General features: G+C 30.9%; 8 protein-coding genes across 9 annotated transcripts in view; 5 read left to right on the top strand and 3 right to left on the bottom strand.

Moving 5' to 3' along the window:
* LOC101511864 (probable serine/threonine protein phosphatase 2A regulatory subunit B''delta) overlaps positions 1 to 5733 on the top strand; it is an 8520-nt gene extending 2787 nt beyond the window's left edge. Inside the window, exons 5-13 of the mRNA XM_004495514.4 lie at positions 962 to 1067; positions 1431 to 1521; positions 3287 to 3428; positions 3544 to 3691; positions 3875 to 3984; positions 4432 to 4588; positions 4754 to 4879; positions 4973 to 5122; positions 5288 to 5733. Of these exons, the coding sequence (XP_004495571.1) occupies positions 962 to 1067; positions 1431 to 1521; positions 3287 to 3428; positions 3544 to 3691; positions 3875 to 3984; positions 4432 to 4588; positions 4754 to 4879; positions 4973 to 5113 (1021 nt within the window). The 3' untranslated portion in view covers positions 5114 to 5122; positions 5288 to 5733. The remainder of the gene's footprint in view (positions 1 to 961; positions 1068 to 1430; positions 1522 to 3286; positions 3429 to 3543; positions 3692 to 3874; positions 3985 to 4431; positions 4589 to 4753; positions 4880 to 4972; positions 5123 to 5287) is intronic.
* A 5232-nt stretch (positions 5734 to 10965) lies between these two features.
* Positions 10966 to 12340, top strand: LOC101511534 (phosphoenolpyruvate carboxylase kinase 1-like). Its single transcript, XM_004495513.4, has 2 exons — positions 10966 to 11800; positions 11889 to 12340. The coding sequence occupies exons 1-2, from the start codon at positions 11023 to 11025 to the stop codon at positions 11933 to 11935; spliced, it is 825 nt and encodes a 274-aa protein (XP_004495570.1). The 5' UTR covers positions 10966 to 11022; the 3' UTR covers positions 11936 to 12340.
* A 19311-nt stretch (positions 12341 to 31651) lies between these two features.
* On the bottom strand, positions 31652 to 39183 carry LOC101511217 (serine/threonine-protein phosphatase PP1-like). Of its 2 annotated transcripts, XR_003472370.2 has the most exons (6): positions 38959 to 39177; positions 38654 to 38848; positions 33196 to 33755; positions 32589 to 32876; positions 32019 to 32247; positions 31652 to 31897 (listed from the first exon to the last, which is right to left on the bottom strand). XR_003472370.2 is itself a non-coding variant. In XM_004495512.4 (5 exons), the coding sequence occupies exons 2-5, from the start codon at positions 38826 to 38828 to the stop codon at positions 31874 to 31876; spliced, it is 981 nt and encodes a 326-aa protein (XP_004495569.1). In that variant the 5' UTR covers positions 38829 to 38848; positions 38959 to 39183; the 3' UTR covers positions 31652 to 31873. The 2 variants fall into 2 exon arrangements, 1 of the variants encoding a protein (XP_004495569.1); XM_004495512.4 differs by lacking the exon at positions 32019 to 32247 and having other exon boundaries at positions 32655 to 32876; positions 38959 to 39183.
* A 1402-nt stretch (positions 39184 to 40585) lies between these two features.
* LOC101510903 (uncharacterized) lies at positions 40586 to 43675 on the top strand. The gene is made up of 8 exons (XM_004495511.4): positions 40586 to 40872; positions 40986 to 41129; positions 41418 to 41485; positions 41822 to 41872; positions 41973 to 42032; positions 42110 to 42601; positions 42807 to 42922; positions 43282 to 43675. Exons 1-8 carry the CDS (start codon positions 40743 to 40745, stop codon positions 43298 to 43300), a joined length of 1080 nt encoding a protein of 359 aa, XP_004495568.1. The 5' UTR covers positions 40586 to 40742; the 3' UTR covers positions 43301 to 43675.
* A 2131-nt stretch (positions 43676 to 45806) lies between these two features.
* LOC101510577 (pentatricopeptide repeat-containing protein At1g30610, chloroplastic) lies at positions 45807 to 52943 on the top strand. The gene is made up of 9 exons (XM_004495510.4): positions 45807 to 46967; positions 47724 to 47915; positions 48431 to 48512; positions 48614 to 48805; positions 49392 to 49505; positions 50350 to 50440; positions 50525 to 50682; positions 51292 to 51723; positions 52465 to 52943. The coding sequence occupies exons 1-9, from the start codon at positions 45967 to 45969 to the stop codon at positions 52852 to 52854; spliced, it is 2652 nt and encodes an 883-aa protein (XP_004495567.1). The 5' UTR covers positions 45807 to 45966; the 3' UTR covers positions 52855 to 52943.
* A 2202-nt stretch (positions 52944 to 55145) lies between these two features.
* LOC101510245 (uncharacterized) lies at positions 55146 to 60313 on the bottom strand. Its single transcript, XM_004495509.4, has 9 exons — positions 60098 to 60313; positions 59810 to 59980; positions 59626 to 59719; positions 59140 to 59259; positions 58984 to 59032; positions 56430 to 56529; positions 56295 to 56356; positions 56053 to 56114; positions 55146 to 55574 (listed from the first exon to the last, which is right to left on the bottom strand). The coding sequence occupies exons 2-9, from the start codon at positions 59959 to 59961 to the stop codon at positions 55470 to 55472; spliced, it is 744 nt and encodes a 247-aa protein (XP_004495566.1). The 5' UTR covers positions 59962 to 59980; positions 60098 to 60313; the 3' UTR covers positions 55146 to 55469.
* A 1865-nt stretch (positions 60314 to 62178) lies between these two features.
* LOC101509923 (rubisco accumulation factor 1.1, chloroplastic) lies at positions 62179 to 64161 on the top strand. The gene is made up of 2 exons (XM_004495508.4): positions 62179 to 62874; positions 62986 to 64161. The coding sequence occupies exons 1-2, from the start codon at positions 62294 to 62296 to the stop codon at positions 63773 to 63775; spliced, it is 1371 nt and encodes a 456-aa protein (XP_004495565.1). The 5' UTR covers positions 62179 to 62293; the 3' UTR covers positions 63776 to 64161.
* Positions 64162 to 65231: 1070 nt separating this feature from the next.
* LOC101509595 (uncharacterized) lies at positions 65232 to 68888 on the bottom strand. The gene is made up of 5 exons (XM_004495507.3): positions 68504 to 68888; positions 67267 to 67556; positions 67070 to 67159; positions 65786 to 66138; positions 65232 to 65692 (listed from the first exon to the last, which is right to left on the bottom strand). The coding sequence occupies exons 1-5, from the start codon at positions 68700 to 68702 to the stop codon at positions 65428 to 65430; spliced, it is 1197 nt and encodes a 398-aa protein (XP_004495564.1). The 5' UTR covers positions 68703 to 68888; the 3' UTR covers positions 65232 to 65427.
* Positions 68889 to 70871: the final 1983 nt, after the last annotated feature.

Below are 70871 nucleotides of genomic sequence, written 5' to 3'. Positions count from 1 at the left end.
CTTTTCTAAGTTTTCAGTCTAGATGTTGGAGTAGCATCTCAATTTTTGTGAATCATTCAGAAAGATTTTTTCACACCTAAGCTCCTGATAATTACAGTATTTGTAAAAGATCGATTATGGACTTTCTTTCACTGGTGAATCAAATGGAAAGTTATCCCTTTGCTTGGATTTTTGCTTAACTTCTTATCTACATTATCCATTTCATCTAGTTTGTTCTATTTTATTTTTTTATTTTCTCAATGTACAACCAGAATTATGTTTGAATGAGTTACTGCCATCATGGTTGTTTGGTTTCTTGAATTCTCCAATTCCACATGAATATTGTCATAAGCCTACTAGTTTTTCAACTTTCCATTATCTTAAATGTTGATTGATTGCATTTTCAGAAATAGGGATCAACTCCCCAGTTATAAAGATATTACACAACTTCTAGGCTCTTCACATTTCACCCCTAACTCAAATTTCTTTACAATGACAAGATGGCCTCTCTCTCCTTCCACTCTTCTTATTTACATACATCTCACTAACCCTTTAACTAGCTCATCTTAATTAACCAGCTAAAGGGTTTACCTATTAAAATTAAAATGATCTATACATTTATTTGCTGAGAAGGTGCTTGTTATTGTGCTTGGCACTAAACAAGAATTCCCTTTAGACAAATAGCAATCTTAGTTGGGATGAATGTTTCTAGGTCATCCTACTTATATTTCAAAGTACATCATGTGCATATACTCTACCATTTCTGAATAAAACATTCCAATCTTTGACACCCGATATTTTGCTGGTTGAATAGTTATGTGACCTGTGAAATCTTGTAATATTGAAAAAAGTAAACATGTTCTATTTGATTATCTTCTTTCTGTGGGGTGTAGGAAACTTTTGTTGAATAGTCTTGTGCCTTGTAATTTTTTATGTCCTGGTATTTATTTATGCTTAAATCTGTGATTTAATGTTCCTACAGGAATGCATTTATTGATTATTGGATTAATGGCAACATGTTAACCATGGATTTAGCTACTCAAATATACACAATTTTGAAGCAACCACAACTTAATTACCTTACTCAGGTTTTTTTCCATAATTACTCTACTTCTGTTTTTCATTTCATCTAATTTACTTCTACTCAGTGTTGTTAAATGGTGGTCATGGTGCCACCATTCCTCCATGGTGTGGTGGGTTTTTGAACAACCGCAATGCACAATGGAGTTTTATATGGTGGGTCTATCCTGCCATCAACAACACTGCTTCTACTCCACCAAAAAGTGCTCTCAGCCCTGGTCTGATGTTTTATCAAAATATGTAATCTATTCAGGCCCAGTCACACTCTATGGCGACATCTTATTTTGGGTCCTGTATATTGATTTCATTAGCTTTGAGATATATTCATATCCATCTTTCTGACATTAGAACAATATTCTACTTCTTGTCAGGATGATTTTAAACCTATCCTACGTGAACTTTTAGCAAGTCATCCAGGGCTGGAGTTTTTGCAGAGCACGCCTGAGTTTCAAGAAAGATATGGTTTGTGATTTTTGATTGATGTAAACGAGTTTAGATTTTTGCACTAATTAGTTCCCTAGAAACTTTGTTTTACGTCAGGAATTTTTATTTCACTTACTGATCATCAGTTTCCTTAAGAGACAGATGTAACCCTTTTGTGATACATTCCTAGTTAATGATATTAGGTAAAAGTCAATTCTGTGTTTATTAGCTGCAGGCATTTAAATAGGTAGCAGTAAATGAGTGATATTGATAAACTTCTTGGGGTTCCTAATTCCTTAAGTCTAAGACAATGGGGTAAATATCCAAGAAAAGTCATTTTCTTACATGTTTCTAGAGTTTCTTGCAGCAAGAATTTTCTTTCATTTTTTTTATACTTTATTTGTTTCTTTTGCCAATATTCAAATACTTTATTTAGTGTAAGACCCAAGACATGTAGAGCAATAGTCTAGGAATCTGCTCGAGTAAGTACCACCAAATTCGCATCATATATGTACATTCAGAGATCATATATATGTGTGTCATATTCACAAGATAATAATGATGATTTATTCTATTTCCTATGGCATTATTTTTATAACAAAACAAAATACATGAACCTAATAAAATAATTATTATTTGATTATTTCAAACATTCTAATTATTACAACGAGATGCCGACAGAAGTAGCTGTTTCCCCAAGCACAAGTTGTGGGCAGCATTGGCTACAGCTGTTCAGATTGCTAGTTATTTGTGTTAAAAGTCTCATTGTAAAGCCATGTCTTCTTGAACAGCTTACTTTCCTCTTTCCCATATCAGTAATCCACTTTTGTGCCTGATCCATTTTTATGTTCATCTTTACAAACTGAAATGATTCCAACTTGTGTGTTCCTGTTCCCATCTATACCAGTCTCACCAATATGTTGTCACCATCATCTATGAGACATCATCTATGAGGTTCTGCATCATGTGTTTGCTATCACATGACAAAGGTTCTCTAATCATGCCCATCTGAAACCAATCTTGCCTTGTACGTTTGTTTCATATTTCCATTGACATAATACCAGCACAACTAGTCTGTACAGAAATGCCTTGCATCAAAGGAATGCATCATGTCTCTTTTCTTTCATTTTGTAAATGTTTTCCGTTATTCAAGTTAAATTTTCAATGAATTGTTAGCCAATAAATATAAATTATGTGATGAGTGTTGTTTATATTTTTTAGTATTTAGTTTTTATTTCCTATTTCCTCTTATAATTAATTATAACATATATATATATATATATATAAAGAGAGAGAGAGAGAGAGAGAGAGAGAGAGAGAGAGAGGGGAGAGATCAAATTACACCAATAAAGTTACACTAAGAGTTACACTCATTCAATAATATCGTGTCGGATAAATATTATTCAAAATTGCCCGATAGATTTAAAGCTAATATCATATATAAATTTTGACATTAATATACAATCATTTCATATGTTATCATGATGCATTAAGATCAACGTCAACGATGTAATTGCATATAACGTTAATTTTGATGCAACTTAATGACATAGTAAATGATTATAGATTAATGTCAAAATTTATAAATATAATTTATGTGATAGTAGCTTTCAATCTAACTGTTGATTTAAAAATATTTATTTGACATGATGTTATTGTATGAGTCTTCATGTATCACAGATTACGGGATTTCTTTATTAAAGTCAATTATTGAAATGAAATCCTTACAAATTATGGTATCTGGTGTAATAATTTTTTTGTTTACTGGGTGTAATATTCTTAAATTGTTTTTCCAATGGCCCAGCTGAAACTGTTATATACAGAATCTATTATTACATTAATAGAGCCGGGAATGGTTGCATGACTCTGAGGGAGCTTAAGCGTGGAAATGTAATTGATGCAATGCAACATGCCGATGAAGAAGAAGACATCAACAAGGTTTTGAGGTAAAAATACTATCATTATTATTAACTTCACACAATGACTGCATCTTTTTCATCCATAATATATTATTCCCAAAGTGCATTGATTGATTTTACTTTTCCTAATAACTGTCTGCAGATACTTCTCATATGAGCATTTTTATGTTATATACTGCAAGTTTTGGGAGCTAGATACAGATCATGATTTCTTGATAGACAAAGAGAATCTTATCAGATATGGTAACCATGCACTTACCTATCGAATTGTTGACAGAATATTTTCTCAGGTTTGTAAGAATTACATGTTTCTTCTGTCTTGTGATTTTCTGTCTTTAGCCACCAACCCTACACCCCTTCTTTTTCTAAATACAAAAAAGTGTTTGGTTCACTTTCCATCCTTTTTCGTTTATATGATTTATCAGATTATTTATTGAAGGTTCAGATTTTGACTTGCTTTAATATTATCTCAGGTCCCAAGAAAGTTTACCAGTAAGGTTGAGGGAAAGATGGGATATGAAGACTTTGTTTATTTCATACTGTCAGAGGAAGACAAGTCATCTGAACCAAGTCTGGAGTATTGGTATTTATTTCCCATTCATTATTCATTTCATTTGCCAGTTTATTTGTCTGAAAGGAGTTACCAGACTAGTTGATGTGCAGTTGCAAATATAAGGATTGTTTGATGTAAATCGCTGCATGTTTATATCTCTCTTTATAAGGAACATTTGTTTATTTAATATTTTATAAGTTTGCCTTCTCTCCCCTCCAATATTTTAGACGGGAGCCAAAATTGAGTCAAGAGGGATTTTCCTTCCCTCCCCCTCATTTCTACCCAACCAAACACTATATAGGTTTTAAAGAGTGATAATGAAATGCTTTACATTTACTTCCCAATGATTTGCTTTATATTTACTTCCCTCTCCATTTCCAAAATTCACTCGTAAGCTCGCAATTTGTTTGTGGTTGACTTATTCCTCCATTTTTTAAATCATCATTGTATGAGCTGACTTGAGCTCCTCACAATTAGGTTCAAGTGCATAGATTTGGATGGAAATGGGATTCTGACGAGGAATGAACTGCAATTTTTTTATGAGGAGCAATTGCATCGGATGGAGTGCATGGCCCAAGAGCCTGTACTTTTTGAAGATATATTGTGCCAGATAATTGACATGATTGGACCTGAGGTTTGCTTTTTCATCTGTGACTTTTGATTGTTCGATCATATGGCATATCTCAAACTAATTTTATTTAGTCCCCCTTTTACTGTTTCTCTATATTTCGTTGACATGTCATTTCAGATTTATTATCTGATATTTTCCAATTTCAAATTCAATGTTTTTGCTCCGCAGGTTGAGAACTATGTAACTCTGCGTGACCTGAAAGGAAGTAAACTTTCAGGAAGTGTTTTCAACATCCTGTTCAATCTCAACAAGTTCATGGCCTTTGAAACTCGTGACCCATTTTTGATTCGTCAGGTGCATAAAATATTTGTTAAGAATTATTGCATTCTTAAGTTGACCTTTGTTGGTGACTTCTGTGGTAATCATTCACGTGTCTTGTTTGAATAGGAACGTGAGAATCCAACATTGACAGAGTGGGACCGATTTGCTCATAGAGAATATATTAGGCTTTCAATGGAAGAAGATGTAGAAGATGTCTCTAATGGAAGTGCAGAAGTCTGGGATGAATCACTAGAGGCTCCCTTTTGAAATATTTATGTAAGTGCTTATCAGTAGTTCTATTTGTGTTATACATTAACTTGAATACAGAAAGTTGTGGTTTTTGTTCACTGTAGTGTATATTCCCTCCTTTGTTCGTGTTATAATATTCAATAATGATGCTGTCGAATATTCTCTTATTATGCACAATGTATATTAATACAGGAATGAAAAGAGATTAGTGCCCCAAAATCGATGGACTGGCCTTTGTTCGGAGACTGGACAGAGGATCAGCTTTTAAGTTGGATTGTACCAGCTTTGCTTCAAATAGTGGGAAATTCCAAGCTTCACTATGGAATGTGTTTTTTATGGGCGGGCTCCAAGAATATTCAGATCTGCTGGTAGTGACATAAAATGATCATGGAAGTTTTGCTGCCTTGTACCAATATCCATGCACAGTGAGGAGGTTTGCTGAGAAGTGATTTGGCAGAATGAATTATAGACATCATTGAGTTTGTTGTTATTTTAGGAGCATCTAATTTGTCAAGTAACTTAATAAATAGCAGAATTTTCTCACGTTTTATTATTTTTTTTCTTCTAATTTTTAGTAGTTTGCTTCAATGATCAAGTTCTGGATCTGTCAAATAGTACATTGGTTTTTCATCTGCGCATCTGGTTGTTGTTTTTCAATGATTTTTTTATTTATTTATAGAAATTGAAGAATTTAGAGAATCTAGAAAAATAAAATGTCACTTCTTTTTTTGGACCATCAGATTTTTGCAAAATTATTTGAACAGAATTCTCCAGTGTGATTGTTGACAACGTCAATGTTTAAAGATGACTACGTAAAGGTTGACGACAACAAATAAAAAAGAAAGATGACCAAGTCAGTATCCAGTTAATTAATTTGATGTAGAGCAGTTTTCAAGAGAAGACTCGTAGGAAGTCAATAGATTGGCGTGGGTATCGGCGTGGGATTTGATCAATGGTTACACATTTTCTTTGCAAAGTCTTGTCAACAACTTGAGGTAGGTGCCCATTTTGGCGACTCATTCGACTCAAATTTCAACTTATATAAGTGCATCAGCTTATAGTCACAGATTAAATATTATTAAGTCAAGTCTTAATTTGGTATAAAAAATCTATGATGCGAGAGGTTAACTTCGATTTTCCCAAGAAACTAGTTTACGTGGTTGTCAGCAGGAGTATTTTAGTTTACTCCAAAAAAAAATTGATAAAATAAGTCAATTTGTAAATCTTCTGAGCTTAATAGTTAGTTACTGTTAATTAAATTAACTTTACTTTGATATCTAATGGAAGTACACCATTTTACTACATCATATCACTAATTTGAATATTAAGTTATAAAAGTGGAGTGATATGACCTCTCGCATTCTAATAAATATTAATGTTAAATTAATTTGCAATAATGGTATTTGTTCCATTTTTTCAACTTCTATATTTTTATATTTGTCAAACAAAAAATCTATTTAAGGGTAACCCTTTTAATCTGTAATAACTGAACTTAAAACTTAATTGAGGTTCAAAACAAGCCCATTCAAACCATAAAATCTCCTTTCGGCTATTTTTTCTTTCAACACTCAACATCTCTGTGGAAGTGTGTTCGAAAAATCATCAAATTTTGGCTGTTTTGATGCATGCTTTTTGGACAATTTGTGGAAGTCGAATGTGCACTTTTTAAAAAGATAAGAAAAGAGAAAATAACAGCCATATACTTTTTCCGTACCTTATTAAACGTACACGGTAAATGCATGCAACGTGTTGCAAACACAATAGTACTCTTCGTATAAAGTGATTGTCCTACTTGTGTGTACCTTAACTGTCCGGCAAGCAAGTCATAGTGCACCAATTATTTTTTTATTTTAAGAAAAGGAAATAATCCTAATCTTTTTAAGGTGATAGTTTCTTAATGCCAAATATATCTTAAAAAGTTATGGTGCATATCCTTATCATCATTTTCGTTGGACCCCAACATCAATAGCTTTTGTTTATTTTAGTAAAACATTAGGATTCCACCATAACTTTTGTGTAAAATAAGGACCCGGTGAAAGATTGGGTACTTGGCTTCTTATAATAGATTATTTGGCATCATGGTGGGAGGAACAATTATGGGTACCCCACAAATCCTTAGTTTGTTTATTTGAAAGAATATTTTTTTTTTTTCAAAATTTTTATGGACAAACTTATTGTTGGACTCTATAGATATGATACGAGGCAATTTCGTTCTTTTTTCTTACGATTGGTTAGACTCATAAAGTCTATTTTCATATTTCGAACTTGAATAAATATGATTAATATATATTTTGTTATATTTTGATACACTATTTAATGTACCTAGTTTCATAGTAATTAGTAAATAAATATTTAATTTATCATTTTTCTCTCAACTCTCCCGAACTACTTTATAACTCCCATCAAAATTAATTAAAAATGAATGCACATGCTTAATTAGAGAAACGAAATGTATTACAAAATGGTCTATCGAATCATATCCTGCTTCATATTTTTCTTTATTCAATATCACGAATTCATGATTCATATAGTGTATGTAGGTTGTCCATTTGTGATCAAACTGTATGTGTAGGTAGCCATAAAGTTAAACTTGGCATTCGTATAGGGAATTTGGGATTGCAAAAGAAATTTCATTGCTTAGTTTTCTTGGTATATTATATTCTATTTTTAAGCATATAGCTTTCCATTTTGAGATGTCAAGAAAAGGCATAGAAAATACTTTTTTCTTTTGAGAAAACAAAAATTAAAGAATAAACAGTAGCAATTAAGGAGATTAAATCCGGAGAAGAATAAATGAGATTAATATTTGTCCACAAAAAGTGAGATTTATCAAATTTATTGGTTAAACAGAACTTCATAATTTAAACAAATTAATAAATTGACTATTTCATCAAAATATTTGATAATACGGTTATAATGTTCTGAAGATCGAAGGAATTAGACTTTAGATAGAAGGAATTAGACTTTTTTTAATATACTTTTTTTTGTGGTTTTAATAAACTTTGAGAAAAATATGATTTTGAAAAATGATTAAGTTAAGAATCATATAAAAAGAAGAAATTCACTTAAGTTTTATCCTAATTTTAATCTTTCCATTTTTTACCCAAAAAAAAAACTTTCCAATATTATTCCTTAATTTTAAAGTTAAATTTATGTTTATACAAAGTAAGAGCTTAGATATTAACAAAAGAGTTTGGACGTGTAAACACAGATATATCGATCAATTCTTATACAAATGACATGTTTATAAATTTTTAGAATAAATATCATATTATACACCATTTAAATTAAAATAATAATATACAAAAGTAATACTCATTATGGAATAAAATAATTCATCTATTTCAAAATATAAACAAAAATTATTCAAAGAAAATTCATGTATTTAATCTAAAATTTATTAAATGTTTTTGATTTAGTTTTGAATTTGACTCATCTAATGTGAAAAGTTGGTAATGTAGACAACTCAATGATATTATATAATTGGTCACACATAATAACAACAATGTATTTTATTATAAACAATTGATATTATTTAATTTATTTTATAAAATTAATTGTCCACTTTAAATGACTCGAATCTTTTAATTTTACTTATATTTTTAAACTAGGGAAGTACAAGGAAAATATTTATTTGAAAAGTTGATATTCTATTCAAAATATTATCCTAGATACAAATTTTCAAATGTTCATTTTGTTTACATTTTAAAATGGAGTGTGTGATATATGTTAATCCATTAGACCCTGTTTAGAAGATACTAAAAGAGTTTCTAATCACATCTTTGTGTATTGACGTATTCAATGTTAATTTTTCATATTTTAAGTAAATTTAGTACTACCTTCATCTCTACATATAACATTTCATTAACTAAATCATAAAAATTAAAATAATAATAACAATAATAATTGTTTAGTATTAAATTTGTAGGCAACTTATATTATTTTTATTAGTTTACTCTTTAAAGAAGATAATTAGTTAATGGTTTTATTGTACTCCTATTGTCCCTAATTATAAGGAGAATAAAGATTGTCCTTAAATATATGTCTTTTTTAAAATTCATAGATGCATTTATTATTAATTTTTTCAAAAATAACTATAATTAATACTACTAATATATTTTGAAATACGAAAAAAATTCATATTAAATATACCTATATACAAATAATAAATTAGTCATTTTTTATATAAAATGGACACATTAATTGCATTACCAACTTTTCTGTATAAAAATAAAATATGCAATAGAGACTTATATTGAGGGACAGATAAAATAGTATTTATTATGCAAAAAATGATATAACATAATTAAGGGTATGTTATTTAAGAAATAACTAATACATGTGAAAAAGTAAAAAAGAAGGAAAAAAAAATCTTATAAACAAACAAGGAAAAATTTCAAATAATCTTGTATTCTCCGTAGTCATTATTATAAACAAAAATAGTTATCTTTATGGTTATTAAAAAAGTTATTTAAATATAATTAATTTTTTATATTTAATGTAAAATACAGTACAAATTTACAAAATTATCAATTTGAATGTCATACACTTAATTATCGATATTAAATACTTTTAATTAAATGAGCGTATATTAAAAATATTAGCATTAAATAAGTTAACTTTTACTTGTAATGGTAGTTATGATATGAGACAACTTTTTGGGTTACAATAGTGATTAGAGAAAATATTTAGGAATATAGATAGATAGTACTCTTTATATCTCAAAATAATTAAATTATTTAATTATTTTATATATTAAAAAATATATAAAATAAATAAAAAATATTACTTTTACTAAATTATTCTTGTTATATATTAGTGTATTATCAATATTATTAATATATAGTAAAATATATTGTATCATAAACTATATAAATAACATTAATTAAATGATATAATTGAAAAAAATATATTAAAAATATATTAAAAATATTTTAAAATATATTAATATGTTGTTATTTTAAAATATTTTTTTGAAACATATAGAATAATATTAATAAAAGATATACGAGTAATTTTTTAAAAGTGATGAACGTAACTAAATTTGTAAACTGTGGAAACAATAAACGTGACAAAAAAGTTTAAATGCTAGTATGATATTAAATGTTGAGCTCAAAATAATTAAAAAGTTTAATGCTACCATAATCTACTTCAAGATGCATTTAATATCTTGCAATCGATTAAATGAAATTATCTTAAAAGAGATAGTATAATTAATTTTAGAGAAATATATAACTTAATAATATTAATATTTATTAATTAATATTTAAAATAAAAATAATAAATATACTAACTTGCTACCGATTAAATCGCTTATATTAGGAAGTAGTTTGTTCTTCTTGATTTTCTTTACATTTTTAATTTTTTTAATTTTTCAAAGTTAGTAACGAAATAAAGTTTTTTGTAAAATAAAAAAGGTTTAATGAGAAATCCTATTTTATTGTAAGACAAATGTTAATTCATTTTTCTTATATTTTTTTAATGTATTTTTAACTTAAAATATTCATAATCTATTATTGTGATCCAAAATTTCTTCAAAGTTAATTATAATTTAAAAAATATATTTAATGTTAAGCAACATACCAAAAACAACTAAAAAGTTGTACTCAACTTCTACCTTTATTTTTGTTGAAAATGAGAAAAATAATAAACGGAGGTTACGGACAGATACCACTAAAACTTTTATTATGTGCCAGATAATTCTTCCCGTCAGTTATTTGAAACGTGGTACGTTTTGTAGGCTAGTATCCACCGAAAGAATATTCCTTTTTTTTTTTTTTTTCTTCCTAAAATACCACAGCACATTCCGCTTTCTACCTTCTCATACAGTTCACAGTTATTTCTATTTCTCTATAAATAAGAATAACCATAAAGCATTGAACTAATAAAACTCAAAACCAAAAATCAAAAGGGAAAAAATTGAGGAAATGTGCGAAACCCTAAAAACGAAGTACCAAGTTTGTGAGGAGATCGGTCGCGGGCGTTTCGGCACCATCTTCCGGTGCTTCCACCCTAACGCCTCCGTACCATACGCCTGCAAAGTCATCGACAAATCTCTCCTCTCCGATTCCACCGACCGTGAGTGTCTCGAAAACGAACCGAAATTTCTCTCTCTCCTTTCTCCTCACCCTAACATCCTTCAAATCTTCGACGTTTTCGAAAACGACGATTTCTTATCCATCGTTTTAGAGCTCTGTCAACCTCTCACTCTTCTCGACCGCATCGTTTCGAATCCTTTCTCTGAACAACAAGCCGCTTCTCTCATTAAAAAGCTTCTTGAAGCCGTCGCTCACTGCCACCGGCTCGGTGTCGCACACCGCGACATCAAGCCGGACAACATTCTCTTCGATTCCGGTGATAATCTAAAATTAGCCGATTTCGGTTCAGCCGAATGGTTCGGCGACGGCAGAACTATGACCGGCGTTGTCGGAACGCCGTATTACGTGGCCCCGGAGGTTCTTTTAGGAAGAGATTACACTGAGAAAGTTGATGTGTGGAGTTGCGGTGTGTTGTTGTACATAATGTTGAGTGGAATTCCCCCTTTTTACGGAGATTCTGCGGCTGAGATTTTTGAGGCGGTTATTAGGGCGAATCTCAGGTTTCCATCCAGAATCTTCCGATCTGTTTCACCTGCTGCTAAGGATCTGTTGAGAAAAATGATTTGCAGAGATGATTCTAGAAGATTTTCTGCGGAACAAGCCTTGAGTATGTTCACTTCTTAATTATTGAGTTTTAAGATCTTAATTGATTTTTAATTATTGATGTTAATCGTTTTTTTTTAATGAATTTTCAGGACACCCTTGGATAGTGAGTGGAGGTGAAACAACAAATCTGAACTGAAAAATAGTTATATAAAAGATGTAAAAAAGTGTGTGGCTACCGGAGGCAGAGGAAACAGAGCACATTCATGTGAATTCCGATGAAGCGATGCGAGTAGTTTTTTTTTTTTTTTTTGTGAATAGTTCCTCGGTTTTTGGAATCGAAGACTATGGATATGAGTTTTTACTAGTACTAGTTATAAAGTTGAGTCGAGAGAATCTTATCTTTCAGGTGGTTTTCTATCTTCTTTTTTTCTCCGTATCATGGAGTAAAATATGGAGAAATTGTGAAGTGGAGAATCTGAGGAATCAAACTCTTTTTTTTTTTTTTTAATAAAATGAGTTTGAGGCTTGTAGATCTGGTTTTTGTATAATACTATAGTATCGTATCATAATTTTGAATGATAAGTGCTTTTAATATTCTGGATGTCTGGATTTATTGTCATTTTTTCTTTTTTAATCTCTTCTATTTAATTTTTTACATTTTTTTCACAAATCAACGTGAACTTTTAGGAAAATAGGCTGCGGAATAAGTAAATTATGTATATTTAAAAAGTATTAATATAATGACAATTTTTTTTAAATAGTGCAGTGTATGAGAACTTCAAATTTAAGAGACACTTGATTTAATATTTACTAGCTCTTCAGCTGCCGTTGACTTTGACCAAAATAAAAGGAACTAACAAAACAATTTGAATGACTCTGTAACTGTAACTAATAATCCTTCAAATTCATCGGTATCAAATTTAAGGTCTCTTCCATTCAAATTCCAAAGAATGCATTCCAAACATTTTTGTTCTAACAGGTATTGATATCCCATTGATGTAGACAAATTGGAAAAGTTCATGAAATGGCAAGCTTGTCCAAAATCTTTGAGGTGCAGAATTTAAAATTTTAATTGGTAAAATAAATATAATATAATATTATATATATAAATTTGAGGTTTGAAATTTGCAGTGTGATGATTTAAGCATATACAAAATTTGATAACATTCCAATAAAAAACTGGTGACTAAAACCGAGTAGCTACTCAAGTTTTGGAAAGATGGAATTACACTTATAGCATATTTTTATCTGAACTAATCAAAATTAGTTTGGTTTGGTTTGATTTTTGTAATTTATTTTTACAAAGTTAAAACCAAATAAATTAATAGTGATTGAGTTAATTCGGTTGAGTTCAACTCAGTTCACAATTTTAATAAACATTTTTTTTCAAATGTTGTAGATATAAGACAAGTATATAATATATGATTTATAAATTAAATAAAAATTTTAATTCATATAAAAATTTGAAATTTCATTTTTCGTTCATGTAAAATATCATATTTTTCAGTCTATACAAATTTATTATGTATATATTTTTGGTCCTTATTAAAACATTAATATATATTTTTGAATGATTTTTTGTATACATGCTTACAACACTATAAAAAGTTAACTCACAAACAATAAGTTTCAAATTTAATTTATAAGTTCTTATTTGAAGATTTTTATCTTAAAAATATGATTTAAAAATATTATATTTAATTTATTCAAAGTTAAAAACAATAAGTTTAAATTTTAATTTATAAGTTCTTATTTGAAGATTTTTAAAAATATTATATTTAATTTATTCAAAGTTAAAAAAAGTTAAATTTGTGTGAATGAACTTTTAATAATATTCTAAATATATTTATAAAATATAATTAAAAAATTTAAAAGTTAAAGAATGTTTTATTCCACTAAATACTAAAACATGCTGTAGATTTTGTAAAGACTAAAAAATGTGTTGTTTTTTTGTAAGGACTAAAACATAATTTTAAAATTTTATAAGAACTTAAAAACTTATTCAATCTAAATTTATATTAAAGAACAATAATATATATATACAATAGGGGAAAAGAAAGAAGGCACAAATGATTCAATCTTTTAATAAGTACCCCCACAAATTATCTCGTGGGGGATATGCATTGCTAGAGAAGAAAATAATTCAAGAGAAATTAAAAGAAAGACAAAAGTCAGCTGGAGATTCAGAAGTTTCACCTCCATCTCCACCATCACGCCATGAGATGTGGAAGAGAGCCCGACAAACACCATCAGGAGAGTACACATCAGAAGAAACACGTCTTATTGTTGAAAAAATTGTAAGTAAATATGTAATTCTAATTTCTTAAATACATATTTATCAATAGCATGTCTAATTTATATATATATATATATATATATATATATATATATTAAATTGTATGTTTTAGGATTCTCTTGTGGAACAAACATCTCAAGGAAACTTCCATCCAAAAGGACGTCAAGATATTTTGTCGGAAGCTATTGGGCGACCAGAACACCCTGGTCGTGTTCGGGCAGTTGGTAGAGGTGTGGGGATTCGCCAATACTTTGGATCACATTCTCGTCCATCCTCTACTCCACCTATTATGAGTAGCGACCAAATAGAGATCATAAAAGCAGAGCTTACTAAGGTGATTAGAGAGCAAGTGATGCAAGATATATCATCTATGGCTTTCTCTAAACAAAACAATAATTCCCCAATTGGCTCTCCTAATACCACTTTACATGCAAGCACAAAAGGTAGTTGTTCTGGTGTGCCACATATACTAGATGAAGAGGACGATATCCCAGAACATTGTGAATTATATATTGATAGACATACTCATATTGTGGCATATGCTGATGTGTACAAGTTAGGACCCACTATACACAATCAACTTCTAAATAATGATATGGTGAGGGTTGTGGTTACGAAGGTGCTAGATGCAAATGCTCAAGTACCTATGCCCACTGATGAGGTGTCAACGTTAAGTTGAACCGACTTAAAAGGACGAAGCTCTGTTAAGTCGGTTAAAATGTACATTTTAAGTCAGTTCCGTGTCTGAGTTAACAGCAAACGACTTAATAAACACGAATGTTTAAGTCGGTTAAGTTGAACCGACTTAAAAGGACGAAGCTCTGTTAAGTCGGTTAAAATGTACATTTTAAGTCAGTTCCGTGTCTGAGTTAACAGCAAACGACTTAATAAACACGAATGTTTAAGTCGGTTAAGTTGAACCGACTTAAAAGGACGAAGCTCTGTTAAGTCGGTTAAAATGTACATTTTAAGTCAGTTCCGTGTCTGAGTTAACAGCAAACGACTTAATAAACACGAATGTTTAAGTCGGTTAAGTTGAACCGACTTAAAAGGACGAAGCTCTGTTAAGTCGGTTAAAATGTACATTTTAAGTCAGTTCCGTGTCTGAGTTAACAGCAAACGACTTAATAAACACGAATGTTTAAGTCGGTTAAGTTGAACCGACTTAAAAGGACGAAGCTCTGTTAAGTCGGTTAAAATGTACATTTTAAGTCAGTTCCGTGTCTGAGTTAACAGCAAACGACTTAATAAACACGAATGTTTAAGTCGGTTAAGTTGAACCGACTTAAAAGGACGAAGCTCTGTTAAGTCGGTTAAAATGTACATTTTAAGTCAGTTCCGTGTCTGAGTTAACAGCAAACGACTTAATAAACACGAATGTTTAAGTCGGTTAAGTTGAACCGACTTAAAAGGACGAAGCTCTGTTAAGTCGGTTAAAATGTACATTTTAAGTCAGTTCCGTGTCTGAGTTAACAGCAAACGACTTAATAAACACGAATGTTTAAGTCGGTTAAGTTGAACCGACTTAAAAGGACGAAGCTCTGTTAAGTCGGTTAAAATGTACATTTTAAGTCAGTTCCGTGTCTGAGTTAACAGCAAACGACTTAATAAACACGAATGTTTAAGTCGGTTAAGTTGAACCGACTTAAAAGGACGAAGCTCTGTTAAGTCGGTTAAAATGTACATTTTAAGTCAGTTCCGTGTCTGAGTTAACAGCAAACGACTTAATAAACACGAATGTTTAAGTCGGTTAAGTTGAACCGACTTAAAAGGACGAAGCTCTGTTAAGTCGGTTAAAATGTACATTTTAAGTCAGTTCCGTGTCTGAGTTAACAGCAAACGACTTAATAAACACGAATGTTTAAGTCGGTTAAGTTGAACCGACTTAAAAGGACGAAGCTCTGTTAAGTCGGTTAAAATGTACATTTTAAGTCAGTTCCGTGTCTGAGTTAACAGCAAACGACTTAATAAACACGAATGTTTAAGTCGGTTAAGTTGAACCGACTTAAAAGGACGAAGCTCTGTTAAGTCGGTTAAAATGTACATTTTAAGTCAGTTCCGTGTCTGAGTTAACAGCAAACGACTTAATAAACACGAATGTTTAAGTCGGTTAAGTTGAACCGACTTAAAAGGACGAAGCTCTGTTAAGTCGGTTAAAATGTACATTTTAAGTCAGTTCCGTGTCTGAGTTAACAGCAAACGACTTAATAAACACGAATGTTTAAGTCGGTTAAGTTGAACCGACTTAAAAGGACGAAGCTCTGTTAAGTCGGTTAAAATGTACATTTTAAGTCAGTTCCGTGTCTGAGTTAACAGCAAACGACTTAATAAACACGAATGTTTAAGTCAGTTAAGTTGAACCGACTTAAAAGGACGAAGCTCTGTTAAGTCGGTTAAACTTAACCGACTTAAAAAAGACGTGTTTATTAAGTCGTTTGCTGTTAACTCGGACACGGAACTGACTTAAAATGTACATTTTAACCGACTTAAAAAGGTAAATTTCTACTAGTGTATATATGTCTTAAATTGATATAAACAAATTGTCAAATAAAATTAATGTATTTAGTCTTAATTTTAAATCAAATTCATTAATTTTTTTAATAAATTCTTTTTATATCTGTTTTAAAATGAAAGTACCTTTTTAAAATAATACTATTAATATGGTGTAAAATAAAATATAATAATTTGATTCATTTAAGAATAATTGTTTTTTAATGACAGAAAATCAATATAAAAATTGAAAGTGAACGACTGTATGGGGTTTACATTAGATAAATAAAAAATAAAAAATAGTGAAAAAGAGAAGTGCATTTTTAAAGTAAACTAATTTTACAATATTATTTAATTTAAATTGAGGAAAGATAATATTTTTTAAATAAAGACAGTTATAATTTATGCATAATAGAATAATTAATTATTATTAAACAATAATCTAAAATTATTTTACACTGCATTACAATTGTATTAAGAAACTCATTTATTTGGTTTAGTTGACGGTGTCATTGTTTGATTATGACCCTGAGAATGTGACAATTAATCACCACAAATTATTTTAAAGTTGACACATATTAATAACTGAAAATATGATTCAATTTGTTGAAAGTTGTATACATCAACTTTGAATTGCTCTATAAAAAATAAAAAAAACACTTTGAATTGCTGAATTTTCAAGCACACCTAAGACACGTTGACACTGTTTCGCACAAAAGACAAAATCGAATTGGGAAATTGCTGACAATAATATTTTGATGAACAAATTTACTTTGACCAAAAAATCATATAGATGCATAAAGAAATGCTTTACTTTTGCTCCTTTGCCTTTTAATTTGAGTACTAAATCCGTGGGACAACTGGTCTAGATGCACGTGGGTTGTCAGTATAATGCTACAAACGCTAATGAAAAAGTAACACTTACTTAAAAAAACATTGATATACAAATTTTTATTTTTATTTTTTTGAAAATATACTTTTTAATGAGTTTAATTTCTATACAAAAAATTATATTTTTATGAGTTTTATTCAATTTACATATTATAATGAATTATATAAATAACTTTATTAGTAATTATAATAAAAATTAAATATTATTAATAATTTAACAATAATAGTTAATTGACATATTATTTTTTATGTTAGGAACGTATATAAATTAAATTTCTTTTAAGATAAAATAATTATATTATATTTTTAGTCTATCTATTTGAAAGCTCTACAATCGATTTTCTTTTACTAAATGTACTTTTTTAATTAAATTATTGGTGCTCAATAACTCATTTGAGATGTAAAATAAAGTAAAAAAAAATTGTTAGAATTTGAAAAAAATTATAAATGCGAGATTTGGCTTTTAAGAGAATAATTTTTAGTTAAAATTTAATTTGAAGTTAAAGAACTTTTTAATAAAATTATTTAATTTAATTTGTAAGTTTTATAATAGATTATGAAAATTTTAATTTGAAATAAATGTGAGGGAAGGGATAATTTAATAGGAATAATATTTGAATAAATGATGGTCTAAAATTGTTCCAAAAAAAAAACTAGAAGAACCAAAATTGTATATAACTAAAATAAGGTGATCCAAAAATGTAATTAAATCTAAAATAAAATAACAAAAAACAAAACTATATAATAGTTTTTTATAACATGAACAACATGGCATTTTATTCAATGTATATGTGTTCGACAAGAAGCTAGTTTTTGATATATGATAATTAACTCATATAAATTTGTTTCATATGTGTTTGCTAATCAAACTTAAACTACTTGAAAAAGTGTGTAGCTTAATAGCTTAACAAGTTTCTCTTCAATTTCATTCCTATTAATTATTATAATTGTCATCTCGTATATTAAAAATGATAATGACAACTTTAATAAAAATCTCACTAATATAATATATTTATAATAAAATCAATGGGAAGTAAATAAATCATTAGAGAAAGAAGATATAACAACTAATTTGACACTTCAATTCATCACAATCATTTGTAACTCCTCAAAATATATTATAAAAAATTAAATAAAGAACATAATATGCTATGAATTTATGAGAAAGGTATTAATATATATATATTAAGAAATTTAAACACGTCTTTTAATCTATATTATACCGTTAAGTCTCATAAAATTTAAAAATGAGAGTTAAATTTTTAAAATAGTTTCAATTTTAAAATGGTAGATAATCTAAAATATGTATCAGATTGTCATCTAATATTTATTAAATAATTTATATTTTCTAAGATTTTCTTTTTATAAATAAAGGAAGAAAATAGTATACATTTATTATGTTACGTATTTTGTCCAATAATGGATTTGAGAATTATTTGTAGTTTTGTGTTGATAGGTTGAAACTTGAAAATATGAAATTGGGCATTTGATAATGCACTTCTGGTCAATCTTCCTATGTTTCTCATAATTCTACGCAGTGATTGATAACGAGAAGGAAAAGGATGAAGTATGTCTTTGAAAATCTTTATAGCTAACAATGATATGGGGTTATTACTTCCTCTTTACTCAATAGAGTTCACATATAAAATATAAGTAGTTTTATTATATTTAATATTAATATTCTAAAAATACCTTTTAATTGAAGTGTTTAGAAAACATTTTTTAGAAATAATAATTATATCTTTTATTACATGAAAATTTAAATAACATTATTTTGACAGAAATTAGTTATTTTGATTTCCTTATATGAATGAGGATGAAATGTGTATATTTATTAATATTATTATAATAGAGAAAAGACACTGGTGATTCTGATTTGGAAGGAGTGATAAGTTGTATAAAAAAAAGAAATGAAAATGAAGGGAGGTACGTGTGTGAATGTGGAGGGTATGTCTTAGAGAGAGGCGTAACGTAAGCAGTGATGTGGCGTGGCAAATAGCATGCATCGTTGATTGATTGATGGGTTGTTGCCCTTATCAAATTAATTAGAAATACTAATAACTTATCGTGGCCCCTTTCTAAGTACGGAGTAGTAGTAGTAGGACCACTTTCTTTGGGACCACTCTTCGCATGTGAGCCCCTCCTTCTTAATTAACAACACTATTCTTTAATGTCTTGCTTGCTTTGTTTAGAAGTTAGCAAGGATGTTGGAGGAGGAGAAAATATAAAAATATAAATTAATTTGTATATTTTTTAGGAATTAAATTTTGTAAGGAATGATAATTAAAAAAATATTTATAATTTATATACAAATTATACCGTACATTTATATTCTTATTTTATACTTTATGTAAATTATTTATATTTTTTATTCTATTAAATTCAATTTGAGTTTTGAAAAATTTTAAATTTTATATATCAATTTTTTTTTTTAAATGTAAATATATTAATAGTGAGTAAGGTGTAATTAGATTTATGTTTAAAAAATTTACAGTTAATGCATATGAATAGTTTTTCTAATATCAATTAAAGAGTATTTCATATATAATAGTACTAAACATGGTTAATTTAATGTTCAAGAATAATCTATCTTTTTCTTCTTCTTAAAATGTTAAATATCACGATAAATAATTTATTGATTTAAATTTAAAAAAATGTTTAATTTAACAATATTAATATTTGTTAGTTGACTTAGAATTTAAGAACAATAATATAACTATTCTATTTCTATGTAAGTATCACTTTTTTTTTAACTTGTGATATAAAAATAGTAAGTTTTTTATTTTCTTAATATTATAAATAAAATTTAATTTCTTTGCATTGATAGTGCATTTTTATGTCCATTTTCATAAAATTACAACCATTTAACTTTTTAACTATAAAAGTAGCAATGATTAAAGTTATATATTTTTAATAATTTAACTGTTATAATTAATTTATGGTGTAAATTTTTTAGGTTCATACTATAAAAAAATTGTTTACTATCTTAATATGCATAAATAGTCTTAAACCGATACATAAAAAAACTTTTTCTATCTAATAAATAGTGTTCTTTAAAAGTTTTTGCGCATACTAAAAAATATAATAATTAAAAGAGATCAAAATTAATTTATTAAATTACTTTCTTAATTGTCGATGTATATTTTATTATTGTTAATATAAAATATAATAATATTTTAGAAAGTGTAAAAATAACATTTATTTTAAAATAATGATTTTCTTTTAAAGTGATAGTAGTATCCATTGTGAAATAGAGACGGAGAAAGAATAATAAAAGTATAAAATTTAGAGCATAAAAGATGAGAGAATGTGTGTGAAGGGTCAAAATTCAAAAAGGAAGAAAATGCGAACCAAACGGGCATGCTGCTGTATTCAAATTTCAAAGTTAAACGGCGAATCTCCACATGCTTCTAGAAGGTACATAATATTCTCTTATAAGTGTCCATGGCATATGCTCTTATGCGCCTGGATATGCTATTGCTATCCCTCGCTTAACATTTAACTTTATGGTTGTTAAAAAATGTAATTCACTTTTGGGTGATACTTGTTAAGGATAAAATATAAAATAAAGTTTGATTTTAAAATCTACTTTTTGTAATTTTAAAATTTAAATTACACAATTTTAAATAATTTCTTTTTTATATTTTGATTCTTTATAAGTGCTTCGAGAATATTTGTCAATATTTTTATTAAAAAAAATATTTTCAATTTTAATAGTATCATTCACGTGTTCAACATTTTTTTAGTGGTGGACCAATAAGTTATTTAATTTTGAGAAATCTATGGTCTAGTCCTACACTTTTACTTCTCATTCTTAAAGTATATGAACATACATTTTTATACTTTTTAATTATTTGAAGAATTTTTGAAATAAAAATACATTATTTTTCTTTATTTTTAAAATTTTGATTGAATGTGAAATTTTTTAAATATAATTTTCAAAAGAATTTAAAGAAATGTATTTTCAGTATTCTCTCATATTTACAGAGAAGATAATATTGTGTCGTTAAACTTGTTGCTTTTAAATTTTTATCTAACTAGAGTTATGTGTTTGGTGGAAAAAAAATTCAAATTATTGTTGAGAATCTATTTTATAATAGATTTGTATTACCAAACTTAAGATTTAAATAATTTATTTTGAAGTTTTGATCTATGTTTTCTGTTGACATTTTATACTTCTCTTTAATTTAATAATATTTATTTTTATGTTGTAAATAACGTTGTTAGTCGTTTTGATTTAAAAAAAAAAAAACATTTGTTCGATGTAGTATTAATAATTTGAATTTTCTTTTATACTAAAGTGATCGTAGAAAAAGTGAATGGTTACAATATTTAGTGTTGAATGTCAATTTTTGAGAGATCTGTAATATTCTGTGGTGAATTGGTTAGAGGTGAGAAGTGTTCTTGTCAACTGAACTTTGCATGCAACATGCTTTATCATTTAGAGGTATGATTGATGTGCGTGGATTATATGGAAAACACATAATATTGCGATTTTTAAAACAAACGAAAAGCCATTTAACTAACAAACTAAAATATTTAATAGTAGATTTGATTTTATTGTTAATATAATATATAATATATAATATATGTGGGAGTTTGTTGAGCAAATAAGCGAGAGCGATAAGGTGTGTGGAATAGTGTACTTATCAAATCACATGATAATCTGAATGTTTGATGCAAGCGGGCCATGTGCAATCTTTAACTAACCACATGCCACATGCCACATGCTTCACTCTACGCTACCACGTGATCCCTTCTCTTGTGCCTAAAATCTACGTCTTTATATTTTATTACTTACATTTTATCTATACTAAGAATATCCATTCAGGTTTAATATTTTTATAAATAAAATGTATTGTTTAACATTATTAAGGATGAAAACTGGATCCGAATGGTTTAGGTTGAATAAATTTTGATTTTAGTATTTTCAGTGTGTCACAAATAGTCACTATAGATTTTGAATTTTTTAAATTGTAAATACATATTTCATATATCTTTTGTTAGAAATTTTAAATATAATTGAAATATTTGAATAATAATAATCAATTAAAAAAATATTAAAGAATTAAAATAAATAACAAATGATACATTTAAATATATCATATAAGTTTGATATATTCAAAAACTATTATAAAAGTGTTTCACGCATTTAAAAACTAAATTGACCGATATCTCAATTAATATTCACAATAGATGAAATAAAAATTCATATTTTAGATACATGTGAGAGTAAAAATAATTACTCACAAAAATGAGTCAATATAAAATAACTTAATTACATAAAGATATAAATTTTATTAGATTATTTATATAAATTTATAAATAAAATCACAATATAAGTTGATGTAACTCGTCTTTTTAATTTTATGAAGTTAAATAAATATATTTCATACATACATACATAAAAATAACGATTAATTTCATACAAAATATTAATTTATTTATATAAATTTGTATTTTATTTTTTTCTTTTATTTCTATTAATATCACGAAATAAAATAAATATTTGCATGATTAAGTATAGATTTATATAATATTTTTTTAAAAAAAAGGCTAAAGATATATTAACAACTTCTCCGACATATGATATGCCCACAAGAGACTAGAATGTAAACAAAGTTTAACACGAAACACTAATGAGAGGTTTAAATCAAATATATCTAAACAAAATCAAATGGTGAAATCACCAATGCCCCCAAACCATTACGAAACACAACATCAAATCACCCATGACATAAATCCAAAAAGCCACGACATTGAAATGGATTAGACCACCAATGGTTGAAGTCATATTTGAAGCCATTCACCTTCACTTTGAGCCACCACCACACTTGAATTTTAATTTGCTCAATGATTAGCTCACCATTGATTTCATTATTGCCATAGAAGATTATTGTTACAAGCGTTTCAAAGCATCCAAATGCTAGCCAACTTAATGATAAAAAAACATTATTTTGCTTCACTTTGGGAATTTGAAGACCACATAACTCATGAAAATGAACAACCGTGTCACTATTTAAAACAGCACAAGAGACACTTAATCATTTCATAAACATTTAGTTTATTATTTTTATGATTTGATGTTATCGAATTTTTTTGTCAAAAAGTATTATAAAATTTTGAATATTTTATTAATTATGTTAAAATAATATAATATTTTGTAGTTGTCCAAATTATTTTATGTCAAATTTAGATATACGTGTATAAGTCCGAATATTAGGGTTGTTACTCGCATAGGTAATAGGTTAAGAATCATAATACAAATATTTATTCAAATTAAGAGTACAATGAGTACTGTAGTATATGTCCTAATTGCTATCCTTAAATGTGATTAGTTTAGAAACTAATTTAATAATGTACTTAGAGAAAATTAAGCTAATAAAATAGATAATAGACACAATACAATTTGTGATCTTTTATGTTGTTTTTTTGTTGTCTCAGATCCTTTATGTTATTTAATTGTATTAAATTAATCTTTTAATTTTATTATTTTTTGACATTAATTTATAAGTGTTAAAATGTACTTACTGTTTTCCATCCAACCCTATTAGATAGTATTGATGTGACGGTTTCAATGTTGAGTTTGGAATTCATATCATCAGCTTATAATTTTTTTTATGTTTTTTATTAAAATAAAAACCCAAAAATAAAAATTATGATTCTTTATCTTTTTACCGGCTTCATCAACCTTCATAGTCTTCAAAAACATGAAATCAAGATCAGACTTAAAACTCAAAAATGAACATATGAAAAGATTGTTAGAAACTTAGATCTTGGCCAAAGAAAAAGGAAAAATAAACGTTTAATAAATCTAGAAACAACCACACAATTTAGAAGAAACTAAAAATATTCATTTTTTATCTCATCAAATAAATCTTTTGTGATCACATGGTCGAGAGGGACGGTCCCTCAAGGCTTTATTTTCTTATGGGTATCAAAATTAATATTTATTTAGTAGTTAGTAGTATTACATTTAAATTTATTGGCGATCAATTTAGTCAATTTATTTCATTAAACATTTTTGATACAAGAACATAGAATTACAGTACAAGTAAAAAATATAAAACTTAACAAAGAAAAGTTTTAATATTTGAAAGCATATTTATGAAAATTTAAAATACATCAGAAAATAGATTAAATAGTCTCACTTTAATTTATATTAAAAATATTATTTCAAAAGAATTTGAATTGTAAAAGAATCAATTAAAATAATTTTGACAAAAAAAGAATACAAAAAGAATGATATGACACAATTTTATTGGTGTGTCCATGTCCCTAAATTCTCATATGATCCGCTGTGATTGTGACCATGCCCGAGAGCATGCTAAGCTTATTGGTTTGAGGTTGGTACACTAATTATTTTAAAAATTCGATTTTACAAAATTAAATTGGACTGAATATAAATTAATATTAGGATGGATTCAAGTAAAGAGATGTAGTAATAGTATTATAGTAGGACCCACAACTACAATCTATCCAAAGACAAGGGAGACCACACTGTCTCCAACAAACAACTTCCGTAGGATTCGTGATAGTTGTAACTGTTATCTAAAATTCGTAGGGTCTTTTAACTCTCAATTAAGATTTTCGATTTCATTTACATCAAATTTTGTATGAAAATATTATCGCCCACACAATAAAGTATATGTATTTTGTCATCATTCATAATTAATTAACCGGTAGTTGACACCTGCATATATATATATATCATTATTTTGTTTGGTAAAACCCAGAAGCACATGTGCAAGATTCCGTGTTAGTTACATCACAAGGTAGGTAGCTACTGTACTATTTTATTAGACGTTGAACATTCCAGAAACTGTTTATTTATTTATTAAATCAATACATAATTGGACCGCATAAATAAATAAATGTTAGTTTCAGATATTTGTTACCAAAATAAACATTTGCATTAAAAAATGTTTAATGACTTCAAAATACAACATAACAAAGGTTCAAGTCAGCGCTTCTAAAAAAAATTTCTCTCTAATAAGTTTCCATAAAAAGATAATAATTAATTTCTTATTAAATTTTTTTATAATTTTAAATTATTTTCTTAAATTTTAACTCAATAGATAAATATCAATATTATTAAATTAAATTTATTTTAAATTTAAATTCGAAATTTTATAATTATGTGGATTAATTATAATATAATTTATTATCTTTTATTTAATTTTAATATAATTATGTGGATTAATTATAATATAATTATAATATAAAATATTAAATTAATTATTTAATTTTTATTTTACAATTTTAGTTTTAGATCATTAATGAAAATGTTTCGAGTAGTTAATGAAAAGGTGCGACAATGTTATTCTTGCTTTTCTTTGTTTTGACAAAGACATTATTTATGTAGACCCGCGTGGTTGTGGAGCTATTTCTGGTTTTCCTTAAAAAAAAAAAAATCTTATACTCTGTTTTAAGACATGCATGATTCATGGGGCGTTGGCTCTCTATTTTATCAATACAAACCATGATTCATAGAGCTAAATCACCTTAATATTTTTTAGATCATTTTAAATTGATTTTTAAAAATACATGAGGTATTAATATTATTTGAATTTTGTCAAAAATTTTATTTAATTTTATTCATATTTTTTATATTTACATAAAGCTAAATAAAAAAGACTTAGACATAAAAAATAAAAAATGAATTAATATAATAAAATCATTAAATTTTAAATTGAAATATGCTCTATAAAAATAGTTAGATATGATAACGAAGCGAATTGAGAACCGATTTTGTCTCCCCAAACCCCCACCCTTAATTGGGGAAACCTAGCCCAACCTCCGTTTTTGAATTTCAAAATTTAAACTTAGATCACATCGTCTAATTCCGCACTCATTCATATATAAAATAATAAATTAAAATTTTATATTTTTTGTTGATAAATAATTAAAATTTATATTATGTAGAAAATATTAAATAAAATAAATAAGTATATGAATATAAAAATTTTAAAAAATAGTAATAGTTTTATTAACATGACAAATTATGGGATGGAAGAAAGACAATTGTCAACACTACTAAATTCACCTTTGTTTGTTCTCGAGTTTTATTTTGAGGAAAATATATATTTAATCAAAGCGAATTTTCTTTGTTAAAATTAGAATGAATTTGAATGGATACCTACGAGTAAAACTATTAAAACAGGTTACTTGATTCCTTTAAGATCGACCCAAAAGGGCCACTAACTTTATTCATACAAGGCTAAAAGTCATTTTTAAAAATAAATCAAAAAAATACTCGTAAATTGATACTAAATGAGTCGCAGGCTTTCGAGTAATTAGTTCACCACATAATTATATTAAAATTTATATTTAAATTTTGTAATATTAAGTAATTTTTTATTTTTTAAATTACAAACTTTTTATATATTGTAACACTTTCTAAATACTATTATCATTATTTTAAATATGATCTAAACTTTTTCTATATTTTACATACTTTCTTTCAAAATAAAAATATATACTACATTTTTTCTTGGTATATATGGTAGCACTATGGTTTTTTAAAGGTCAAACTAGAAGTCGTATTAAACTTTTGCCTTGAAATATAGAGTCTAAACTCCTCGTTCATATTAATCCATTTTAACAGTTCTATTTACGAATAAAGATTATATTGTCGTGTCTAAAAATAGTTCGATCGATGAATTAAACTACGTTGAAAAAACTCGCCACCTCCTTATATTATTACACTCACTAAGTCCTTCATCCTAAGTCTAACCAGCCTATTAACGGTATTATTCTTTACAAAACTAGTTTAAAATAAAAAAATAAAAATATTTTACGTGTGGATCTTTTATTTTGATAATATTTTTTGTCAGGTTATTTAGGTGGCTCGTTGCTGACTGCTGAGAAAGATTCCAACATGTTTTTTATTGTTAAAAAAATGTATAGTTGTTAGAGTAATAACAAATGTTAACCCACCACATCTCCACATGTCCCAAGTCCCAACTATTAAGGTCCTACCCATGTGACCAAAGTTATTCATTTATCCTAAAAAATGGCGTCTGATTAGATGTACTTAAAGTTTAAAATCCAACTAAAGTGGATAGAATAGCATTATTATTAATTAAAACAGGGACATCACATTCACCTTCAAAAGTTTGTCTTTAATATTTAATTTAAGGTAGGGGTCATAAGAATTTTAATATTAATAAAATTATGAAGTTTGGTATGGGCGGTGTGAGGTGTGCGTCTAACAGTCTTCTCGTGACGATCAAGTAAACCTGGGCAACAAACTCAAACTCACATTTTTAATTTATACTAATTCAACTACCAATTTGCATCAATTCATAAATATATTAACCACATAAGAAAAAACTTATAAAACTACTATATTGATTGATACACCAACTAATTAATGGATCTAGCAGTAACGATTAAACTTGCACAATGTCTTAAACTCGTTGTTAAAAGAGGTATTCATTTAATGTATTATACACTTTGAATATAATTGATATTTCCCTTATATATATGTGAACATATTTTATAAAAAAAATCAAATCTCACATTTATAAGAGATAAGAGATAATACTTTATAATAATTTATAAAAAGAGCCATTGAATATATTTAACTCGGGTGTAATGTTGATTGTTCCTTATCTTATAAAATTAATCGAGTTGGTATCAAAAACTATATTGGGGTGAAAATGGACAATTCTTGGTTGACCAAATGGAAGAGTTCTCACTTTGTAATATTGAAGTAGAAGAAGCATGTGGTTTGTTAACAACTTTGAAATGGATCATGATTTTCACAGATAATTCATTAATTTGGTGGACTTCAAGCTAGATTCTAAAGCATTTGTTGATATGTTTCATGCTACTATTAAAAAATTAGGGGCCATTTTATATGAATGTAGACGTTTATTCTCCATATATTTTCCATACTCTAATGTTTAGTTTTTTTATGAGACAAGTCAATATTTGGCACATTGTTACGAAATAAATGCTATAATTGTCAACAAAATAAATTAACAGGTCGAAGCTAATTTTAATTTCACAAGAAATATTATTTAAATAAAAGTGTAACTATAAATATTTATTAATACTATCTCTCTTGACCTTTGAGTCTCCGAAAATACTTTCATAGAATAATATAAAACTACATCACTAGTCCCTGAACCAAGATGTTTTCCAATTTAAAATGAAAGTACTGACGATGGCATCCAATAATGATTTGTTTTTTTATACAATTATAACGTTTTATTTTAAAATTATATCACTTTCATAAAAAAATTAAAATAATAGTATTGACATATTTTAACTCTTGATATAGTCGACGAAGAATGTATTACGAATTTACGAGTATTGACAGGATATAAATATAATATTTATGTAATATGTGGTTGTTTAGTACTAGCAGTTAAGAGTATCATTTGTTTGAAAGCTATTAAATTATTATTAGAGTCGAGATTATGTTACATCAAAACATCTTATTACCATTCTTAGATTATTTTCTCTTTTAATTGGTTGGTCAATAGGATTGCGAGAGGATTTTACATCTAATTATTCTCACTAATTGTAATTGGTTGGTCTAGATGAGAAAGACAAACTTTTTAATTATATGTATGATGGGGCCAATCACCTATCAAGTGTTTATAAAAACGAGTTAAAAACAACTACTTGCGTTAAAAAAAAGTTAAAAACTACTTGGCATAGCATCAGCTGTTAATGTTATAATATAAGCTTAATTTAGGTTTAGAAATGGATAGCTTAATTCTCTTAGTCTTAAATAATATCCCGCAATTCTTTGAAGGAGATTGTTTGTTTGATACTGAACTAGAAAACTCTTCATACATTGTTTGTTGAAATAAATAGAATATACTATTTATTATAACAAAAAAAAAATGGCAAAAATAAATACATATGTAGTGTTTAAATTTAACTTTAATTTTCAATTAAGTTCATTATTTTCTTTTTTTAATTTGATGTTTTAAGTTATATCTCATTTACAATGTTAGGGTTAATGTTATAGTCTGTTTTATATAAATGACTTTTTGTAGTTCCATTAAAAATATATCATGTGTCTATTAGGATACTGACATGTGTATTATAATTATTGATGTACAAATTATAAAATAAAAAATATTTTCTATAATAATATAATAAAAATAAAAAAATTCTAAAAAAAGTTCTAATAGTTCTATCAACCTTAAAAATTAAAATTCATTGTAGTCTTTTAATTAATTTTCTCATATATTAGTCTTTTATATTTTTTATTTTTCTTAAATTAGTCTTTAAGCTACATTTTGCTTAATTGTTAGTCATTTTTCCTTTTCCACTATAAATCTATTGTTTTTTACCAAGATTTATATTCAAATTCCTAAATGTTTTTTTTCGGTTTTAGCTTCTGATTTATTTTTTACTAGGTTATAAAATTTCTTCTCAACTTCTTCTTCTATAACTCGAAAAAAAAAATGAAGGATTGGAGGGTAGTTAGTAAGTTATGGAAGAAGAAAGAGGGGGAATGGTGAAGACAAGGGATAGTTTACTTTCACTATTCCAATGGATTTTTTTTCATATATTTGCTAAGCAGGGAACTGTTTGAGTGATTAATGTAAATATTAATCACTGAAGTAAATTATGTATTCCAATGTAAACAAGCTGCTTCAAGAATTGTTGGATATTGGGATCAAATTCCACATTGGGCCTTTTGACTCGCTATATTGTCTCCACATGAAAATCAAATTATACCCCTACCTTCACAATAAAATATTCAATTTTACTGTTAAAAAAGAAAAACTTTAAGGGACTTTTTATTATGTACAAATATTTTTTATTTTCATTTTTTAATTTACATTCATTTTTCTTTAATGAAAGACTCTTAAAAGAAACTATTATCATAAAAATAAAATGAAATGCCGGTTCATGAAGGTATATTTTTAAACATAATGAATTTTTTTGTTATATCTTTATTACTTTTAGAATATAGATTATTGTTCACTTCAAAAGTCTCTTCTCTTTCTATTAACGAGTAAAATTAACACAAATTTTAAAAAATAAAACATACTTTTTTTTAAATAAATGTGTTTTGAAAAACTTAAAATAAGTTTTCTAAAATAGAAAGTTTGAATTTTTTTTAAAACACCATTGTGTTTTGAAAATCTTTTGTATTTCAGAAAATCTTTTGAAAAAAATTAAAATTTTCTTTTGAATTTTTACAACACACGTTTGTGTTACAAATAATATTTTGTAGGTTTTCGAGAACACGGTATTTGAGTAGTTTAAGTAAAACATAGGGTAGGAGTATTATCAAGTGAATATGGATAAATTTTTCTATAACACACCCAATATACTTCTGGATTAGCTTTTTCGAACACAACATTATAAGAAAATTTTCTTCATCCAGATCCATTAATCCAAACACAAAAAACAAACAAAACACATGTTCGTATCAGCGAGCTCGAACACATCCTAAGAACAACAATCAAAAGAAAGAACGAAACTAGAAATGCATATTTCAGAAAAGAACAAAAAAATATGCAAAACTAAATAAAAATGCAATGTTACTTGATGAAATGTGAGATTTGGATCAAGATGTGTTTTTGAGATTTTGGGGATTTTGAAGTTTTAGGGTGTAATAACGTAAGTGTAAGAGAAGAAAGGTTTGATGACATATAAAGAACTGGTCTAGAATTCTAGATTAAAATGCATGATTTCGATAAGATTATGCTTGGATTGGTGAATTCGGAGGATGTAATAATAGCAAAAAAAATTATTTTTGAGAAATAGAAAGAAAGAAGCTCTCTAGCTTTAAATGTACAGATCCAACTAATTAAAATTGTATTTTTATCGGAAAAATATACGCACAAAGACAAATTTTTTAATTGTGCACATCCAAAGTAATTTATGGGTAGAAAAAGTTCTGCCAGATGATATTAAAAATGAAGAAAAAACTAAATAAAAGAGGTACGAAACTTTAAAATCACAATCCCATAGACCAGATACCATTTCTCAGGTTCAAAGTCTGAAACCTTGCACACAATTGCTGTTTATGGAGATATCTTATAAAAACTAAGATAACATTTTCCATTTAAAAACTAAGATAACAAAATAATGTAATTTGATTGGATGCATGTGTAAAAGTCAATGTTTAGCAATTAATCTCATCATTTTACACCATTCTCAACTTGCACCCACAAATGCAAATCGTATGAGCATTTTCAATTAGTTTTTTAGCAACACAGATGCAGATGCAGATAGGTCTATCAAAGCTTGAGAGGCTTAAAACTCAGAACATATACCAGATACTAGTGTACAAAGAAAACAAGGAAGAGATTATGGGTTGTCTAATCTCGAAATGCAAATTTGTACCAGTGAAAAACAATGGTCTACATAGTTCATGATGGCGTTTCGTTGTTTTTACAAATTCCAAAATATCATATGGAACAAGACTTTTTGCTGACCAGGTGTGACAGCAACCTTTTTCCGCCAAAATCAACTTCATACTTTTGTTCCAAGGAAGGACTGCAAGAAAGCAGCAAAGGCAGAAATTTAGAAATATATTTAGCAAATGCATCAATGCGAACAACTAAAAAAATAAGAACATGGACAATAGTGATGTGAACTTGTGTGGTATAACAATAACCTAGATTAACGATTAGCAATGAAATTACTCAAGAGCTCTGCTGTTTAGCAGAAACACTTCATACTGAAAGAAAAAAATGAATGCAACTGGTATCTGTATATATGGTGGGAGGTGGGACCATCCGAAACAATTGATTCATCCAATGGCTTTGGTTGCTTCAGAGTTCTCAGTAGAAAATCTCCATGTATGTAAGCTTTTTCCATTGCTAAATTCAATGCCCAAATGTTATCTTATCTTGCACGACCATCACAAATCTCAAATCATTCCAATAATTCAAAATTATAACAGAAATGGTTAACATGGAAATCACAGAAAACCACAATATTGTACACCAGAAGAATATTTATCATCAAATAAATCACAAAACTGAGGTCTACTTTAACAAACTAGTCACCTTATCTCCAAATTTTGTGCTGTTGGGACAAGCACCTTTTATAAGAAGTACTATTTTAAAACAAACCAGATTCAAAAAGGAGAACATAATACACAGACAAATCAAGTACCAGCAAGAAAGAGGGAAAAAATGTAAACATGCACGGAATTGCCAACTCAATTTGGTTGCACACATACCATAAAATATGTTTCTCCTGATTTTGTGCATGTATTGCATCGGCAAATATGAAACTATATTCCTACCTTTACACCTGCTGGAGAGTTTCCTGGTTTAGTAGTGGTTGTACTTCCAAAGTTGAGCTTTGATTTCTTATCAGCTGGCTTTAATATTTGGAAAGAGCACATTAGTGTCTCATCAACACTCATCATAGCACCAGCATTGTCAAATTCCCCACAGTAGTTAGGGGCTGAAAATATTGTTACAAGCTGCCGGTTTGCAAAGAATTCATATCCATCCTCCACCACCTGGTCGAAACATAACAATGCCATTTAAATTCAAAAGCACAGCTGAATGAGATGTAATAATCTTCAATCCCAATACAGGAATATACAGAATGAAGTGCCATATATAGCTAATAAATGGAATTTGAAGGGAGGAGTTATTCTTCAATGCATAAATGTGTCAAAAAGTAATTCTAAGTTTGCATAAATAAAGCAACTATAATTATCCTGCAGATTAGGATTGCTTGAAATATGTTCATATTTTTTCATATTGTAAAAATGGGGATACAACTCAAGCCTGAATACCCAGCAACACATAGAGGACCAAAGGCAGAAGTTTAACCTGATGAGCCCGACAAATAAGATCCAAATCATGTTTCTGTAGAAACTCTGAGACCTTATCAGCACCAAATGTATATGACACTCCCCTGTCATTCATTCCCCAACCTTGAACATCTTTGCTAGGGTCTGACCACAGGAGATCGCAAAGCAAACCTGTATCAGGCACATCAGTCGGCCGCTGTAGGTTTCTAATCTGATCCAAATTATTTAAGTCAGGAGAAAGTCCGCCATGCATGCACAATATCTTTTCATCAATTAGAGCTGCCACAGGTAGGCAATTGAAGCAATCCGTAAACACCTTCCATAACCTTACATTGAACCTTCTTTTACACTCATCATAAAATCCATATATACGGTTAATAGAAGCACATTCGTGGTTTCCCCTCAAAAGAAAAAAATTCTCAGGATATTTTATTTTATATGCTAGGAGAAGGCATATTGTTTCTAAACTTTGCTTCCCTCGATCCACATAATCACCCAAAAACAAGTAGTTGGCCTCGGGAGGCAATCCACCATACTCAAAAAGCCTTAGAAGATCAGAATATTGACCATGTATGTCACCTGAAAGATCCACAAAAGGATATTAAGAAATTATTCCACAAATAAGATACTTTTCTATTCTGCAAACAGTGAACAATGCGGTAATGATAATACCAAGGACTACAATAGATGGATTGTGTCCATATGTATAAATAGAGACCATTATAACTTCATGTGCCAAAACAATGTCAGTGCACAAGGATACATCTGAATCAAGCAACCTTTTATATTTCTAGGTCGAAACTACTTATGAATGTCAAATCAGCCCTCATATTTGTTAGTATAAAGTTTAAACTCAAAATGATATCCATAGGGTAACATGTGATTAAAATGACTGACAATTTACAATTTCAAGAATGTTTTTGTCAATTTCTTAATTTCATAGACTAACTTAAAAACACCCTACAATTTTAGGGTCAAAATGGAGCTTCGCTAGTTAAAGTTTTGCCATTTCAAATAACTGATTCTGACAGAATTGTTAAGAGTTCATGAATATAAAAATCCTCAATCACCAAATCACCACCCAATCTTGTGGAAGTAAATACCAAAAAGAAAAATTATTATAAAGAAAAGTAGATTAAAAAGAAAAAGAAAAGGAAAGCAATGCCAATACCCCGGAATTTGTTTTCGTTCTTATCAAATGTCTTTACCATTTAGAAGGACAGTTTCACCATTGTAGACATGGTTTTTAAGTTTGATTATACACCAATTAGTCATTGCTAGTAACATGTTGGCAGATGGTATTCAAAGTTTCAAACAGTTTCCCTTGATTAATTCTATCCTCCACAAAAAATACAGTATGTGAGCTGAAAACCTAATCAAGCATACATGCAGAAGGTTGTATTAAAAATTTTCCAACTTGGAATCCAGCAGTAACACTGCCATCATTTTTCCCAGTTGTTCAATGCCAACCGTAGCTTAACTGGCTAAGTACAAGGTGATGCATAAAGAAGAATTGGGCAGACAATCTCAGTAAAGTTGGCAACTTGTGACAATAAATGCAAAGACTATAATCCAGTTCCATTATTCGTTATAGTCAAGTTTCACATAAGAACAAGATAACACATATTTTGACTCATTACAGTTTAACAAATAAGAGTCATTTCAAGGACACTTGAGATAGCGGTTCATGTACAACCTTCAATGTCAACAAAACAATACACAGAGAAGGTAATATAAAATACCAAGCATTCCATTTCAAAGAAAAAAAAAATCGCACAACTGGTCTCAGAAACTCTGTTTAAGCTACCTTGAAGAATTAAACTCCTAGATACAATAATAGTCTAGGCTAAGCCCAATAATAAAGAAAGGATTGAAGTATTTGATAATTTTGACTAAAGGTACAAAAGGCGTGAAAAGGGCAAAAGGCAGACTTGAGAAGTGCTGCCACAACTGCATCTGATCAAAGCAGACTTGAGTGCAATGATCAAGTGAATTCACCTAGGGTCATAAGCATGGCAACAAGCTTTGTCTCATCCACTTTTACCTTACTGCGCATGAATTTTCATATATATCTTTTTCATCACATAAATCAAGTAACACATTTTTTTTTTCATTAATAGGTTTCAGCTTCAACTCTTGATTGACAAATTACAAGGTCCACATCAAGGTGAAAGTATACATGGTTGTAAGAAAATGAGAGATCTCTTCATAACACAATCAAAATTCACATTGAAAACTATGAAAACAATCTGATGCAACTTGTGCTTATATAGCACTACAGTTAACAAGTTAACAACCTAGCAACTTATCTAGCTTGTAACTAAGTAACTACCGCTAATACTTTAATTCTCCTAATAATCATAGCACCCCAACCCCCCAATCTCATGATAAGGGGATCCTTCAGCCTGAGTTTGGATGATATGGTACAAAGTTATTCTTATATTTTATTTATTTATTTATTTTCCTATAAAAATTCAACACAAAAGATCACTGATTCTGTTAGGAACCAAGAATTGGACTCCTAAGAAAGAACACTTTTATTAAGAACTAGGAGAGAAGTCTCTCCTCCAAGGGTTTTCCCCTTCACAATAGAGAACATTCTCTATTCAACAATTGATTACAATATTGAATGATATCACAACTAACTACATAACTTCCTATTTATACACAAAAGTCCTAACCAACTAACTACTATAACAACCATTCACTACTCTATTATACTATATCCGAACAATACACCCCTCCTCGAAACAACCTTTTCCTCAAGGTTGAAATTTACTGCATTCTTCTGTTCTTGTTCCATTGGATGTAGGAAACAGAAGTCTATCCTCCAAGATCCAATTGATGGAAGGACAGAGACCCCATGTGTAAACCATTATAGTAGCCTTTGTTACCACTCTCTTGGGAATTGGTTAACTTGACAATGCTTTTGGACAGCAGCTGGATAAACCCCAGAAAGGTTACTAATGAAGGACAATCTTTCCCATACAGTCATACACCATTGGGGGGGAGTTCAACATGGCAATAAACTGCAGCTTGTTCAATTATGCACTGATTTAAGTTTCTTTCTTGTTTTTCCAGCACTGTATCCACTGGCCAATCTGATTTTAATATTGGTTCTTGCCTTCCCAACCCCAAACTCAATGAACTGGTCCCATCACCTATCTTTCTTGCTCAAGAACAAGATTCTAGGTGGTTGTTTACTTCAGACATGCTTTTCTGTTGCTGTGACAAGATCGCCCTTGGAGAAGTTGGTACGTCCAGTTTGTTCTACACCCTATTGTGCTTCTCCATCTCTTGACCCATCATTTTTAGCTACTCCAATTGCTTTGACACTATGCTTGATAATTGGGATGGCAGCCTCCACTCTTTCTTGGTTGCAAACAGAATCATGTTTATTCAGCAGCCCATGTTTCAACATATTCTTGAGCTCCATAAGGATTTCCATCAAAGGTCGTTGTAACTTGTGATTGCTGGCTCTTTTCAAGAATGTCACAGAATTTTCCACAACTCCATCACACAATTCAATCATCAATTATGTGCTGGCAGCCACTTGAGATCCATGTCTTCTATCGCAAATATTGGTATCACTTGTTTGTTTCACATTGAAGGATGTGGGACTTCCAGCATCTTCTTCTTCATCATTATCCTTCATCCATTTCTTGATATCCTCTGTTTTTGTGATGCTGCCTTCTAACTTCGCAAGTTGCATAGTGTGCTGCGACACCACCTTCATAAGGAACTCTATTGAAGACTCCAAGCTTTCCATTCGAGTTGCCATTACGCTCTTTACATTATCACTCCTTGAAGATCTGGAGAGTCGGACCAACTGTTAGGAACCCAAGAATTGGATTCCTAAGAAAGAACACTTTTATTAAGAACTATGAGAGAAATCTCACCTTCAAGGGTTTCCCCATCACAATTGAGAACATTCTCTATTCAACAATTGATTACAATACTCAATGATATCACATCTACATAACTTCCTATTTATACACAAAAGTCCTACATAACTATAATAACAACCATTAACTACTCTATTATACTATATCCTAACAGATTCAGATGTTTTGAAATCTGGAGCTTCATTGTACTACCTCCCAAGAAACATAACTTTAGATCAATGCTTGGAACTTTATGATAACGCAAAGCCCCCAATTGGGGCGGAAAACGATGTCGCTGTTGCTGAAAAGGATAGGCTAGAGGACAGAGAGGACTATAACAACAAAGATTCAATGTCGCTTTTGCTGAAAACGATGTCGATGTCGCTGTTGCCGAATGTGATTAATATATATTTAATATTGAGAGTATTATAACAACAAAGATTCAATTTGAAGAATTTATTAGTGCCTTTCAAAATCCTCCTCCAATGCAATTTTTGAATTCCCCCAAATTAGGGAGATTTTTCATAATGAAGACAAAAAAAACCTCAAAGCCCTCCCCTTCAAAAGCCATCAATTCTTTTCCACTTCATCCTTCCTTTTTTCAAAGCCCTCTTCTCTCCTCCCCTCCTAAACTCCCAAACAGACCCTTGATTTGTGTCTTTCTTCCATTTATCTCAAGTCTCATCTTCATATTCTTGGAAAGGAGGAAGCTCTAGAGACAGGGATTAGTGAGGGAGATACGTTGAACATGGAGAGGGGGGTGAAGATACTGCTCAGTTAAATTGTTAGGTAGGAGGGTGTCGCAGCAGTAGAGGTTCTGATATCAAAGTTGATTCATTTGGCTTGTCTGATCTTGTTCATTGTAGAAGCCACCCATTCATTTGCCTTGGCCGTACAGCAAGTGGGGGAGGAAGAATTGAGCTGTCCAACCGTGGACATCAGTTTTCAGTATAAGAAACAAAAAGGTGTTGTCGGAAGGAGACTTGGTGGTGGAGGCAGAGTGCAGCGCGGAAGTGGTGAGCTCCATTGATGGAGCTTTGAATACCATGAAAGTAAGGTTGGAAGAAAGGGTGTGTGTGTGTGTGTGTGTGAGAGAGAGAGAGAGATTAAATAATTAACCACACAATCAAAACTCATTGAAAAATATAAAAACAATCTGAGCCCAACTTATGCTTATATAGCGCTGCATGCAATGAACAACAACTTATCTACGTAACTACTATTCTCCTGATACAGGCTAAAGGAAAGACAGTGTACAAACTAAAACCAAATCATCCTCCACAAACTTCACTACTCATCCAGTCAATATAACACACTCACTAATAGTAATAAAAATACACAAATTTAACAATACCCCCTAAAATAAATAAGGTACAAATAGACAGTAAATTTGTAACCACGCTTAGAATACCTAAATTACACGATAAAAATGAAACAACAAGAAAAAAAAAAAGTAAGTTTTCTACCAAGCAAAATATCATATATTCTAATACAGATCATCCTATCGCTTGCTCAAACACAATCATGAAAAACAAAAAGGTTGAAGCAACAAAATTACAAAACCCAGTTCAGAAAAAAATGAAGAAAAATTACCACAAATCTTAATAGGAGCTTCAAGCTCCAATAAATTAGGTTGCTGCAAGAAAATCTCTCTAGCAACAGCACAAAGCTGACGGATCTCCGCCTCCGACAACTGTACCTGCTTCCCCGGACGGCTGCGAACTTCAAGGAGCCGATTGATTATGTCGTCCAAAACCGCTTGCTCCATTTCTTCCTCTCTGCGTAACCCTAAATTAACAAAAACAAAAGTCAACGTCGTTATTCGATATGAATATGATGATAAGAGGGTTTACAATCGAGAGATGAAGAAGAGTAGAAGAAGTAAGCGAATAACATGCCTCGTGAAAACGACAACGCCGACGAAGAAGAAAACGAGTAAAACACCGTCGTTTTGATATCTGAACGGTGTATTCGAGGTTCACGGGGTTAGAATTTTGGACATTAGTTTGCTTTGGGTTTCATTGATGAAGGGAAAAGAGATGAATTGAAAAGTGGCAATTTCTTTTGAGCAGGGACAAGGGGGTTGATTTATTTAGGTTAGGGAATGAGTACACACGTTTCAATCGATATTTGGAATAAATAATTTTTTTTTTATAACGGAAAAATAAAAAAGGTTAAAGTTCCATTCCACATTTCAATTCAATTTTATTTGTTTATATTTAGAAAAAAAATATCTTTTATTTTTTTTTTAATTATTTTTCTCAACATATCCTATGAGAAAACTTGTAAATAAAAACGAAAAGATAGTTGAGAAAAATAATAAGAAAAGTATAGGGGAGGGAACTAAATATATCTAGAGATATTTTCAAATGTAAAAAAATAATAAGAAATATAGTATTTAAGTGTTTTTAGTTCAAATAAGGAGATACAAGGAAAGAAAAGTAGAGATATGCTCCATAGAGAAGATGGGAGGAAAGAAGTTGTAACATTTTGGTGTTTAGTTCAAGAAAGATTAATAGATTTTAAAGGATGTTTTAGTTATCTTGGTTCATGTCTCATATTCATTCAAAATCCTCTCAAAATAGAGATAGAACAAAATAAACTCTATAAGAGATTTTGACTCTCTCCCCTCTTAAAAAATGAATTCAACCGTAAACTTAAAAAAAATTCTCCACTCCTCTCTCTTTTATCCACCTCCAACCAAACACACTACTAGAGAAATATGTTCTTTCTTTTCTATAGAAAATTACTCACAATATATTTAGAATAGGGGGAGAAAAAAAAACACAAATTTTAAAATTATTTTTATTGTTTGGTATCATCAAAAGTGATAGAAGATGGAAAACTATATAATGAGTCTCACAAATATTTTTTCTCTTCATTTTTTTTAAAAATTAACCACTTTTTTTTCTTCTTTTTCTAGTTTTACCCTACTTTATTTTTGTCATACACTACCTTCAGGGCTATTTTTGTCATTTTAAAAGTAACTCACTTTCTTTTCTCTCACTTTCTACACAATCAAACAGAGGAAATGAAAGTTTTTATCTTTATTTCCTTTAATTTTTTCTCAAACCAAACAACTAAAAAAAAATCATCTTATTTTTTATTATATTTTTTTCTTCTAACTTTCTTTTCCATTTTTTTTCCTCTCATTTTCTTTTATAAACCAAACATAGTATTAGAGTTTGGTGGTTTCCTCCCACCTTTTTGGTGGTTATTTTCCTCCCCTTCTTTGGTGGTCATATCCTTCTCGTTTAGAGCATTATCTCTTATATTAGAAAAGTATCTTATATTAGTAAAAAAAAAGTATCTTATAAGATTTTACAAGATTTTCTTTTAAAAAACTCAATTATCTCTTAATTTTATGAAAAGATGTAAATTATCCCTTAATTAAAAAGTTAATTATTATTATCTCGTAAAAATCTATTGACTAATTTTTCTTTCGAAGAGTATTCAGTTTAAAATTTAAAATATAAGTAAATAATGATACCTTAATTAAGTAAAAATTTGATATGTATTTAATTTAAATAAAAAGTATAATTTAGCTACAGTGATTCAGCCAAGACTATGAAACATAGTTGAGAGAGGAATCAAAGAACTCGTGCTCACTCCAGTGGTTGGTTGAGCATAAGCCGAAGAAGAAGAAGAAGAAGAAGTGTTGTTGTTCCAAATCAGAATAGCGATGAGAAGAAACAATTCAAATTATTGCAATTATCGGAACCCATGTATAACTATGCATCAACCTTGGGCTTCTCTCCTCGTTTACGGAATCAAGCGTATCGAGGGAAGGTCATGGCCCGCTCCCATCACAGGTTCATTCTTTTTCTTCTTTTTTATTTAATTTTTTTTTTTTTTAATATATGATATGAAATATGCACATTAATTCGCATTCACCCTAACTTATGAAATTATTTTGTTTGTTAAGGTCGTCTTTGGATTCATGCTGCTGGTAAAGTCCCAGATGAGTCTACTATAAAAGCAATGGAATATTTCTACAAGGAAATTTATGCACTCAATGGCATTACTGATATCAATTTTCCTCATCACTACCCTGTTTCTAGGCTTTTAGGTATACATTACAATATATTACATAATTTACATTCGATACCACACTCATCTTATGTATAATTTGTTAGAGAATAAAGTAGATGCACTCTGTGCAAAATTGTTTTACATTGACAACCAATAATAACTCACCATGAGGACCACAACAATAAATAATTAGATAACTGCATTTGATTTAAAAATTGCATAACATGATGTGACAGATTGAATGATCATGATTGGATGTCAGTGTATTTCCTTTAATCACAATTTTCATTTCACTTCAATTCACTAACTTGAATGCTTGATACAGGCTGCGTTGAAGTGGTTGGTTGCTTAACTCGTGATGAGTTATCGTGTTGGGAGATGGTTCCTGAAGGGGTACCATACTAATACCATTTACCAAACTTTTGCTTTTAAATAGACTTAATTGCACTTTTGATCTTTGAGATATCACATGTTGTTGTTTTGGTCCTTGTGTTCCAATTGTGCCACGTAGGCTACTGGGATTAAAAGTTGGATGGCCTAGTGACAAAAGGACTTGATTGTAAGAAGATATATACTCAGAGATTTAACTTGTGCAATTGAAACCTGGGGAAACTAAATTGCACAATCGCGATATCTGAGAGACCAGCCGTGCAATTAAGTGTTTTAGATATTGATTCCTAGTTATCCAGATTCTTTTCACTAAATTAACCTGATTTTTTGTCCTTTCAGGTAAGGCTGGAAGCACTAACTGATTATTGTTGGTTGTGTGAACGGCCACAGGTTTGTATCCTCCTACGGCTGTGTGATTCCTATCGTTATAAGACTAACAACTATGTGTATCCGTGTATGCTGAGTGAATGTTTTTTCTCTCTTATTCTAGAAATTGTTGATTCCATTTGAGATGCGAGGTTACCAAGGCGTTTATAACTTGGAAAGAAAGGTAATTATGGTTTTAAATATAAAGATTTCTTTCTTGTTTTGCTTGGAATTACGGCTGATTTTTTTACTTGTTCAAAGATTTATGATGCTGCAGTTAGAGGGCTGTCCCCAGTTAATTGCCCGTTGCCAGTGAAATTTCCGCTTCCAGATCCATCTGACCCGCTTTCCCTGAAGCCAGGTTGTGTCTCTGCAATTAATCGTAACTTCAAAGCAAATGAAGTGGACAAGTCGTCAAGTATAATTCTAGCCATAGCTGGGGCACGCGCGGCAGCTACTCAGTTCTCAAAGAAGGATTATAATACCCAAAGCACTAATCGAAACAACAAACCTGACCAAATTCATGCTAATCATGACGAGACACAAGTTGGTAGACCCTATCATTTACAACCACATCGCACGACTATGGAAAAGGAGAGCATACCATGCACTGAAGTAAATGGGAAATTTGATGATGGCGACCTCTCGTCAGATCATGAAGTAAAAGGCAGTAGTAAAATGAATGAGGGAAGTAGTTCGCACCATCAGTTACCTCGTGCTGACAGGAGACAATATTTTCAGTCCTCTAAAAAGGTCAGCAGTCGCTTACCCTACATAATTGCGGTTGTTCCTTTTGTACCTCCTGTGAACAATCCGAACCCTCCGCCATGAACCCACTCCCAGTTATTTAATTGCTGTTGTTGTGCAGTACTAGTTATTTAATTGCTGTTGTTGTGCAGTACTATTGTTGCTATTCTTTTTTTCTAAATTTAAGCTTCTTCATGTGGAATTTGATTAGGGGGTTCTGGTATATAGAGAGAAGATCAGTGGTGACAAGTCTGAGGAAAGCAGTAAGCACCATCAATCTTCTGCTGCAGAAGCAGATTTGAGACAGCATCCTCAGCCATATCCAAGGTAACTCTCTCTGGAGTCGATGTCATTGTGTATCATCTGTAATTCTGTATTAGAAATTTTAGTCTCATTTTGTAGTTACACCAACTATATCACCCCTTCTTTTCTTGACGATACAATGCATATGAATCGTATCTTGTAGGGAATACTACTCATGAACGAGGCTTCAATTATTTGCATAATTGCATTACATGATCTGTCTTGTTTAGCTCTCTTAAGATCTACATTGGCACCACAACACTGTTCTGAATACCAGCCACTTTCTCTGCTTACTTTTGAAATAGAGCAATAACTTTGATAATATACTGCATGAAAATAACATTAACTGATAATTAAATCATGCTTGTTCTCTTCATTATTAGATTTTTGCCACGGCGATGAAAAACTTGAAGTAGTGATCATGGAAGGAGTCAGACGTCTGAGCCTGATTGTGAATTTGTAACCTACTGAATGGATCATTACTTTTTAGGCTGAAATAAAGCTTGGAAGTGGATGCTTGCTTGAATCATCCGGATGCTTGCTTGAATCGTTCGGATGCTTGAGTCCATAAACTATACTAATTTTATTTCATTTCTTGGTGTCTGAGTGACAGAGCTCAGGTTCTTGTATCATAGAGTAGTAGAAGTCTAGAAGATTGTGGCATGTGGATAATGTGGTAGTGGATTTAATTCATCCATGTAAACAATAAACAAACTTGAATAATGTTAGGCTCGAATCTTTGATAGCCTGTGTATGGAAAACATGTTCGCTTCTCCATATCCATATTCACGATGTAAGATTCTTTTAATATTTCTTTTTCTTTATTGACATTTTTTTATCAAAATTGGGGCTCTTAGCTGAAGCCTGTTTCCAGAATATATAATATTCAAATATGCACCATTGCTTTCCAGGTTGCAAATTTCAGTAGTGTGACTAATAACTACGATGTTATAACTTACTGGACTTCTTGCAATCTTTTGTCAGACCAAAGTAAGATAGTGTAGTGCTGGCTTTCTTCATAGCAAAAATCACATTCAATGAGTCAGACTCTGCTTGAAGATTCAGAAATACAGTAACATCTTCATAGCAAACCTTAACAAGAAAGCAATCATTTTGATCTTTAAACGAGGGAGGTGCGATCAATATAGTCTTTAAATATAACAAAATTACAAAAACATCATTGAATGTGTCTCTTGCTTGTCAATTTAGTCATCAATTGTGCCTTTAATTAGCTAGTTTGGTCATAAAATGTGTCTTTCATCAATCAATTTGGTCTACAAAATTACTAAGAGAAGAGACAATAACAACATTCTCTTACATATTTAAGGACTAAAATTATTGATTACTCAAATCTTAATTCATATATCATATCTAACGCCTCTCTGATATTAGCATTTGTTATTTGAGTCGCCATCTATATTTCAAGTAACAGGTGCTCAAGTAGTAGGTAGCACCGTAGCAGCAGCCATGATTAGACCTCCTTCGTTAAAACTCCAATACACCATTTATCTTCAACTAGTGCTTGTAGGCTCCCTTTCTTTCAACAAAGACAGGTTGGTAGCCTGAGATGTAATCTTAAATTCTGATATGCAGCTACAAGTTCTACTCAAGGTTGTTTCAATAGAAATCTCTTTGTTTTCAAAGCAAATTTTGTTCCTTGCAAATCAAATACCAAAGCACAAAGTCAGAATACTCTCCACCACTTCCATAGGGGCATTTAAGATTTGGCTTTCTAGCCAATCAGCAAAATTACCACGCTCCTCTGTATTTGTGGAAACCGGTATACCTAGTACCTAGAGAGAAGGGATTTTTCTAGCCCAAAAAAATATTGAAAAACATGATCAATGGTTTCAACCTCTATCACATCTTGGACACAGGTCTTGTTTGAAAAAATAGTTTAACTCGTGACAAGAGTTTATAGTATGGAACTTATTCATAATGCTAATAAAATTCATGCAAATTATAATTTAATAGTTCAATGAAAAAAAAAACCATTCTCAATTCTCAAAAATAATTCAAGCAAATTCTCATTTAAAAGTTCAATTAAAAAAAGGTCCCATTCTCAATTCTCGAAAAGAATTCTACTAATTTATCAAAGTTGTCCAAATGGATTCTTCCTTCAAGAATATATAGGGCCAAAACATTCATACTCTTCTTTACTACAATATAAACAAAAATAAAGATATAATTTTGGACTAATATGTGCAAAAAGACAACATATAATCATTAACTGGACTTTTACCCCCACTTAATAAAAACAAAAACAAAAACTATTATAATTCAAATTAAATCCAAAATTATTCTTTTATGTAATGAAAACCCAAACAAAAATGAAAAAAATTTACTATAAAGTCATAATTGGATTTTTCATAAATGTCCTATGACATTCATAGGCTGATTCCTAGCTGCCGCCATTTCCTCTTTCTTTTTGTTCCATATTCTTTTTTATTTTACTATAATTTTTTTTTAATTTTTTTATTCTTTTATTTAAATAAGTAATTTTTTTAAACATATTTAATTTTTTTGGTTTTGATTTTGTTGTTTTATTTTGATTTCTCATCTAATTATAATATTTATTCGATTTAGATTAACAAACATCTTTAATTTAATATATATTTCATTGATGAGTTTAAAGTCTTCAATTTTACCGTTTTGAAAGTATAAATATTCAAACACTTTGATTTTATCGTAAATATTTATTGTTCTATACTATTAACTTGAATACTAAATTTTTTTGCAATACATTTTTTTTAGCACCTTTCAATTAAGCAATGGAAATAATTTATATTGAATAAATGAACACTATTTTTATTAAAAAATAAATGTCCTATTATTATTTTTTGGATTCTATCATATTTTTCTCTTTATAGATCCTTGTCAATTATTAATAGTTTAATTTATATTTTTTTACATTATCTCGAACAATATTTTAGACGGATACGCACATTTTTGGTATACTGGGGTTTAGGCAGGAGAGCACGAAGCATGAAGAAGGTGATGATGATATTTATCAAACATAGTTAAACTGTTATCAATTTATCTTGAATTCAACAACACTAACACCGAATATGGCTTTCGAAATCACTGCTTCTTCTTTATTACATTATGGCGCCAATTCATTCTCTTCTTCCTATGTCATTCCAATTTCACCCAGACCCTTTTTCCACAATGCTTCAAGGAACAAGTTTCACCTCTCTCATACTCCTAACCACAATTTCACCCCATTTATTAAGGTTTCCATCAACAACAATGCTTCTAATTCTAACGACCTTCTTCCCAACGAATTGGAATTTAAACCATCCTTTGATCATTATTTGAAGGCTATGGAATCTTCCAAATCTGTTACTGGTAACAACATGACAGTGAAAAAGGTAGATGAAGGAAATCATCGTAATGTTAGAAATTCTAAAAGGCTTGTTGGAGCAAAAATATTTAGGAAAAAGGATGTGGCTTTTGATGATGAAGCAATTATGTCTAATAAAGAAGGATTCTGTAGTGGTAATGGTAATGTTAGAGGGAAAGTGAAAAAAGTTATTAAGAAGGTAGAATATGGCGGTATAGAGAGGAACCTTGATGATGGTAAGGGAAATGTAAGGCAAGATAGGTTGAATCGTCGGAGTCGGAGTTTAGACTCAAAATCTGATGATTGCAGTGTGATTAATAAGAGTCGAGGGAAAATTGGATATGGTGGAGGGGTAAGCAATGAGATAGTTCGGTCTAATTCGAATGGTAGGCGTGGTGGGAGTGTTGTAGAGAGGGAAATTGTTAGTAGCAGAGGAAGAACCTCTGGTGGTAGTGGTGGTAATTTTGTTGGTAGGAAAAATGTGGTTATGGATAGAGGGCCTGCTAAAATATATGCTGAAATTGAGGGTTTGGTGAATGGAAATGGACGATCGAATGTGAAATCGAATGGAAGGAGTAAGCGTTTCGTTAATAGGGGTTATGATGCAGACAACTTGGAGGTGGCAAGAGTGGCATTCAAGAATCTTGAGGATCCAAACAATGTTATCAGTAAAGCACACTTTTCACATAAAGAAATGGAGGAGAGAATCCAGAAGCTAGCCAAATTGTATGTAAGATTATTCCTTCTTTCCTGGTTTTGGGATTATCTGAATTGGACTAAATAATGAACTCGGGACTTCAGCGTATGCGTACATTTTTACACTGAATTTTATTTGATTATGTGAGCAAGTTTTATTATAATGCTTCCTCGTGGAACAATTAAAGTGATCTACAAATGATGTTTAATACCTAAAATTGCATGCCTATTAACTTGAGTTGAGGTCTATGATTGTTTGGCTTCATAACTCATTTACTGTTTTTTATGTAAATAACTAAATTTATTCTTCTAGGAGCTTCCTCACAATGCACTTTAGTGGTTTTACATATGAATTGGAGTGTTGAGGTTGAACCCATGTCACACAAGTCAATGTAGGCAGAACAAATTAGGCCTTTACCTCAGCTGGTATTAATATGAAGTTCATTTTACATTAAATGCGACTTATAAGTTGGTGATCTGTGGATTTATAAACCTTAGAGTTCACTTCTTACAGAAATTTTGTTATTTATGCCACGTGTCTGTTCATAATTTCCGAGCTGGGGAACTAGTATTCAACTCTTATGAAACCTCTAAATATCTGGTTGTTTTTGGGAATGGCTGGTGATTATGCCTTTTCAGACTATGTTTTTTTAGGAGAAACTTGTTATTTGTGGACCTTTCATTTGCTACTATTATTATCTTGATTCATGAGAGCCCTGTGATTATTTTATTCATGCTAATGTTAAAGTGTTTCTTTCTTGCCTTCGTGATCATTTTCTGGAACAGGCTGAATGGTGTGGATATCAACTTACCTGAATGGATGTTTTCTAAGATGATCAGAAGTGCAAAGCTCAAATTTAATGACTATTCTATAAGAAGGCTTATCACAATCTTAGGAAATCTCGGAAACTGGCAGAGAGTGATACAGGTCATCGAATGGCTTCAAAAGCGTGAGCGTTTCCAGTCCCATAAGCCAAGGTACTTGAATGACCTGCCGTACACTTAGTATGACTAACACATGGCTAACACCTGAATGCCAAGTGATTAGGCACATGTGTATATATATGTATATATGTGTGTGTGTGTGTTAGAAATTGATTTTAACCAGCCCTATTATTGAAGTATGCATAACTATCATGTTTATTTTTCATGCCAAATTATAGAATATTTAAAAAACCAGACATGTTTGATCAAAAGGTGGATGTCTTTTTTTTTTGAAAACTGTATTGTACTTTGATTTTGACATATATTGGAGCAGAAGGCTACACTTAATCGATACGAACTTCTGTATGTATATATTTTCAATCTAGTAGCAGGTTCCCATTCCCAAAATATTCATCCTACAGATGTTATTAATTGGTGTAAGATTAATTTTTCAGACACACAAGGGAGCCTTTTAACGTGTAAAGTTCTATTTCTGGCCTTCCCCCCCCCTCCCCCCCCTCTTTTGTTTTCTTTCATGTAGCTGTTAATGTGTTACTCTTTGACATTAGGCATGTATACTCTGCTGCTCTTGATGCACTTGGGAAGTTGAAGAGACCTGTGGAGGCACTAAATGTATTTCATGCAATGCAGGTAATGTTGATATCCATGCACTATGGTCATTTTAAGTAAAATATATGTTATATAACACGACATGCGAATGCACTTCACTAACACTTTCCCTTTTCTTCCAGCAAGAAATGTCCACATATCCTGACTTAGTAGCTTATCATAGTATTGCTGTTACTCTAGGACAAGCAGGGCACATGAAGCAACTCTTTGATGTGATTGATATTATGCGATCTCCACCAAAGAAGAAGTTCAATAAAGGAATATTTGAGAACTGGGACCCAAGGCTGGAACCCGATATCATAGTCTATAATGCAGTAAGTTATTAAAAAGGGACTCGGTTTTTTATCTTACAAATATAGTTGTTCCATGCCATGTCTTTGGAGTTGGAGGCCACTTCTAGATTGAAATGGATGGGTTTGGGGGGTCTGACATTTCGTCATTTTTAATGTGCTTGTTAAAGTCCAAGAATAACAACAGGAAAAAGCTATTTTCATGCAGCTAATCCTCAATTGGTCTCAGAATTAATAGTTTTTATGATCAATTTAATATTTTCTTTGTCCATCAGTTGCTTGTCCATCAATTTGGTTTTCTTTTATGATAATCATCCATTCAAGGTTTTGATGATCCATCATCTTCCTGTGAATGTTTGCCCGAGTGAATTTTTCTATCCAAAGTTACATAGGAGATCTGTTGCTTCCTTGAATGGATGATTATCATAAAAGGCATCATGCTTGTACACATTATGTGTGTATACCTTAGTCTTTCTGCACCGCGTTTGTTTATTCTTATCTATACTTTCTTTCTCCGCTTGAACAGGAAAATGTGTGTATACCTTTATTAGTTACCCAGTTTCATAATTCAGGCATGATCTATTATTTTATATATCAATTGCATATGCAGGTTCTTAATGCATGTGCTAAGTGGAAACAGTGGGAAGGAGCATTTTGGGTTTTACAGCAGTTAAAGAAGCAGGGCATACAACCTTCTGCTGCAACATATGGCCTAGTTATGGAGGTATTGTTTTTATGACATATAATTATATTTGAACATTTTAAACGAGTCTTGATATATAACAAAACATTTTAATCAATCTTAGAAGTAGAATTGTACTGTTTTACTTTGATTGTATTGTACTTTTTATATTTAAGAACATAAGATTCTATTATAAATGGGGAGTACAAAAAGTAGGATACAATACCTTCAAGAACAGAAAATCACTGAGCAAAGAAGAGAAAATAATAAGCAGCTAAAATAGTTAATCAACTCAAAAGAGTTACGTACTCATTCGCACTTTTGGTCTGTTCGGATAAACAACTAACTTAAGCATTTGCAGCATAAGCATAAGCTCTTATTGTATGAGTGTTTATGTATAAACTATTTCTATAACAAAAGGTAAAACAAAGTTAAACTGTTGTCATATAAGATATACATTGTTTTCTTAATCTATCGTGGAAAGCTTATAAAAATAAGCTGAAAATAGCTTATAGAATGTCATATGATGTTTTCATAAGCTCTCCCAAACAGTCTCACATTTGCTTATTCTAGTAGATAAGCTCCAAATAAGTCAATTCAAACATGCCCTTGGAGCTGAAGAAAGTAATTGAATTTAGTAGGTAATTGGGAAGAGATATAACTAATAATTCAAATTTTGCTTCATAAAAAGGAGAGAATATCATAGCCCATTATATTTAAGATCCTTACAAGATTTAGGACATGATTCCTACTTTTGGTTGAGTCGAGTTATATTGCAGTTGGGAAACTAATTCCATGGAAGAACATGAAAACTACAAATGCAATTGCATCTATATGAATGAAGTCAACTTGCACATATTCACAAATTTGTGTAATACTTGAACAGGTGATGTTTTCATGTGGCAAGTACAACTTGGTTCATGAATTTTTCAGAAAACTTCAGAAATCATCTATTCCCAATCCATTGACATATAGAGGTATTCTCATTTATTATCACTTCCCTATGAATCACTTACTAACATCATGTGATCAAGATCTTGACCTTCTCCTGTTATATGCAGTTCTTGTGAATACATTTTGGAAAGAGGGAAAAATGGACGAGGCTGCATCGGCTGTTCGTGAAATGGAAAGACGTGGAATTGTTGGTTCTGCTTCTCTTTATTATGATCTAGCTCGATGCCTATGTGCAGCTGGTAGAAGTCGCGAGGCACTGATGCAGGTGCTTTTTGTTATTACCATTTTTTCTCAGTTGCTTTTCTGAATGGGTTGGGAAGGGGTAGAAATACTAGTGTCCATTTCTTTTTCGTTCAAAATTATAAGTGCATTCATTGGCGGATGATGTATTATTAAAATTGTAACAACACGGCCAAGTAACACAACACTTACTTAAAAGTTGGAGCTTAAAAAATCTCAAAAGAAGAAAGAACATCCAAAAGGTAACATAAATGTGTCACCAACTAGCAATTGATGAAATACAACATAAGACAAAGTGAACCATACTTCTACTTGAGTAAAAGTATATATCTATGTAACTTCCGTAATTCTTCCACTTTATTTATATCAATTAACATACTCCAAACAACATGAATTGTCAATGTCATGGTCTCGTTATCTGTGTTTCAGGTGAGTGTGATAAATCTGATGATAATTTCAGATGACATAAGTTGATTGGACCGATACTATTGTTTGTTAGTTCTGTGTTGTATAAATTCTAAGTTCAAAGAGAAGTGTCATGGTTGTTATGAAAAATAAGTTAATTCTAGTGTACAAGGGTATTTGTACAATTTAAAAGGTTTGATCACTGATGGTATTGCTCATTATTTAACAGATAGACAAGATATGTAAGGTTGCAAATAAACCACTGGTAGTGACCTACACTGGCTTGATGCAAGCATGTCTAGACTCTGGAAAAATTCAAGACGGAGCTTACATTTTTGAGAAAATGAAGGACGTTTGTGCTCCAAATCTGGTTACTTACAACATAATGCTGAAAGCTTACATTGAACATGGGATGTTTCAAGAAGCTAAAGAGTTATTTGAGCAAATGTTAGAAAACACAAATCATCTGAGTAGAAAAGATGATTACAAAATGCGAGTGATACCAGATATATACACATTCAATACCATATTAGATGCATGTGCTGCTGAGAAAAGATGGGATTATTTTGACTATGTTTACCAGAGGATGCTGTACCAGGGTTATCACTTCAATCCAAAACGACATCTTCGATTGGTACTGGAGGCTTCAAGAGCTGGAAAGGTGATGTTATTATTTTTTTCTCCAAATTCATTGATTTATGAATGATCTTTTTCTGATGTGCAGAGAGAATCTTACTTTAAGGGCATATGTTAATTTGGGATATATGGTTAATAAGGGAAGAGTAAATATGAATAAGAGCATGCTTAGTAAGCCTAAAGAGAAAGAAAACAAAAATAGACTCTGCATTTTCTTGCTATCCTCTTCAAAAAATTTGCTGTCAATGTTTTATTTGAATGAGGTGACATTTAGATAAGAAAAATGATTATAAGAATCTAAACAAAATACATATATTCTTCGATCAAAGATGTTGTGAATTATACCCTTTTTTATGATATATTGGTATCATTATAGATCCTTGTATGTGATGATTGGCATATTATAATTGTTTCTATAGTAAATTACATTTTTGTCTTGAAATTGTTCCGCTATGCTGCTTTCTCCTTCTTGATAGGGACCAGAGTTGATTCATTGGCAGATCGCATAAAATAGTGATTTGTTCAAATTATGCTACAGTACAGTGCTCTAGCACTACTGTAGCAGTTATTTGACAAGACTTCGTACTAAATCACGTATCGTGCAACAATAACAGTTTGTTTCTGCTATACTATAGCGCACTATAACTCTGCTATAACTGCTATTTGACAACACTGATAGAGACTAATTAATGAATGATAGATGTCAAACATTATGAGGAAAATTGAGACAATTTCATTGACAAGTGGAACCTTGCTTGGTTTTCAGGAAGAACTATTAGAGATAACATGGAAGCACTTGGCCGTCACAGATCGAATTCCACCAGTTTCTGTAATCAAGGAGAGATTCTGTACAAAGCTTGAGAATGATGACTATGTTGCTGCTCTCAAATGCATCACCAGTCACACACCAAAAGACTTCGAACCATTTTCGAAGTCGTCGTGGTTGAATCTATTCAAAGAAAATTCTCATCGGTTTCGGAAGGATACAGTTGTTAGACTAATGAATGCAGCTAGCAATTTAATTTCCAATAATAGTGTGCCAAATCCAGCACTTGTGTGTTTAGTTCAATCATGCAATGAATTTTGTTTTGCCACTGATCTCAGTGCAGCTGACATGGATTCAGTGAACAATGTATTTGTTTTAGAAAGCAAATAGGAAGTAATCAACACTAGGTGAAATCTGTATCCAAAATTTTGTAATGTAAACTTAACCACAAATGTATTGAAAGGGTTCTATTAAATGCATGTCATTCAAGTTTACTAGTGAAATGCTCCCGGGAATCTCACCCAAACTTTGTTATTTTCATTAATAATATACTCTATTTATTCAACAATATTGTTATTTTAGTAAAAATAAATTGTTATTTTAAGTCATTCTACAATAAGAATGAAATATAAATATTGTTTTTCTATTACAATATTAACTATTTATTACTCTGTCTTGTATAAATAGTTAATGTAGGATAATTTTGAAAAGTAATAGATTTTATAAAATTAATAAAAAAAAACCATTCTTAGTTCATGTATCATTTGTTAAAATTACTTATATTGTAGGATGAAGGGAGCAAATAATAATACGTATTTGTATAAAGTAAATTTACAGATTTTATAGAAAGTTGAGAAGAACAAAGCTCGTTGTGATGGCCGCGTGGAGAGAGAGATCGGTGGTTGCGTTGCGTTGGGAGTGAAGCAAGGTTGTGCAAGATATGGGAGGGTTGTGCACCCTAGGCAGAGCCTTAAAGGTTGAGGTAGTAAAATATTTACAAGTATTTAAGTCAAATATATCTAATATGACTATTATTTTATCTATATCCCTGTATAAACTAAACTATCTTATTTTTAATCTAAAATTGTGTCGATGTGTCACCTCTAAAAAAATTTGTTGAATCACTTTCTCAATTTATGTAGTTTTAACGATAACAAACTTTTTAAATAATGATTAAAGTTTTTTATCATTAATCTATTGATCTATGTGTTTTTGTTATATTAAACAATAAGCTTAAAGTACCTTTACAACAAGTGATCAATCTTCTAAATGACAAGCTTTTCACAAAAATCAGAATTAAAGAAAGGACTCCTCACATATAAATCACAGATTGAGTTACTTCTATGTTATATGAATTTTGGGACTGGTTCGCGGTTTCATATTGACTTACAATTTGGATTTGACTGCTATTTTGGTCGAAATAGACTCTTATTGTAGTAGTCAACATAAGAAAACGAGTAATCTTTATCTTACACCTCTTCCTTAAGAAGCCACATATCATGTGGAATGCGAAGAGTTGAACTGTGTGGTTAATCACATCTATCATGAGGCTAACTAACCTTAGTCTCATTGGAGATTTTAGTATTGTTGACCTATCTACTCTCCCTTCCAGTCTATTACTTCTCCTTGATGATTGTAGAGGGATGTCTTTTCCTCATTATGTTCCTTATTTTTTCTTTAGAATTTTCCCTTTTATATATATATATATATATATTAAAAAAAAGAAAAGGAAGTAAAACTATATCTCTCATAATTCCCCAGTACTACAATGCTAAATTCTTGAGAAATTTCTCATAGTCCTGGAAATTTGAGAAGATCACGCTTCTGCTAAAGTCAAAAAGGTTCTCTTTCTCATGCAAAATTTGATCAAGACCATGACAGCTAAAAAACAGTCCAGAACGTACTTGTCTAGCACAAGGCTTTAACTGCCCCCAATGGCTATCTCTAAGTCGAGAACTTGAGGTTATTAAAGGTAGTTGCTTTGAAATGCCAAAAACTACTGTAATGCATTAAACTTTGAGCTTGAGTGAAACTTTCTCAAAGAACAACATTCCAATCATCTTCTCACTTGGATTACTAGAATTCAACCTTCTCACAGGTTTGAAAAAGTGAAAAACTAGCATCATCATATTGTAAACCACTCTTTGAGCTTGAGTGAAACTTTCTCAAAGAACAACATTCCAATCATCTTTTCACTTTGATTACTAGAATTCAACCTTCTCACAGGTTTGATAAAGTGAAAAACTAGCACCATCATATTGTAAACCACTGGTGTAGTGAGTTAGTACTCAAGATAAAAAAAAAACAACCATTTGTAAACTGTATTTAGTATATACAAGTTATGATGGCTAAATGGGAAGATTTGGAACAATCGTCTTCGTAGAATTGTAGGCGGGAATTAAATTGGAAGCGTTGGGAATAACTATGCTATGAGACTCATGTAAGGATGAGTAAATGTATATTGTAGATGTTCGAGTCCCACTAAAATTATCTTGCGTTGCGACCAATCAATTTGTATAAACAAAGTGAAAACATTAATATTAACTAATGCATGAGCAGCTCAAGTTAGAAAGCATGCATAAATAGTGACAAATTATTCAGTGCACCTCGTGCTAGCATAAATTCTAATTCTGCATGCAGGTTCTGTTGATAAGAAGTATGCATATATCGTGTAATTAGCATTTTCGGGAAAAGTTAGAACTACATATATGACATGACTTAAAACACATCGCACGGCTCAACATTTCATAAGTGTCTCCATCCTTCTTATGGTTATGTCCGTTCTAAAAAATCTATCAAAAGATATAACCTCAGTTCTGGTTTCAATCGCAACAGTATTTTCTGACAATAAATACGTAATTTTTTGTCTCAACATCACACTGATTGTCTCGGGTTAGATCTTCAATATCTTTTGCCGTGGATGGCAAAGCTCCAACCGCAACAATAAAATTTCAGTGTTTTGGCTTAAGGCAAGCATTTAAACTTTTTATTCCGCATAACATTGTTCAGCTGATGACTTTCTTCAACACATCTTCAGCCCGTTGCTCAAAATTTGGTAAGGCCCAGTCATGTTGCGTTATGTCAAGATTGTCTTTCTCAACACTCAGACCCTGAAAACAATATTAAAGGAAGAAGAAAGTAAGATTTAATTTCTATGTTAGAGACTACACTAGGATTCCTGCCAGTTTAGACCTTCAGTGTGTTTGAACAATTGAAGCATCTGATATTTTAACTTTCCCATTTTTAACCATTCAAAATTAACGATTAAAGTATGAAGCCAAGGAGAAGTGTATCCTACCCCAGGCCCCCTCCTTGTGTTAGTATATCTAATCCCGAGGCAATTAGCTAAATACTCAAAAAGGAATATTCTTTTTTAATCTTTTCTTATACACTACTAGGTAGAATGCACCTACATTGGGCTTCTCTTAGTACAAGGTGTTCAATTTTAACTGCGTGCCATCCTTGGTAACAAATTACCTTGTGATATAGAAAAACAAGGGGGGCAACTATTCATGGAACACAACTATAATTTCCAAGATCGATATTCAAATTTATGAAAGGTATACAGTAAACCACTAATATTTGTACCTTTGAAGGATCAAATCCAAATCCACCACCCATTTGCATCATCCTTTGTGTATCATCTACAGCTGCATGAAAAATAGCACACATCATAATTTGTAACTAGTGTGTTTCCAAATCCCAGTTATACTGGATAAAACAACAAAATCTGAAGAGAAGTAAAAATTTATATTACGAAATGGAAGAGATAATTATTTTTATGTGTGTTTGTATAAAAATGATCAAAGTACAAGTCATTGATTACAGACCATTTTCCTCCCCCAAGATGAGACTAAACAATCCTCTTAAGCCAAAGAGATTGAGGAAGTACCTGAAATGCAATCATGACAATTAGACCCCAAGTAAGAGTGAAACAGGTAGATATCTATGAAAAAGAAGATTACCAAGAACGACTGCTGACATAGCTAACATCTACTGTGCTAAGGTCTATTCCATTCTGTAACATCGACCTAAACCTCTGTGTCAATGGAAAGGGAATCTTGGCTGCAAAAATAAATAAATAAAATATTATGAGAGGTAACTAACAGAAGTAGAGAATACAAGGTTGTTCCGGGTCAAATACAATTAATAAAATGTAACTAGAGGTAATAACTCGAATCGTTTCGCAAGAACTTCTTATATAATAATAATAACCGAATTGAAAGTTGAAATTAAAAAGGGGATTTTTTAAATTTTTAATTTAACAGATGAGCAAAACGATTAATCCACTTATTCGAGTTTCAAACCTATCACAGATTCTATCAATGAGTTTAATTTCTAATTCGTGATTCTATTCTTATTTGACTATAGAATTGATCAAACAAGCGTAATCAATCCTATGTGAATTTGGTTTCTTTGATTGGATTAAGCATCACAATCATCAAAATATTACAATTAACGATCAAGCGTCGCAAAATTATAATTCAATTAAATTAGAAACCGAAACCAAATTCTGTCAAATAAATTTAATCGATCCTATTGAAATTCAATTTAAGCAATCAAAATATCAATATAATCAAATAAACAAGAATATAATCATGAATCGAAATTGACAGTGTAACCTGAATCTCAAGGTGTTGATGAAACTCTGAACTCGTAGATTAATCTTATAAAATTAATATTCCATGAAATTAAAATAAAAACTATTTATTTCTTGTAACTTGTTATGTGCTGTTCGAAGGTACACTGTACTATTCTCTTGTGTGTTTCGTAACTTTAGTTAAGTTTTAGTTGAAAAAGTGACAGTAGCTGTTACTCAGTTAGTAATAGTTTCAAGATTTTTCAAATAGTGGCTTGTACTGCCGGCTCTCATTGATCAGAATATCAAACTTGAGGAACACCATCTTTTGATCACTCTCAAATTTTCTTAACTCTTAGATTTCTTCATGGTATCAGAGCTTGAAGAAGCTTCAAAGTTCAATCACAGTGTCCTATTCCTCAACTCTGTTGGAGCTCAATCTGCTACTTCATCTCAAGCTTACTAGACTAAGTCCTTCAACAATAGTCAATAACAAACTCTGTCAGCCTAATTCTGGTAGCTTTTGTGACCATTCCTTTTGTAGCTGTGGTGGAACAGAGTTGGTCAGGCTACAATACAGAGTCAAGTTGGTTGTAAGTTTAGTGAAAATTATGGTGAATGGAAGAAGGGTAACCAGCGGCAACCGGGAAAAGGGGTGTGGGTGGAGGACGGGAAGAAGAGGAGAGAAAAATCTAGTATGGGAGGTCTATTGTTAAATCTTGTGGAACTTCAACATCCAACGACAGCCAAATGTGGTCCATTGTAGACCACCTATAGCAGTAATCTACAGCACAATTCGTAATTAAAACATGAGACTTGTAGTATTGTATATTCTCGCGATTTTTCCTATTGATTGGTATTTGTGTGTCTCTTGTTAAACTTGCATTTCGTATTCCCTGTTTTACTTCTATATAGGTGAAAATTTTGTTTTTGTAGGCTTGACTCTAAATCTCTTAACTTCTCTTTTATTTTATCTCTCACCCTCCCAATTAAAACTATATCTCATCTGCAAAAGGCATGTGTTGAGATACCATCTTTTGGATATGTTAAGCAAGTACGTTATGAAACAAGAGAAAAAGTCTGAGGCTAAAAGTTGACCCCTGATACACACTTAAAGTTGTTGGGAAATTTTCTATACTTCCACCTTGTATTCTCAAACTAGTTGTGACCCCTTCTTACATATATTGATTGCTGAAATTAATCAAGCCAAAAATTTCACAAAACCTCTCAAGGTACTCTATCATATGTCTTCTCTTTACCAATAAAAACCATGTGCAATTCTTTTTGATTCATTGATATTTTTCCATCAACCTCCGTAGCAAGTACTCAATGAAATATAAGCAAAATTAGCCAAGCCAATATTTTTTGGAATGAAATATACGCAAAAATCAACATCTTCTCTCCTATTTAATGATAATATCTCTAAAATATCCTTCATTTAGTTTAACTTTTTCTATTTCCAATGATCCAATTTATTGATCATGGAGGGTAATTTAGGCAATAGACTTAAAGTTTTATTAATATTGCATAAATCAAATGTGGTTAACTACCTTTCTTAATATGCGTAATTTGGCCTATTTTTGCTTGTAATTCATTCCAAATGGAGCATATGGTTTCCATAGTGGATAAATCAAAACATATATGTGCTTTTTTAGGATGCCAACTGTATATTTACAAACAAAAAAACTGGCATCGTGACACCATAAAATTGCAGACCTAAACAGATCTTGAAGAATATGAATTCATGTACAGAAAAAATATACTCCCCCGGTATGAAATATAAGCAAAAGTGATAGTTGAAAATTAGATGTATTTGGACTAAATTTGTAACCATATACATCCACCTTTCAACTATCATTTTTGTTTGTATTTCATTTCAGAGGCAGTACCAATCTACCAGTATGACCTAAGAGGGAAGTGAAGCAAATGTGAAAAATTACCTGCTACAAACCCAGAAAAGAAAAAGTTCACCCAAGCAAAAGTAAGAGTCTGCCCAACAAGAGGAAACAATACAAGTTAGTATGAAATTCATAGTTGGCAAAATGTAACAAGCAAGGAATATGATCCAAATCTAATGAAAGAATAGTGTCAAGCACCTGAGGTATGATCATTGAAAGGTTTTTCTTCATCATGTCCATGGCCATGTTCGGATCAGAGAACATCTGAGCTTGTGGATTCTGGGCTTGGCCCTTTGGAACAAACAACAGACCATTTTCCTTTAACAAAAATTGACAAACAATTAGTTCACTGTCAAATTGGTTAGGCAAATAATTCTGTAAGTTACTACACACAGCTTGAGAGAGTTATTAACTTCTGATGAGTTTTAGAACTGTTCTAAAAATGCCAAATTTGAAATTTTTTATTCAATAGTTATCCTCTTCAATGAATCCAGTGAAACAATTTTTTGAGTACAAACAAGCATAGAAGCCTATAAACCTCAAAAATCATATAGCTGAATTTATTGCCTCAAAAGATAAGTTGTCACCCACAGCAACAGCCACTACATTTTACTTCAATTTTCTCAGAAACCACAAAATTTCATCTAAACCTGGAAAAATAGAATCTACAGTAAGCAAACAAACCTCATTGCAATAATAAATCTTGCGGGCACGAAAAGCTTTTGAAGGGATAAAATTTGCCCCAGCACGTAAATTCCGAGCTCTAAGCATCACTTGCCTGTATTAACATGACCACAGAATCCATATATGAAAATGAAGAAGAAAAAAGAAGCAACATAATCAAGTGTAGAATAAAGGTCGAAAATACCCTTCTCTGACAATTTTGGCATCAGGAGTTTGAGAAGAGCGCATAAGCTTTGAAACAAAATAGCGGAGGACGCCAATGAGAACCATAACCACTGATAAAGGAATCAGCACCCAATCTCTGATTGCAGTATCCAGCACAAGATCTTCCGCCATTATTCTAATACCTACTTAACTACAGGCAAATATGAATGAAATAACGAATTATATATAAGAATATGAATCCATGCGAGTCAGAATCATGTATTATTAATTGAATTTGAAATTGGAAACAAGGAAGACAATATTTTACCGCGATGCGTCGCAAACAAAAAAAATCAGTGGATAAGAGAGTGTTGATGGTGGGTGAAAGTGAAAGATTGGAGAGAGGGTGTGAGAAAACCCTAAATTTGAGTGTGGAGGAACAAGATCGGGAACTGGGAATCGAATCGATAATAATATTACACAGCCGGCAGCTCCGTCTCAACACGCTTTGTTTCGATAGTAAACAACACTTTCACGCCGTGTATTTTTATTTATTTTTTAGTTAAATAAAACCCTCCTTTTTTTCTTTCTAAATTACTCATTTGTTCATTTTATTTATTTCTATATTTTATTTTAATTAATTTTTGTTTTATTTTAACCACTAATTTTAGTTTTATTAATTAGTTTTATTAATCAGTCTCATGATCATTTATAAAATAAAACACAATATAACCGAAATTGTGTTGTCAAAACCTTTATTTTTTTAACAAATCAAACAAACTCTAAAAGAAGTAAAAAGCTTATGAATTACAAAGAAAATTAAATTTACCTAACACTAATCAATTAAGATACTTGAACTTTTTTTATTTACAAAAAATAGAAACTTTGACCTAAAATCAAAGGAGGAGGAAATATATACTTGAATGGATGAGAGATGTAAGAAGGAAGTATATATTTGTTGTGAGTTCAATGAGTGGAGTTGATGGATTTTAATGAAAGAAAAGTGTAAATTTACATTTTCACCCTTATAATTTTAACATTGAATTCAGTTAATAATGTTTTACCATATTATATAACGAATTTCATTAGATTTAATATGACTTAAAGAAATTTTAGTCTTATTTGTTGATCTATTAAAAATAAATGACTTAATTACTTTTAGATGACTAAAAGAATGAGATTTATTATCTCTTATATTTTTAAATAAGGTGATCAATCAATGTGAATTACTAATTTAGGATTTTACATTTTTATCACTATTTGGTGAAATATTTTTTCTTCTACTATTTCTGATATTTTCAAATACAAGATTGATCTTCAATAACATAGAATATGTTGGTTTCGATAAACGTCTACTATACTTTTTTTCCTTCACTGTCGTTTTATCCATATAAATTTTTTCGATGAGGTTTTTAATGATGCAATAGTTTGTATCCCTCTGGTATGTTTGCTAGAGTTTGGTATAGTCCCCCAAGAATTTTGTATTTTTCTATTCTATTTTATTTTTAATATTTTATAGTGTTGATATATGAATGACTTAAAATGCTAACATAATTAAAATATCAAATTAATCGTGTGATGTATTTGCACTCTATTTTTTGTTTTAAAAAAAGTAGTCTTATTGGGTCCGATAATTAAACAAAACAATTCCTTGAAAAAAGTAGGAATGTAATTTTTTTATTACAATCGGAATGTAAATTTACTAGAGACTTAAAATTAAGTGGGGAAGTCGTTTTCTTGTTTCATTTTACTTAAATTAGTGGTTATCACACATATTTATTTTTTCTTTCATAATTGTGTGCAATTTTATCATATGAGTGCAACATTATTTTGTTTGTCGTCTTGGTGCAACGCTTTTTAATTTGTTTTGTCTTGTTGTAGTATTGACTTGATTTAGATTAACATAATAGTTTTGATTAATTACAAATTGTAATTAGTGACTTTGACACCGTAAACTTTACATATAAAAAAACATGATATTCCGTACACTAGAATTTTGTCATATTCGTAGACAAATTATCATATTGTGAAAATCACAATGTGGTTTCAGGAAGTTTGAGTGACAAAAATGTCGAATGTTCAATTGTTTTCTCTAAAAGAAATTAACAACTAATTATTTAAAAAAAATTGTGGTTTTGTATAATGTTTTACTATTAATTTGAATAATGTAGATTTGTTTAGTGATTTATGTTGTTTGGTTTTAACAAATTTAAGTTCGTGTTGTATGAATATCGATTTTTGAATAAAAAGAAAAATAGCGATTGCAATACATGGTAATAAGTAGTCGTATTAGTATCTGTATTTGTATGGTATAGAAGCAATATGATTAGATAGATGCGTAGGTTTGTGTGGATCAGGATATTCTAGCAGTTTAGGATATTTTGAGTTATTTGTTGCGAAGATGTAATAATAACAGTGAAACAGAGGGAAGACTCTTCCTCAGTGTAAAGTATAATTAGAAACAGATAGCAGTTATCAGATAAGTAGGGGTAAGCAACGCAACGCAACGCAATTTTATCGCAAGATGCTCTCACTCTCACCATGCATCACTTCTGTAAACACACCCAATCTAAAGTTTCCCAATAACAACGGAAACTTCTTTCTCTTACCCTCTCCCTCCTCCAATCATCACCGTCCCCTTAAACCCATTTCAGCCATCATCAACCCTTCATCAAGTCCCAGACAGAAACAACAACAACGACAGCAGCAACAACAACAACAACAACAACCACAGAGACAACTCTATCAACCCTTCAGACCACCCCCAACTTCTCTCCCTCCAAAATACGGTGACCTCGACATTCCAGCTCGTCTCGAAATCCTCGCTAACCGTCTCGGTGTCTGGCACGAATACGCCCCTCTCATTACTTCCCTCATCCGTGAAGGTTTTACCCCTCCTACCATCGAAGAAACCACCGGCATTACCGGCGTCGAACAGAATCGTATCATTGTTGCCACTCAGGTCCGTGATTCTCTCGTTCATTCTAATACCGATGACCAAACTCTCTCTTTCTTCGACATCGGCGGTGCTGAAATCTTGTACGAAATTCGTCTCCTCAGCACTTCCCAACGTGCCTCCGTCGCACGTTTCATTGTTGAGAATAGGTACTAGTAGAGGTTCTATGTGCGCCTAATTGTATCATTCTCTTGTTGTAACTTGTAATGAATATTCTCATTATTAACAACTTTTTGCATTAAATTTTATATCTCTAATAGGTTTGATGGAAAAGGCGCTCAAGACATTGCACGCTCCATAAAGGATTTTCCCAAGAGACGTGGAGAAAAAGGTTGGGAGAGTTTTGATTATACTCTACCGGGAGATTGTCTCTCTTACATGTATTATAGACAGAGTAGGGAACACACAAATCCTTCGGATCAGAGAACTGCTGCGCTTGAACTAGCCCTGAGTGTTGTGCAATCTGAGAAGGCTAAAAAAGTGATTTTGGAGGAACTGGAAGGGAAGGTAGAAAGCGTGGTTGAAGATGTTGTGATAAAGGTGAGTGTTCCGGTGGTGAGGTTGAAGATAGGTGAAGTGGCGGAGTCCAGTTCGGTGATTGTTTTGCCTGTGGTTAAAGCGGAGGAAGGCGATAAAGTGATTTTGGAAGCACCTTCTGAGATGAGAAATGAAGGGGTGTTTGGTGTGGTGGTGGCGGAGAAAGGGTGGGAAAGATGGGTGGTGTTGCCGAGTTGGGATCCTATCGTTAATTTGGGAAAAGGGGGTGTTGTTGTGTCGTTTATTGATGCTAGGGTTTTGCCTTGGAAGGCTAATAAGTGGTATAAAGAGGAGCCTATATTGGTGGTTGCTGATAGGAGTAAGAGGGAAGTGGAGAATGATGATGGGTTTTATTTGGTGAAAGTTGATGGTGATGAATTGGGTTTAAAGGTTCAAAGGGGTTTAGCTTTGAAAGAAATGGGTGTTGGTGAGTGTTTAGGGAATGTTGTTTTGGTTGTTAGGCCACCTAGAGAAGATAATGATGATCAGTTGAGTGAGGAAGATTGGGACTGAACAGAAAGGAATGAGGAAAAGTGTTGGGAATTGTAGTCAACTGAGTTTTAATCCCTTACGTTTTTCTTTTCCTTATCTTTGGTTTTTTTGGTGGTGCGGAACATGGCTCTATTAATTTGGGATTAGTTGCAATTTTCTTTTGTTTTGCTTACTTAGTAGAAGGACTTGATCATTTTTGTTTCCTCTTATAAGTTACTTATCTTTAAGTGGTTAAAGGTAAATACTATAGCCAATTGTTGCATTAAACATCTGTTCAGTTTAGTCATCTTGGGTTTGCCTTTGGTTCTGTAATGTGTGCTGTGGAGTAACTTACAAGAAATTTAGTCATATGTATGTTACAAGAAATTTATCCTGATTCTGGACTAATAGAAGTTATTGTTATATCTTGAGAAGGATGCATGAAGAATTGTAAGTTTGAGCTGCATTCCGTAGAAGCCCTTTCGTGGACTTATGTTGTATCAGTGGAACTCACTTCACTTTTTAGTGCTACATCCTATTATGGTGAGCTTATTCGCAAAGCTTTTCTTGATGATTGGTGTTATAGATAATTTAAAATATCACAACACCTTGAATTGAAAGGCAATGCTGTAAATTATTTGGTCTTTTTACATTGGTACTTCAAAATATTTGATACGACCATTGATCGTAGGATCAGGTCACTCAATCTCTAGCTCATACAAAAAAGTCAATTAATTATGTAAAATGAGAGAGATATAATGAAATCATCCATAAGTCATTTATGCACACCTTTGGTATAAGATCAATCAATTTCGCTAAAGAACATGGTTAATAACATGTAAGCTATCTCAGTATCTTACGATACACAACTCTTATTTTGATACTAAATTGAACCCGTCCGATAGGAGTGAGTGAGAACTATTTGGCACAAGCTTTGTGCTCACAGGTTTTGAAGAGCGCCTACAACTACGAGCCTTCAATATAGGGTTTTGGAAAGACTCACAAATCAGCTGAATGAACCATTTGGTCTTTATTCAAATGACTCTAGTCTTTAATATATTGACAACAGCCACCCATTTCTTAGGATTTACTGGAAAACTTATCATAAAAGTACTTGAATCTTGACATCGTACTTTGTTTTAAAAAAAAGTTCAGCTTCAAAAATAAATACTAATTTTTTCAAGTGTTTATTTTATTTAATTATGAAATAAAATGTTATTAAAACTAAGGACCTTAAACCTTCATTAATAATTAAAATGAGGTTCAAGTCCTTTATTGATAACATTTGATATTGAAATTCTAAATTGATTGTCAGAATAATGTTTGACTCCTTCTGCAATACTTAAATTTCTTTAAATCTATTTAAATTGAGTTTGCTGTCTTATAGATGTAGTCAACTGACATCTAAAAGTCTGTTTTAATCAACTTGCACTTATAGATGCCGGAGCACATTTTGCAAAACACGATTTAACTTGTAACTTCAATTTACGAAGAAAGATGGAAAAAATCACATTTTATAAAGTTTCTAACAATGTTTTTGGGGAAAGTCAGTCAGGAGAGATGTCTGAGCCCTATTATAAGTTACAACACTAGCAATGAAGTGACGAAAATGTTTAATCTCCTCATGTTGATCATTTTGAAGTTGCCATTGATTCACCGTCATCATCCTCCTGTAGAAAACGTCACAGGAATACTTAACCAAGCCACTGTGTGGCACGACGGTCTCCACTAGCTCCAACAGAATGCCGAATGCTAATCTTCTCGGTAGCATATTTTTGTTGAAGCCATTCAAACGCATTTACATCAAGTTTTCCAGTAACCGACTTCCCTTGTTTCCTACGCATTTGTTGCTCTCGTATTGAAGCCCACAATTTCTCTACCGCATCTCTCTGATGAGCTGTAAATCTTGCCACATTATCAAAGGCATGCTTCACTAAAATATCAATAACGGTTTGGCACCTGTATAGAGAAAATTCAAACAAGGACAACTAATGTCAAAATGACAACCATAAATAAAAGACAAATAAATCAGAACATAGTGCCAGAGTTTACCAAGGTGTTTTATACCGCCGAGCAGCAATCTCTAGACAAATTATCAGGGCTTTTCTTTGTAACTTAAGGAATCGCTTAGTTTCTTCCTCGTCTTCCTTCCTTATTGTCATAGCTGGGTCGTTCTTTTCCTTATATTTTTCACCTTTCTTTGTGGATTCCGGAATCAGAGCATCAAGTCCAAATGGGTCAGCTTCCTCCACACCATTATTTTCATTTGTAGGAAGCGTTTGACCACCTTCATCTACCATAACTTTTCTATCTTCCAGAGACATTGCTTCTTCTGTGTCATCCTCCTTTGTCGCAACAGGAAGATTTGATATAGCTTCCTTGATTTGCCCAGCTGCTTTTGAAAACTGTATACATATCAAGAAAGAAAAGAATGAGCAACAAATAGACAATCGCACCCAAATATTCAAGGTATATCAGGTTAAAAAAGTAAACAATATCTCAAATCTAAATCCAATGACTAAACAAAAGATAAACACATTACAGATGAAAAATCCAGACAGTTTTCATAGCAAATGATTTGATGCATTATTATAGTTTCTCCAAAATAAATGAAGTCAAATATCTGCTAACAGAGTGGCAAGCTGAGAATTCATCAATCTAATTCTAAAACTTTTTTTATAATTAAGCCAAATGTAAAACTTTATCACCACTCAAAAGAAGAACGTTGCACCTTGCAAGTAGGTCAAACTTCTGACTACCCCAAAACTTGCCGTTGGAGTTGGTCCAGGCATCAAGATTCAAGGGGCAACACATATCATACATCGATAATCACCCATCCCTCACTATACATCTGTTACCAAAAAGCAGGGCAGGGGTGAACACAGTGGATGACTGTAATTATGAAAATGAAGATTATCAATCTGCCATCCACTTAACAAATTATCTCGGAACCTTTAGGAATAATTTCTCTTTCCAGTCGATCTTCACTTCTACCAGTAAAATAAAATCTTTAAAACATTGACACATTAAGATCCATCTTTGATCAAACATCATGTATATACAGAGAATTGGTATGAGAAATGACACCTTGAAAGATAGCTACATCAAAGCAATAACAACATTGCATGAACATTATCGATTAAGTGCTAAGAAAAGGACAGTACATCTATAACAGCACACTTTCATTTGTGATGTATGGAACAGCATTACATGTCATAACCCGTAGCATATCATTCCAACGTGCTTCTCATATCCTTGAACAAAAAGGCAAGTACAGATTCACACAAGCTTCTGTTACTGAGAAAGTTTAAAATAAAAGTTCAGTGAGAACCATACCACAAAGCTGTCGTCGGTAAACAAATCATTTGCGACCACAGCATTAATTGTCCATGCTGCTAGTTGATTCTTCTGCTTCTTATTGAGGTGCTACAAATAAATAAACATAAAGAGGTCAAGAAATCTTAAGTGTACTCTTAAAAAATGTGGAAAAAAAATACTAAAACACGAATAATTTGAACAAATGTTTATCATACTTCTTTGGTGTTTTGTGCTGCTGATAACAGAGAATGATAATCTGCCCGCACCGAAGGATCTGTACAAGGTATGGGTGATGACATCGCAGCTTCTAATATGGCAAAAAAATAATCACTAACGCCAGACTTAACACTTCCTGCCTCAATCAGCTGGATGGCAAGCTTTGCAGCCTTGCTGAATTTTGCAGGGTTCTTGATGTGTGAAGATATCTTCTGCATTGCCTCAATAACTTGCGCTTCAGAAGCATCAGTAGAGGTTTTAAACTTCAAGCTCTTTTTAGGTGCTGCCTCTAAAATTACATTACATAATAAAGAAAGAACTTTTTGTGAATAAAAGTAGGTTCCTATTAAAATGCAGAAATCACTATTTGTATGTGTCACTCCTAGGTTCCAAAAAAACTTGTTTATGCATTAGTGACCAAATATTTGTCCAGCAGTAGAGTTCATATAGTAAATATAGACAAATTCTACAGTGGACCACCTGGAAAATGGTCAACTGTAGATCGATGCTTAAAACTCACTCAAAAGTCTAATGACGATCAATGATATTCCTTGGAAGTATAAGGTAACGACTCTCCTAATCTTTAGGATTGAGACGGTGACTTGATTGGTTTCAATTCAACGAGTTTCAACTCAAAATTCTACATTTGTTTTCCCTTATTTTTATCAAATTGACATCAATGTTGTCTCAGTCAGAAAGACTAGGAAGATTGTTAACTTATACTTCTGAAGAGTGTTGTCGATTGTTACTAGAGTTTTGATTGTTGTTAGAGTTTCTAGTGATTTTAAACACTGGTCTACGGTGATCCGCCTGTATATACAATTAGTGTTATAACTTTTCTCACAGTCTTTATCTTATAAATATGCAAGAGACACTAATAATTAATACACATTCGTCTTTTAAAGTTTTTTTATAATAAAAATTCTTACATTCATCTTTTATAAGTAATTGATACAATTGACATGCGAACAACCATCTTTCACGACAATATAAAGTCAATTGGAAGCAAATACAGAAGCAATAACTGCATAATTTACATTAATTACGAAGATTGTGGAACTAAGCTAGTAGTGAATGAAAACTCGCTCCCTTAAATTAGGGTTTATCAGAAATAAAAAACCCTGCATGTATTAATCGTTGTTAATTAATTGTTAGAATGAGTAACCCTAGGGTGCTATGGTATGGTATGTTTACGATTGCGTTTGAAAAAGGTAAGAGAAGAAGTGATGTATATACCTTGGGTATCGGATTGAGTAGGGTTGGGTCGTTTGAGGGCACTTTTGAGAATTGGCTTTGGTGCGGAGGGAATTGCAGATGATTCTGTATTGTTGATGGTGGAAACAGAAGGAATTGGTTGTTGTGATTGTGACTGTGATTGTTGGTAGTGAGTGTTGGAAGAAGGAGGGGGTAATCCTTCAAACAAATCGTCTGCCATTTTTGTACCTTACTGCTTCTCTGATTGGGAAAGGGAAAGATTAAAGATTGTTCTTCAACTAAGTTCAAACACAAACGACACCGTCTTTAAGTCGTTTCGCTTTCTAAACTCGATACGACGCAATAGCGCACAACCCCTCCATTTGTATTTAACCGAAAAATTACCGGCAGCCCGCTTCTACGCAACTCTCCTGGCATTTTTGTCAAATTTTATTTTTTATATAGGTGATATGATATTACTAAAAAACTCACCTACAAATTACAAATGTGTGTTTGGTTACAACTTATTACATAACATTCAATTGAATAATATAAGTATTTTGAAATCGTAAATCCAAATAAATTCTTGTAATTGATAGTAGATTTCAATTGCAGTAATTTTAACAACATGACATAAATATTCAATTAATTTTTTAAAAAATAATTAAATAAAAGAAAATTTTAAATAAAATATATATTAGAGTTTTTAAAATTAAATATGAAACTCTTTTGATAGGCTACGGTGAATGAAAGTAACGTCTCCTATTTTAAAGTTTAATTTCTTTGCCACCTCTTGGAGTGAATTTTGGGGAGCATTGATACCCGATAATTTACTCATGTGAAAATTAGCTTTCAACCTTTATTACTTCAAACAAATGGAGGCATGTTTTTACGTCTCTCACATATTCCTCCAACATTGATTTCCCATGAAGATTGTGTGATCATCTACATATTGAAAGTGTGACGCTTAATTGTCTTGGACATATCCCATGAATTTTTGTGGATTGTGGTTTATTCATTAGTGCTACTCGCCAATTACAAATACTTAATCTAGTCAACTTTATTTTGATATTAGTAATATTTAATCGAAATTATTTACGTTTTACTTATTTCCCAAGCTCCAAAAATGTACAAGCATAATGGATAGAATGTTTGGCACAGCCACCACCATCCCCAATTATTTTCATAATTATATTTTCCGAACCATTTCTTTAAATAAATATTTTAGTTAATTTAGATATTATATACTTGACGGTGCTATGAAGAAGAACAAGTAGAACAATCCTAAAAGTGCAAAAATTGCTATGAATAGATTTTTACTCCTTCACCGTGACAATTTATTCCTTACTTTGTTAATCATCAGCTTGCAAATTATCTTCAATCTAGGATTTGGTCCTATTGAAAGACTCAAGTCAATAATAGGAACGTCTCCTATTTTGCAGTTTAATATTGTTGCCGCCTCTAGAGGACAATTTTGGAGAATATTAATACTCACTATCTACTAATGTGAAAATTAATTTTCAAAGCCAATAATAAATCAAACAAATGGTGGTAAGCTTTTTGTATATGACTCTTAAATTCCTCTAAAATTGACAATTCCTATGAAGATTGTACCATCTACAAATTGAAGGTGTGTGATTTAATTGTCTTGTCCTTCCGATTAATAATTTAACAATATACTTTTTAATACACAGTTTTAACACATTTAATTTAATCGGTTAAAATATATATGATTTCCACCAAATTTATAGTACTTAAGAGTGAGAATGCGTTAAACCATATGTCAGGAGTCTATGTCATTACTTACTTAAAGTATGATCTGATCTGATCTATTTAATAAAAAAATTAGACTAAGTTTTTTTTTTTTTAATCTATTAATTCAAATACGTCAATATATATATATATATATATATATATATATATATATATAATTAATTAACATTGTTGTTTGTTAGTAACTTAATATTTATTTCTAAAGGATGACAATGTCTTTTGTTTATTGTTAATTATGAAATTTATTTTATTTGTAAATTTTTTGAAAGGACTTGTTGGAGTTTACTAATTATGGGATTGATTTTGTTTCTTTGTTATTTTTGGAATGTGGTTGCAAACTTGTTGTTTTATAATTTTATTAGATTTGGTTATAACTATATTAGTTTTTCTTATGTGTATTATTTTATTAGTTTTACTTATATATAAAGGTCTAGTTTAATCTATCTAAAAAAAATGTAAAATATACTATTTAAATTCTTTAATGTAAAATATGTTTTTAAATAGATTTTTAGGTAAGACTAGATTTTTAAAAAAGTCAACTCATAAAAAAAAACTTATGTGTAAGCTTAAAAAAATAATTGTAGGTCATACTTAGACATTTCAAAGCCTAATTTGATATGACTTTATCCTCACCTCT

The sequence above is a fragment of the Cicer arietinum genome, chromosome 4 (assembly GCF_000331145.2).
Source record: "Cicer arietinum cultivar CDC Frontier isolate Library 1 chromosome 4, Cicar.CDCFrontier_v2.0, whole genome shotgun sequence".
Taxonomy (NCBI): Eukaryota; Viridiplantae; Streptophyta; class Magnoliopsida; order Fabales; family Fabaceae; genus Cicer; species Cicer arietinum.
This window is presented reverse-complemented; position numbering and strand designations above follow the sequence as displayed.

What these genes read in the sequence shown, in the direction of transcription:
- LOC101511534 (XM_004495513.4), top strand. Translation starts at nt 11,023, where the DNA reads ATGTGCGAAACCCTAAAAACGAAGTACCAAGTTTGTGAGGAGATCGGT. An exon ending in TTCTGCGGAACAAGCCTTGA is followed by an intron (nt 11,801 to 11,888) that starts GTATGTTCACTT and finishes ATGAATTTTCAG; the next exon opens with GACACCCTTGGATAGTGAGT.
- LOC101511217 (XM_004495512.4), bottom strand. Translation starts at nt 38,828, where the DNA reads ATGGAGCAAGCGGTTTTGGACGACATAATCAATCGGCTCCTTGAAGTT. An exon ending in AGCTCCTATTAAGATTTGTG is followed by an intron (nt 33,756 to 38,653) that starts GTAATTTTTCTT and finishes TGGATCTTTCAG; the next exon opens with GTGACATACATGGTCAATAT. An exon ending in TTATTTGTCGGGCTCATCAG is followed by an intron (nt 32,877 to 33,195) that starts GTTAAACTTCTG and finishes TGTTTCGACCAG; the next exon opens with GTGGTGGAGGATGGATATGA.
- LOC101510903 (XM_004495511.4), top strand. Translation starts at nt 40,743, where the DNA reads ATGAGAAGAAACAATTCAAATTATTGCAATTATCGGAACCCATGTATA. An exon ending in GGGAGATGGTTCCTGAAGGG is followed by an intron (nt 41,486 to 41,821) that starts GTACCATACTAA and finishes TTGTCCTTTCAG; the next exon opens with GTAAGGCTGGAAGCACTAAC. An exon ending in ATTTTCAGTCCTCTAAAAAG is followed by an intron (nt 42,602 to 42,806) that starts GTCAGCAGTCGC and finishes GAATTTGATTAG; the next exon opens with GGGGTTCTGGTATATAGAGA.
- LOC101510577 (XM_004495510.4), top strand. Translation starts at nt 45,967, where the DNA reads ATGGCTTTCGAAATCACTGCTTCTTCTTTATTACATTATGGCGCCAAT. An exon ending in ATGTATTTCATGCAATGCAG is followed by an intron (nt 48,513 to 48,613) that starts GTAATGTTGATA and finishes CTTTTCTTCCAG; the next exon opens with CAAGAAATGTCCACATATCC. An exon ending in CAATCCATTGACATATAGAG is followed by an intron (nt 50,441 to 50,524) that starts GTATTCTCATTT and finishes TGTTATATGCAG; the next exon opens with TTCTTGTGAATACATTTTGG.
- LOC101510245 (XM_004495509.4), bottom strand. Translation starts at nt 59,961, where the DNA reads ATGGCGGAAGATCTTGTGCTGGATACTGCAATCAGAGATTGGGTGCTG. An exon ending in AGATTTATTATTGCAATGAG is followed by an intron (nt 59,260 to 59,625) that starts GTTTGTTTGCTT and finishes TTTTTGTTAAAG; the next exon opens with GAAAATGGTCTGTTGTTTGT. An exon ending in CTTTTCTGGGTTTGTAGCAG is followed by an intron (nt 56,530 to 58,983) that starts GTAATTTTTCAC and finishes TTATTTTTGCAG; the next exon opens with CCAAGATTCCCTTTCCATTG.
- LOC101509923 (XM_004495508.4), top strand. Translation starts at nt 62,294, where the DNA reads ATGCTCTCACTCTCACCATGCATCACTTCTGTAAACACACCCAATCTA. An exon ending in CGTTTCATTGTTGAGAATAG is followed by an intron (nt 62,875 to 62,985) that starts GTACTAGTAGAG and finishes TATCTCTAATAG; the next exon opens with GTTTGATGGAAAAGGCGCTC.
- LOC101509595 (XM_004495507.3), bottom strand. Translation starts at nt 68,702, where the DNA reads ATGGCAGACGATTTGTTTGAAGGATTACCCCCTCCTTCTTCCAACACT. An exon ending in CAGCACAAAACACCAAAGAA is followed by an intron (nt 67,160 to 67,266) that starts GTATGATAAACA and finishes ATTTATTTGTAG; the next exon opens with CACCTCAATAAGAAGCAGAA. An exon ending in TTACCGACGACAGCTTTGTG is followed by an intron (nt 66,139 to 67,069) that starts GTATGGTTCTCA and finishes ATATGTATACAG; the next exon opens with TTTTCAAAAGCAGCTGGGCA.